Source organism: Acomys minous (genome assembly GCF_964271855.1).
Source record: "Acomys minous genome assembly, chromosome: 6".
Lineage (NCBI taxonomy): Eukaryota > Metazoa > Chordata > Mammalia > Rodentia > Muridae > Acomys > Acomys minous.
The window spans coordinates 66,541,716-66,613,804 of record NC_140487.1 but is presented as its reverse complement, the minus strand read 5'-3'; the positions used below and the strand labels follow the sequence as shown (position 1 = coordinate 66,613,804).

Below are 72,089 nucleotides of genomic sequence, written 5' to 3'. Positions count from 1 at the left end.
ACCCTCAGTGGTATATTTCCTCCAGTTAGGCCCTAGTCCTTAGAAACTCTATCACTGTCTAATACCCAAGCATTCAACAAAGAGTCCATGACAAGTAGTAATACATCTTTGGAAAGGAAGACCTTGGAGAATTGGGACATAATGGTGGGTAAAGCTGAGGGAAATGAAGAAAAGCTGCGATTTTAGATAAAATAAAGGAAAATGTAGCATTCTCACACAGAAGCAGTGATGCTTTGGCAATGAGGACATCCTGGGCTTTGTTCGATCTGCAGTGACTTTCGGCAATTAATTTTTAACTCTGAAATGTGGTGTCATTGTCTGAGTTTTATAACTCATGCTACATGGCTGGCATGACTAAATGTTTATTGTAGCAAAATTTTTCTTATGAAATTAACAAACACCTAATTATCTTTTAATGTAATGGGAATCGTGAACTTCCTCATCCTCATAATGGCAATGTTTCATAGAGTCTCCCATATGTCAAGTGAGTTTTATTGATTAGGTTAAATGTATGACAACAGGATCCTTCAAATTCTTTCCATAAAATAGTTCAATATTCTGTCCATCTTCTCATTTTTCATATTTGTTTATTCTTTGACAATTTTATATACATATATACTGACTAATATTTTGTTTTATAATTTTTGAGATTATACTATTCCTCTTCTCCCTTTCCTTCATGCAAACCCTCCCACATACACTTCCTCACTCACCGTTAAGTTCATTGCTTCTCTTTTGACTACTTGTCATTTTATGCATATATGTGCATGTTTATAGATACATATTCCTGTATACAACCTGATACTCTTATTCTGAGTTTTCATCCCCATTGCTCTCTTATTCTCCTATCCTTATGAAATCTTTCTAAAAGAGCTTGCCCATGTTGGTTTTTTAAAAATTCACCGAGTTGGGTGGACTTGATAGTGACAGTGAGTATTGTGGCTGTCATGTCATGTCCAAATGTCCATTATAGAAAAGTGTCTTGAGAACCCCAGGTCTGACCCCCAGTGAGGGAATTTTTTCATTTGTCACTGCCTTTTAAATGTAAAGAATAGACATTTCAAATTAGAGAAATACCATCAACGAATACTGGAATCTGTATATTTGGCTCTTGGATTTTGAAAAAAAGAGAAAGGAGAGGGAGTGAGTGAGTGAACAAATTTGAGTCAACAGTCTGACTGCAGGAAAAATACTAACAGAGGAGGCTAAAAGGTGGGGTAATGTTGGCAAATAAATGCTCTGATGTGGTCAGACTCCTAACGGGGAGGGGAATACTCTTGAAGTATACTTATGCCATTGATTGTGACATGTTTTATGTTTGTCTATAGCTGCATATGGAAAAGTGTGGGATACACACCCATCCACACAAACACTGTAACCACACATACCTATTTGTGAGGTTGTTTGTAGCTTTAATAAGCTCTTTCTTGGCTTACTTTATCCCATCAGACTCTTGAGCATTGTTTTATGAGACAAGAGAGTGACTCAGAAATGAATCAACCCAAAAAACTGGAGAGGATGTCTATAAGATAAAAACCCAACAGGAACAGAGCTGGAATACGGGTATGTTCAAGATCAGGACTTGCCCATCTTCCTCCTCCATCCCAGAAGTATAGCCGAAACTCATTTTAGTGCTGGTAGTGAAGCTAAGATGAAAACAATTATTGATAAGGGAGGAGAAGCTAAAAGATATTTCCATGTAGCTAACCTTTTTGTTTTGAGTGCTGGGGAGCAAACTCAAGGCCTTATGCAAGCTAGGCCAGGGCTCTTCTGACCTGTAGGCTAAGGTAGAAGGGTCATTTAGGTTCAGGAGGTCCAGACAAAACCTGGGCTACATAGTGACTAAAAACAAAAATAGAAGCCGGGTGGTGGTGGCACATGCCTTTAATTAATCCCAGGACTCGGGAGGCAGAGGCAGGTGGATCCCCATGAGTTCAAGGCCAGCTCGGTCTGCAAAGCGAGTCCAGGACAGCCAAGGCCACACATAGAGAAACCCTGTCTCAAAAAACCTAAAACAAAACAAAACGGTTCATAGATAGAATGGCATGCTGCTTTGTAATCTAGTGAAACAACGTTGTAGTCAGGAGAGTTGTAGGTTTCTATTGCTAGATATCACACCTGGTGCTGGTCCAGATTCCTAACAACAAGAGTGGTCAGCAATGCGTCTACCGAAAAAAAGGCCTTCTCCAACCTCACCTCAGGTCTAAAGCAATAATAACAGCTGGAGTTCTTTCTACTTAAAAATAGAGACATGTGTGAGCACATCGAGACTTAATAAATGACAGTCATCCTCTCTAGACTTGGCTGGCAGAAATGTGTGTAGGTGACAACTAATTTTATGGGGGAGAGGGGGAGGGTCCTTCAATCTTGGGCTCCTCTTCCCCAGGGCCGCCATAGAAAACGGAGCCCCCAAAATGGCAGGAGGCTCTCAGGGGGGACAAAAGGTGCTAGAGGGTGAAGACTTACCGAGGCCGGCTGCTGAGGGGCCAGGGGAGACTTGGGGCTGACGTCCATCCTCTCGCCTTGGTCATCTCGTCATCTGCCATCTTAAGGGAAATGAATGTCCGCAGTTCCCTCCCTACATCCCCACCCTACCCCATCCCACCCCAGTTAGCGGAAACCTGTGGCCAGGGACGACACTTTTACGACAGCCCCTGAGGTCAGGTTTGTTGCCGCACCCATAGTGGCTTCCGGTCAGCTTCCCGGAAGCAGGCTCCCTACATTCCAGGCCAGACGTTGCTGCCCCCTGGCGTTTAGCCCCGAAAGAGCTGTCTTGAGCCCTGCACACCATGTAGCTGAGGTGAGATGACAAAACCCGGAAACCTGGTCCATTTATCACTAAGGGAAGACAAACTGAGTACAACTCCATGGTGGAATACCACGTAGAAAGAGCAGGGTAGATGCATGGAAACATCTAGAAACATCAAGGGAAAAAACGTTGCCACAGAATATATATTTATGAACTTGTGCGTCTATTGTTAGGATGCATGGTATGAATGAATAAATAGTTCTGAACCAGGAGGAAACACCCAAGGCCAAGACCAGAGTTGGAGGACAAAGGTGATGAAGAAACTAATTTAACATCATCTCTAATTCCATGCATTCTTCCCACCGCGGCATTCCAAGTGACAGATGTCAATCACCTGGCCCCTTTTTAAACTGAAAAAAAAAAAAAAACCTTTTATTTAAAAAATTTTACTGACTTGTGCGTGTACATTCACGTGTGTTTGCCGTGATTCTTGTTTGGAGGGCACAGGACAGTTTGAGGGGACTGGTTCTCTGTCATCTCGGCGGCCATGCAATTTTTTAAAACAGGGAACTGTAAGGCCAAATTTTCTTCACATACTTCAACCAAAACAACACGTTACTATAGATAGAGGCAGGACTAAAACACAGCTGTCTTCTATTAAGTTGGAACTTGAGAAATTTGCAGAAATTAATCACTCCCACATTTTTGGACTTTTGTTTGTCTGTTGTTTTGTTTACAGAGTTAATTTTCACTTTAAATGCTATTTACACTTGGTGTAATGGCACATACTTTTAAGCATTCCAGAAACAGAGGCAGGCAAATCTCTGAGTTCAAGGCCAGCCTGATCTACTCAGAGAGTTCTAGGACAGCTGGAGCTACACAGTGAGATTTTATCTCAAAGAAAGAAAGAAAATGTTTTTATGTTATGCTTACATGGTTACAAACCAGTCATGGGTAGTTTACAATTATAATGCTGGCTGCAGAGTGAAAGCTTGTCCCAAAACAACAAAAAGCAGGACAACTTGTGTTACATGAAACCCCGTATAGAACATGTTAAGCTAATTAAAAATTTTCTCCATCTTAAATTGTAATTAGTAAATGTTGATAAAAACCACATATGCAGAAGATCTTGGGGAGGGGTCCAAAAATTTTAAGGAGTTTAACATGACTCTGAGAAAATAAACTTTGAGATACATGGTTGTAGAATCATTCTTTCTATCTTCAGAAGGTATATTGTTGGGTGAAAAAAAATCAAGTAACTTAAAACAATGTTTTTTGGGGGGTTTTGTTTTTTATTTTATTTTATTAATTTATTCATATTACATCTCAATTGTTATCCCATCCCTTGTATCCTCCTATTCCTCCCTCCCTCCCATTTTCCCCTTACTCCCCTCCCCTATGACTGTGACTGAGGGGGTCCTCCTCCCCCTGTATATGCTCATAGGGTATCAAGTCTCTTCTTGGTAGCCTGCTATCCTTCCTCTGAGTGCCACCAAGCCTCTCCATCCAGGGGACATGGTCAAATATGGGGCACCAGAGTTCATGTGAAAGTCAGACCCCACTCTCCACTCAACTGTGGAGAATGTCTGTAAGGCTAAAAAAATACAGGGAGTGGGGGCACAAAAAATAAATTCACCGAGTTTAGTTTTGATGGCTGCCATGCGTAGGAACTTATTTACTGAAATATGGTCATCTTATCGGTGGCTTTATCCCTAAAGACAATGAAAAGTTTGAAGAGAAAGCTCATCATTATCAATGATAATTCGTAGACAAGTGTATGACAGAATACAATGCTTTTATTTCCATACCCATCTCAGGCACAGTACGAAAGTGAGGTTGACCATGAAAGGGCGGCTCAGGAGAGATGCTTAGTTGGCATTAATGGTCTGCCGAACCCAGCCCAGGTAGTTGCACACTCTGGTGTAGACACTAGGTTTCCCTTTGTCACTGCAGCTACTGCCCCAGGAGACGACACCTTGGAGTTGTTCATTGCAGACCATGGGGCCACCGGAGTCATACTGAACAAGAAAAATAAAAAGTAAAAAAGACAATCAGTGTGCTTGCTGATACTCAGATGAGAGAATGAGCTTAGAGGTAGCCTTTCATTACCCTGAGGCTATTTCTTAAATTCTTCATTCTACTTCTGGAAACCTAGCACACAATCATCTTCCTGTATCACTAATACATTTTTTTAATGGCCCCACTTAGGGGCAATAAGAAGTGAAGGCTGGAGAGATTTAAGATTGCCTTGCCATCTCTTCCTTTCCACAAGGGTTTCCTGCAAAAATCTCAAGACATTGCCTGCGTGTATTGCCTGGACATCACCATTCCTGTGGTATCTTTCCACCAAGTCTAACCATCCCACCATAAAAAGAAAACTTAACCGTTTCTGCCAAAGCTATTCCCTATCTTTCAGATTCAACCTCAGGAAAAAAATTGTTTTGATTCTGTTTTTGTATGTGTATGTGTTTGTGGAGTGTGAGTGCACATGTGTGTTTATATGTGTGTAAGGGAGTATGTGCATGTGTGTGAGAAGGTGATGGAGACCCATAGTTGATGTTAGATGTCTCCCTTTAAGACAACATCTCTTGTTGCACTTAAGCTGGCTGATTCTTGCTCAGGAGGTTCCCTGCTTTTGCCTTTCCACTGTTAGCATTAGAGGTGCCTGCTAATCCTGTTTGCTAAGCCTGCCTGCTAAGCCTGCCAGCTTTTGCGTAGATTCTGACCATCTGAATTTCAGCCCTTGTCCTTCTGGAACATGCGATTTATCCCCTGAGTTATTTTTCCTAGCAAGACGGATGAACTGGGCAGAGAAGGAAAGCAAACTCACCTGGCAAGTATCGTATTCCACATCTAGGAAGCCGATACAGAGCATGTTGCTTGTGATTTGATGTGGGTAGGCACTGTGGCAAACAGAGTCTGACAGGATGGGAGCGTTCAGACAATGAAGATCTGAAGGGAAGCTGTCTGAGGAGTGAAGGGCAGAAACGGGAAGCTATCCACGGTGACTCGTGAGAGTCTTTCCCATTCTCTCTTCTCTCACACAACACTTCCTGTGTCTTTCAATTTGGCTGGGTCCTACATTTTTGGAGGATTTTTTTTTTTCCTGAAAGATTTTCCAAAACGTTCTAACCAACCTAGTTCTTTCTTCGTTGACACAAATGTTAGTGGTGACAGATTTTCTTGAGTTGTGCTCTCCAGGCTCAACTGAATCCCTTACTGATCTATATACCACCCAAGTATCTAATTCTATAATCGCCAATCATCTGTAAATTGAATATATTGATATCTTGCTAATAATTTTTCTTTTATCTTCTATATGAACTCGGGAAAACAAACTTTTTAACCTTGAATAGCATATTCTAAGACTATGTGGGTCAAAATTTATTTTCAGAGAAATGTGTTTTGAGTGACAATTTAGACCAGGCTATTCCCTTCATGCCTTCTGTGTCTGTGTGTTCTTACATTTGAGGCCTATGTCTTAGGTAACACTTACGTCCAGTGCTTACTGTATCACCCCAGCCTGATGCAAGGCACTCAGTACCAACTGATGGACAGGAGCTTGGCAGAGAGACAGTGGACACGTGAGAGTTGATGGTGGCTGGGGACTTCAGTTTAATTAGCATAATGTCGTTATCAATGGTGTCATTGTCGTAGTTGGGATGAGGGATGATCTTGGCTGCACTGATGAATTGCTCATCACTCTTAATTTCATGAATGTTGAATTCTCCCAGACGAACCTGCAGTTGGCTATATTTATAAGGATTAACAGTTTTCTAAGTATCCATCTTGGAATTCTTCCCCCTCCTCGACTTTTAATCATATAATACAAAGACCATCCTATTCAAGAATCCAGCTAATTGCACTTTAGGTAGCACTGGTTCCTCCTATCCTAGGCACAGTTAGAGTGTTCCCTATGTATCACTGCTAGTGCAGACTCAGAGTCCACCATCTCATTAGAATTTAAGACAGAAGATGGAGAAGTGGTCCCTCATACAAAGCAGTACAAGCTAAAAATGCATTGGAGACGATTGATTGGCACTTAATATTTCTCTTATGGTTTTGATAAAAAAAAAGTTTTATAGGGAAGTGAGAAAGAATCATAGATGGAAAATATTTAGAGCATAGAACAAGTTTCCATTTTCACGTTATAAGAATGTATATTTTATTACTTCATATGATGTTTTTATAATCATGATTGAGATACGATTATTGAGACCATGTATATGGCTTCAGGTTTTTAAACTACTTCATTATTTAGAAAAGTATCTGTAAAACCTAAGGGAACATATGAAAGTCCTATGACTATTAGAGACACACAGGCTCTGACTTATCTTTCTTTGTTCCATCAAGTGAGCTGGCACAAATGGCTCAGTAGGTAAAAGTGCTTGCTGTTAAGCCTGAGTTTGATTCCTGGGACCATATGGTAGAAGGAAAGAATCAACTCTAGCAAACTTGTACCCCGACTTCCACATGAACCCCACCCCCAGTAAATAGTACATACACAAATGATTTTATTCATCAGACATAATACTGTATTTTTTTTTACCCTTCTCTGGAGTTAAGGGAAATACAACCCTAGACTTTAGGACTGAATGTTGGATACTTACGGCTTGTAGCAGTGAGCAGCAGTGAGTACCCACTCGTCACTGATGAGAGAGCCTGCGCACAAGTGGTAGCCAACATTCAGGGACACCAGGTAGGGGACAGAGTTGTTCTTACATGTGAGGCTTCCAATAATCTTGTCACTATTATCATCAGTGGGGATAGCAGCTGTTAGGGAAGAGGTAGAAACTGTTACACAGATCAGTCATGGAATTCTGTACCACGTAGTTCATGCAGACTAACCCCACAGGACGTGACAGTGTTCTCAGCCACCAGCGAGATGTTAGGGAGCTAGGTGCTTGTTTCCTTTGTAGGATTTTATTTATTTCTATGTAGAGTTTTGTTTTTGGAGATAGGGTTTCTCTGTGTAGCCCTAGCTGTCCTACAGCTCATTCTGTAGACAAGGCTGGCCTTGAACTCAGATATCCGCCTGCCTCTGACTCTGGAGTGCTGGGATTAAAGATGTGTGCCATTACCACTCAGCTTCAGTGTAGCTATTTTGACAACTTATTATGATATGTATCTTATATGAACTTTTTTTTAAATAAGGAAACACTCCCCTTTAGATAATGCTTTAGGTTCAACACACATTGTATTCTTACATATATCCACATACATGTAAGGGCATTCACACACAGAGACTATTAAGAAAATAAATGTCTTACAACATTGATTTAGGATATAAATATTATTTTAGCATAGAATTTGATTCAAAGTCCATGCAAGTAAGTAAAACTTCTTGTAGAGTCACTCCCCGGTTATGTATGTTTATAGTGATGGTTGATGTGTTGGTGTGGACTAGCTGTTCTATTAGGTAATAGGGATGGAATTTGCAGAAACCACTTGAGAATATTTTATCTCTGAAGAAAATAATTGTTTTGAATTTTTATTTTGTCAACTTTTTCTTTGGGTTTAACCTAAAGTGTTTATTTGAGCATTTTATAGCACATTGCATTGCCTTCCCTGACCTTTCCCTTTACCCTGACAATCTCTTTCCTATTCATTGCCACATTTAACATTGGGAGCTATGACCTACATTCTTGCTAAGATTTCCTGAAGCTATGAATGCCTTTAATTATGATGTGTGGACTTTGCTTTCTAATACTTAAAAATATAATTTTGGGAGAGAACTTTCTAAGCTTTACTAAATCATACCTGTTCAATGTGGGAAACGTTAATATAAAGTTTTAGTAATAAATATTTGGTAGTACTAACACTGAAATATACAATTCCTTCTCTTTTTTTCTCACACTCAAATGACATATGATTTTATACCAACAAGAATTCATCAACAGGTTTCTCAAAATACGGTTTAAGGTTTTATCTCTGGCATATAAGATATCTTTGGCACATCAAGATCCCTTGTTCCTAGTAAATTATCAGCTCTTCAGTCTTCAGAAGTCTCAGGCTTGCATGCTCACAGCATATTCAGTGAGAACAGACTAATTTTAGTCATCAACCCCACGTTCTCAGAGATCAGGACAACACTTCCTTTATGTGGACAACTGTCCACCCCTCCCCCCTCCCCCCCAAATTAGAGAACCTGTCTGAAAAGTCAGACATGTTCTGCATACACCAGATAGTATCCATGAGCTTTCTCTAATAAAAATGTAATCATTTACAATAACAAATGCTATATAATAATTTTCCTACATTTCCACTGTCCTTCATACAGATGCCATATTCAACAACCGTTATTGATTTCTAAGCGCAAAGCACGCATTTACACACAATGTGTACTTCTGTTGAAGGGTTCTTTTGAAACACTCACCAGCTGCTCCAAGGAGAACCAGGAAGAGAAAGGTCTTCATGGTTGCTCACTAGTTCTGCATTGGAAAATAGGATAAAGGCTTTTTCTCCAGATTTGTCATTGACACTCAGGGCCATAGGTGCCAGAAAAGAGATTTCACTGTAGAGAGAGAAAAAAAATAGCATTCAAGTCTGTGACAGACGAAAGATGATAATGCAGGGCCACATGCCAGCATTCCCCACTTTCTGAGAAACTTATGGCAATGGAAGTTGCAAACACACAGGGTGAGGACTGTTCATTGCGAAAGGAAATAAGTTGTGTTTAGCTCATGGTACACAGCTGTACGTTTCTGGATTCTCAGATAAAAATAATAGTTTCTAGTTGTGACCTTTTGTCCAAAGGACCACGTTAAACCCTGTACCCTTGGTATGCAACTAACAGCTGTTTCACAATTATGCACTTTGTTGATTTTCTAGAAAGAAATCATGCAATTAAATGTAAAGCGCATACCTACTGATTCATTCCTTAGTAAAACTTAGGGTAGCTTTGACCTTTAAGTTCATGTTGGCTCCTTTTTTTTTTTTTTTTGTAGAGAAACTCATTTAATTTGTATTATTATAATTAGAGTAAGACCAATTTACTCCTCACAAAATTTAAAATAATTCTCCTGTTACCTTCGCCAGATGCTTTAAAAATTATTTTTGTATTGTATTGATTATTCCCGTCACACCCTGGTCATAGCTCCTTCATCCTCTCCTCCTGGTCCTCCTGTCTCCTCGCTGTTTCCCCTATGCCCCCTCCCCTACTCCTCAGAGAAGGAGAGCTCCCCTGTCCACCCACCCCAGTAAACCAAGTCACATTAGGACTGAGGGCATCCTCTTCCCCTGTGGCCTGGGGAGGCAGCCCCATCAGCAGGCAGCAGAGTCCATGCAGTCCTCTCTCCTTTCTAGGGGACCCATATGAGGACCGAGCTGCCTCTCGGTTACATCTGTGTGGGAGTCCAGTCCATGCTTATGTTTTCTTGTTGGAGGGAGTGAGTTTGAGATCACCCTGGCTAGACAGCAAGTTCAAGGCCAGTCTGTACAATTCTCCTGATTTGGATCCCTGAGTGCTCAGGTTACAGTTGTGTGTCACTGTGGGTGGTATGATACCACTTTTTGATAAAATTCTCCCTTTGTCTGAACAATTTTCTCGGAAGACATCTCTCATAAAATATCCTGTGGTTTGGTTTCAATTGCCCCTTGTCACTGATGCCAAAAAGCTTAGAGCCGCCATGGTTCAAACTTTGAAAAAAGTTTTTTGCACTTGACAAAACAGTATTGTTGTTTCACATGCAGCACTTAGGATAATAATTATGTTTGAAAGTATTATGTCAAGACCATCAAGTTCCTCTTATTGTCCCTTCATAAATGCATTTAAATTCTTGCCTCATCTTAGAAAGTGACATAATTTGCCAACTGTAGGATTTGAAAACATAAAACCTGATTTAATTCTATATTTTAAGAGATAAAATGTATAAAGTAGAATGCCCTCTGTTTGTTAACAGCTGTACTCTCGCAGTGACGGACACTTTTGATTATTAAGCGGTAGTGCTCAGAGCACACAGTGCTGGATCATTTCTAGTTATCTTGATGCTGTGCAGAGTACAAGAACGCAAGCCTGAAAAAGGCGAGCACAGCTCCTGAAATTTAGTTTGGAGCACAGAAAAATTCGATAAAGTATTCCCTGGAACATGATTTCATTTAATAATGAAGAAATCAGCAACTGTTAGGATTCCAGCTCCATGGTAATACTTCATATATTAACCTCTTCCTGCATCTGTAGTGAAATTTAGAATCACAGGCTGCATAAAATGGAACATTGACAAACACTAACAAAAACCATGGCCTGAAGCCTAGTTGCTGTTTGTGAAACATTCTCCACAGGTCTGTGTGTTTGAATGCTTGGTCCGCAGGAAGTGGTAGGGTTTGTAAAGGTATGGGACCTTTGGGAGGTGGAGCCTAGTTAATTAGAAGTCACACACCACTGCTGTCGGGCTTGGCGGTTTTGTTTCCTGGCTATACTCCGTGGTCTTGCTCTCTGCGCCAGACTGCTGGCGCAAAATGATGGGCCTCACTCTACTTTAGTGACTTCCCTACCAGGATGGATTGTATCCACTCTAGAGCTGTCTCTCAAAGTAAAAATAAATTTATTTTCCCTTAAGCTGTTTTTTTTTTTCTTTTTTGGTCAGACTGCTTACACGCTTAGGGGACAGTGTTAGTGATGGCAGAGAGGCTAGTCCCTGATGTACAACTGTGGCTCCCATTCCTATGGACAGTAGCAAATGTGTTGCTTACTCAAGGCACATAGGTGTAGATCAGGTTTAAATATTCTAAAAGTAGGACTTATGAAAATCAGAATGTCAGTACAATTCAATGATCGTTCTGTACATTTTAGGTCCATATGCACTGTATAGTGTACAAAAGAGAATATACATTGTTCACGCTGACTGTATTAAACCCATGTACACCAAACCCTCTACATCTTTGCACATTATTTTAATGAATAGAATAAAAAGATAATAAAATTGAGGCACCAGATCTGCACTTATCAGGTCATAGACCGCTCCAAAAATTATAGTTGCTTATGCATTTATCATTCAAAAGATTTCACATGAAAAGATGATCACTGAGTCTGTTAATGCCTTATTTCTTGGGCCTGAAAAGGTGGCTCCTCTCTTAAGAGCATTTGCTCATTTTGCAGAGGAGTCAGGTTTGGTTATCAGAAAATACAAAGGCCTTATCAGACCTCTGGGGCATACGTGCAAGCAAACATGTATGTGCTTATAATAAAAATAAATAAGTCTTCTAAAATAAGAATTTATTTTCTAAGAAGCTACATGTCTGAAAGATATCAGAAATCTTGATAATACACAAAATCAATAGTGTTACTCATATAGGATTTAAATAGTCCTTAAGTGACTTAAAGATTTACAGCTCATAAACTCAAAATGTAAAAATTGATTTTCAAAGTTTGTATAACTTGGACAAACAGATTACATTCTGTAATACTGCTGGCTTAATAAAATGTAGCTAAGCTTCATCAATGTGTTTAACTTTGCAGGGTGCTTATTTAAGGAGATGGCCTTAAAAATATCTGCATAGCATGATGGCCTCAGCGAAAGAGACATAAAAAAAAAAAAAAAAAAAAAAAAAAAGAGCATCTCCTTAGCAGACTTTCTGGCTGAGGATGGTGGACTGCCGGAGGAGTGCCTCAGTCCCCAAACCAGTCAGCTGGGCTGATGATGCAGAGGACCTGGAAGATTCGTCAACAATTTGTGCCTGAAATGATGGCAGGGTACATTAGGCACCTCCAAATGACTATCTCATTCTTCCCAGTGCTAGACGAAACTGCTCCAGAACCCTGTGTCAACTGGCGCCATCTTCGCAAATCGCCACCCTACACACTGTTGCCTGGGGAACGTGCCTTCTGATGTGGCCAAAGACTCCACTAAGGGATCCTTTAGATGAGTAGGTATCAGTGCAGCACGCTTACCACGTGAAACCAGCAATCCAGACAGGTTGAAAGATTTAGTTATGCTGAGTTTGAGGACTTGGATTTTCTGCGTAGAGCCCCGTGTCTCAGTGAAGTGTCTCCAGGTAACAGGAAAATTCCAGCGGGCGTTGCAGGGTATCGGCCATGGTGATTGTTCTTTTGGCTGAGCTAAAGATCGAGATTCGACAAGAGACAAGGGTTGGAGTGCCTTCCTCATCGTGCCACAAACAGCTTTGATGACTCTCTGGCCATGAGAGCTGACGAATTTGGAGACTATGGAGATCTGTAACATTCAGACCAGTATCGCGATGGGTATGGGTATGAGGATCTCCCATGCCTAGATATGGATTTCCATAATGACCAAAGGCAGAAGAGGCAACGGCAGAAAAAAAAATCTTTTTTTCCTTTTAAAAAATATTCTTTATTAATTTATTCATATTACATCTCAGTTGTTATCCCATTCCTTGTATCCTCCCATTCCTCCCTCCCTCCCATTTTCTCCTTACTCCCTTCCCCTATGACTGTGACTGAGGGGGACTTCCTCCCCCTGTATATGCTCATAGGGTATTAAGACAATTTTATTTTAAGGATTTCTCCCACCCACCCCCACCCATGTAAGACCGCTATTAAATCTATTTGCAGACTATGACTCTAGCATCGGCAACAGCAGGCATTTGATAATAGTAGTGGGTACCATTGGAATGATTACTTTGCATATAGATTTTCAGTTATGATTTGTTTAATAAACAGTAGAAACAGAAAAACAAACATAATACCTAGATAATAGCCACCTGGATTTATTTTAATTTTTTTATTAATTTTATTTTTTCTCCTTTATTAATTTATTCTTGTTACATCTCAATGGTTATCCCATCCCTTGTATCCTCCCATTCTTCCCTCCCTCCCATTTTCCCCTTATTCCCCTCCCCTATGACTGTTCCTGAGGGGGATTACCTCCCCCTGTATATGTTCATAGGGTATCAAGTCTCTTCTTGGTAACTTGCTGTCCTTCCTCTGAGTGCCACCAGGTCTCCCCCTCCAGGGGACATGGTCAAAGGTGAGGCACCAGAGTATGTGAGAAAGTAATATCCCATTCTCCACTCTACTGTGGAGAGTGTTCTGTTCATTGTCTAGATCTGGGTAGGGGTTTAAGTTTTACGGCCTGTATTGTCCTTGGCTGGTGCCTTAGTTTGAGCAGGACCCCTGGGCCCAAATCTGCCTATCATAATGTTCTACTTGTAGTCTTCTAGGACCCTCTGGATCCTTCTACTTTGCCATTCTCCCATGCTTCTCTCATCTAGAGTCTCACTCGAACGTCCTCCCCTCTGTCTCAGTTTCCTGGTAAGTGAAGGCTTTCGTGGGACATGCCCCTTGGGCTAATATGCAGATATAAGTGAGTATATACCATTTGAGTCTTTCTGCTTCTGGGTTAACTCACTCATTGAAATTTATGGATAAATGGATTGAGCTAGAAATGATCATAATGAGTGAGTTAACACCTGGATTTATTTAATGCCTCAGATTTTCCACAAACAGTTCAGAATTCCCAAGAAGAGAGCCATTTGGTGAATATATACAGAATACACATGCATAAATAAAAATCATTAGTGTTTTAATTTTTTAGTAACTTGAAAATAAAGAATTATGTTAACTCAAACAATATTCATTAGATGATTTGATTCTTCTTGGAAAGTGACACTTTCTGTGATCCCACAACAAGAAAAAGATCAAAATAGAAGTTTAGGCATGCCAATAATGATTAAAACACTATCAAAGAATGTGTTTATTATTATCATTGTTATCATCATCATCATCATCAATTTTAGGTGTATGTATTGTTTTGTGTATGACATATAGGTATGGGTGCCCATGGAGGCCAGAAGAGTGGATTACAGGCTCTGTAGCTGGAGTTGTGAGTGCTGCGAGCCTAACCTGGGGTCCCTGCAAAAGCAGCAAGTGCTTTTATTACTGAGCAGTGTCTCTAGTTCTAAAAATGTTTTTGAGGCTATTGAAGTTTGAAGATTCTGTGTGCGATTGGTTGGTGAAAATTATAAGCTTTAGTAGGAACTGAACAGATAAGAAAAGTACTTTTAAATTTTTTTTTTTTTTTTTTAGCGTGGCCCAGAGTGGCCATTTCTAGTTGTATCCTCCCCTGTTCCAGGATTACTTGGATGTACAAGAATTCTGTTTCCAAAATTAAACTTTGATCTTCTGTACTAAAATGAGAAGGTTTGCCAGGAAAGCATATCTACTCAAGTTAGAAATAGTACTTTTTTTGTGTGTGCCTAGTAACTTGCTTAACAGAATTCTACCCCCCCCCCCCCGTGTCTGTCTTCAGATAAGAAATAAGTCCAGATTTCACAGGGACCTAGTTACTTAAAAATACGCAGACTATATTTATAGATGATTTTTGAATATATTTTCATAGATTGTTTGATATCCATAGGAATATGACATATCTATGTGTGTGTATTCAGCATGCTTACCCAATGTCTATTGGGATATATACCCATTTTTCTCTTTTGCAGGTTTCTGATAGAACTAAATAATTTTACAGACATATAAGGAATTTTGTTATTGGTATCTGGATTTCTTGTGTGTGAAAAAGTCTTACGAAAACGTATCTTGATCCAAAGTTATGAGAATTGAGTGCTTTTTGTACTTTTTATGTTTTGGTTTTATTTTTCATGTTAAAGGCTGTGTGTTTAAATAGTAAAGATGTGCCAGTCATTTGGCTGTAAGATGTTAGCCTTGGCCCACAGAGCTGATGTGATTAACCACAACAATGAATTCCAAATAGTCCGAATACAACTCTTTTATAATCTGTTGGTTGCTCAAATATGCCAGGAGGAGTTATGATGTGGACTTCCAGTCTTTCATAGTGTCCCCTGTGATGTGGGATCAACAGTAAGGACAAGCTGAGCTATGTGGGCAAGGACAAAAAAAAAACCCTAAACTATAGGATGCTTGGACGGTAATGTCTTCAGATAAATCACCCACAGACAAAGTTGGAAAACTGTCACCATCATGTTGGATTCACTCCTCTCATATGTACCAAAAGATTATGGATATAGTAGACAACCAAGAAATTAGCCTTTCTTAGAATGGATACCTTGATAAGGTATTAAGAACATCCATAAATATTATATAAAAGTCTGTGTTGTTGAAGACCTCCAGCCCATGGGAATTTTGTCATAGTCTGAGCTACTTAAATTAGTATGCTTGCCTCACCTTACTATAACGGTTTATTTTTCTACTTTAAACCTCAACCACTCATTCAAGGCATTTTTGTTCAGGTACCATTATGTTTTTTTGTTTGTTTGTTTGTCTTGTGCCAGACAAGCATTTACCATGCTGTTCCATGGGGAAAATGTCAAATTGGAGGAGACCTGACAGGGAACCAAGGCAAAGAGTGGTACATCTCAGCAAGGCCTGAAACGCCCAGGCAATGTTTTTTACAACCAAAGGACTTTTTGCCTTCAAAGCACTACAGCTGCATTCTGCAGACTTCTCTGCTGGGGTGTACTCTCCTTCCAGGGCTTGTATGTTTGTTCAGGGCTGGGTTTGCATAGATGGCTGTGTAAATGGGTTAAAGAATCTCTCCAGAGGCCACTGGAGTACAGGGCGACCCTGGAGAGCTGAAACATGAGAGTAGATGAAGCTAGAAAATGCAAGAAACTTGTGTATCCAAACATTTCCAAAGGTTGGGTTTTCCTTTCTACTATCTCTAGGAAATATTAGGAGGTCTGAAGATGAAAGACAAGGTAAGAATTATGTTACACAAGCAACAGTGCATTGGGGATAAGCATAGCTTGTGTGTTATATTTTTTTCTAACAACAATTTGAGTTTCAGAAATAGATTTTAATTTTCTGTACATTGTAGAAGGTCACAAACACATGATATGCAATTTTTATTATGACCCAATGCATATTGTAATGAAATTTTGCAACATGGCTACTAGGATGTACTAAGAGTAATTTTATTAAAGGAAACTTATTTCAGCCTCAACATCTCACACATAGCCTGGGATACAGCAGATGATCAGGTTTCATGAATGACTGAATAACATCTGAACTTTCTTCAGTTGATCAACCAGGTTTCCCTTCCCAAGCACAGCCTTCACCCTAGGAAACAATGCCCTGGACTTGTCCATCGCAGACCACAGGGCCACCAGAGTCATACTGAGCAACAGAGGTTAGATAGTTAGACCTAGTCATGCCCAGAGGAATCATGGGAATCAAGATGTTCTTCTGTGTTACTGGGGCTATTTTTGCAGGTGTATTTTCACAGATCTGTGCTATAAAATGCAGTTTTCAATCTATTCAGTATCTCTGTGTTACTTTATTCTTTTTATGGCCCCACCTCTCTCTTCTGCAGTCATTTTGTGGGGATAGGTGTGTGCAAAAAAGACCGAGGACTGCAGAGGTCTACTATGACTCCTGAGCTCTGTGTCTTTCATAACATCTCCACCCCACAATGCAAGGTGTCTGGGTTTACAGTTCACACAGCATTAGCTCTTTGGCCCTGTTATCCTTAATGGTCATCATCACATCACAAAGAGAAAGCAAACCCATTTTCTCAAAGCCCCCTTTCACCTCCTGGACTGTGATACAGGTACAGACTCACCGTTTTCTGTTTCCTATGAGAAACACTGTGGGTCAGAGATGCAGACTATCTCATGATAGGTCTAGAAAGATATTGATGACGTCAGAACCTCACCTGGCAAGAGTCCTTTCCACCGTCCAGAAAGCTAAGGCAGACCATGTTGTTAGTGATCTTCCGTGGGTAGGAGGCACTGTGACAAACTGGAGCATCCAGACACTGAAGAAGTGGAGGACTCTCGGCTGGAGAGTGTAAGGGTGAAAACTGAGTTATTTATACTGACTCTGAATATTTACTTCCTGTTTTACCTATTAATTTTTGTGAGAGCGTCTCTTTCATTTTCCGGAGCTCCATCTGGTTCTGAGAGCAGCATGCATGAATGGGGTATACGCGCACACATGCAGAGAAAGCATGCACGCGTAAAACATAATAGAATTAAAAATCAATTGATAACTCAGAAGATTAAGGTAGGTTTTCTAAATAGCTTTACTCATCAGTTCTTCTCCTTTTCACATTATTATTATTATTATTATTATTATTATTATTATTATTATTATTATTATTATTGAACACTGCTCTCAAGTCCAGAGGCTTCTGCCAGCACTGAGGCCAGCACTGGCCTCTCTTCTAGAAACTTCCTCCAGTTGTAGTTTTTAGCTCATCAGTAATCAAGGTATAATTAAATTCCTTGCAGTCTTTCCCAGTTCGTTTTCTTTTCTTTTTCCAAGGGCTCACTGGAGAAAGTTTCTTACCTTCAGCTAGCATTTTTTAAATTTTATTTTATTAATTTATTCATATTACATCTCAATGGTTATCCCCTCCCTTGTATCCTCCCATTCCTCCCTCCCTCCCATTTTCCCCTTACTCCCCTCCCCTATGACTGTGACTGAGGGGGACTTCCTCTCCCTGTATATGCTCATAGGGTATCAAGTCTCTTCTTGGTAGCCTGCTATCCTTCCTCTGAGTGCCTCCAGCATTTCTTAAGTGATAGGTCCATGCCCCGGCCCCTGGGGTCTTCAAACGGAACCTGGGAGGGGGTGCCGAAGTGAAAGTAAAGGACAGGAGGAGACACGAAGAAATGAGGGCAAGTCTGAACACTGATCAAGCCCCGTTTATTGAAAATTCTTACAGGGTTTATATAGGCAATATGTAGGGCAAGGGCAGGGTTGCTATGGGAACCTAACGGCAGATATCCAGCAATCTGTCCTTGGCAGGAAGAAATCCAAGATTAGGGAGTGAGCTCTGAGGGAACGCAGCTACAGCTACGGAAGCAAGATAAGCAAGCAGCCTCCCAGGATCTGGAGGAGCCCGCTAAGTGTCAGGTAGCAGTTCCCAGGGTCCGGGTGGAGTGGCCTGGGCTGACCTCAGCCTGCTACGTGCCAGGCAGAGGTATAGAAAATGGAATCTACTGACAAGGTGGAATTGCCCAATGTTTTAAGCCAAGAGCTGCTAAGGGCAGCTCCCTACTGGCATATGAGACCTGTACCTTGAATTAGAATTCGGACTGGCTGTCGCTAAGGTGTCATTCACCCTCAGTACGCACTCTTACTACTTACGTATCACAGAGACACAGCCACATTTCAGAGTTCCCCATCCAGACACAGGGCACTCAGTGCCGGCTGATGGGCAGGACTGCTGCAAAGGGACAGTAGATACTTGAGAGTTGAGGGTGGCTGGTGACCTCAGCTTGATCAGCATGATGTTATTGTCAAAGTCCACTCATTATAATCAGGATGGATGATCATCTTGGCTGCATCAGTGAGCTGCTCAGCACCCTCAATTTCGTGAATGTTATGTTCTCCAAGACGCACCTGTAATTGGCTGTGTTTAAGAATTAAAAGTTTAAGTGTCCTTGTTCAGCTCACGTTTAGGCGGTCGTGCTGGTGAGACTTTGTGTGTAGAGTTCTGAACAAGAGTGATGCAAATAGAAACAATAAGATTTACTGGGGAAAGACCCTGAGGCCTCAGCCCTACACAAAGGGTTACAGGCAACTAAGGGACAAGCCTATAAACTGGTTAACCAATATCAAATGATCAGGCCAGAAAACGTTGTAGCAACATACTGTATGTATGTATGTATGTATGTATGTATGTATGTATGTATTTATCTATCTATCTATGTATCCATCTATATCTATATATACATATGCATATACACATGCATGTACACACATATACATGTAGAAAACATGCAAGTAACATACAGACTGAACAGGTTGTACACAAACACACATACACACACAAACATGTAATAGTAAAAATATGTTATGCATTTAAAAAAGTAGATATATATGAGTGGAGGATTTTTAAGGAAGGAAAGAGGAGAAATTATGTAGTTATAATATCAAAATAAAAGAAACAATTTAAAAAGTTTATGTATCCAACATGAATATTTTTTTCCATTCTCCAACCTCCTCAATCATGAGCATAAACTTTACATTCTATTTAAGCACTGGATCACTGAAGTAAGTAAACATTACTAATCCTGGCATAGGTTCCAGAATGCCTTCATAAGTGACTCTGCTAGTGGAGACTCATAACCCATTATCATCTTACAATCGGGAGGCATAGTAATAGAAACCAAATATACACTACAAAACATTTCCAAGTGAAAAGCAGTTTAACTGACACTTTCCTTTTCTCCTGTTGTTGGGATGCTCAGGCAAGTGTCAGAGGGATAGAAATAAATTTGGGGAAGAGATCACATTATTTGTATCTGTACTGTGGCACTGGAAGTATTGTTCTTTGCTAACTCATGCCGTTTTGTTATGGTTGAGCTATAACCATTAGGGATTGGATTGATTCACATTCTAAAGCTCTTCTAAGGATCTGTCATCAATCATCCTGTTATCTCTTTAGTACCATAGTTAAGATAGCAATGAATTTTAAGGGCATCAAGCTATGTTAACATCTTTCATAAAATCTTTCACAAAAATTAATATCATATATAATAAAACTGTTTGATGACTAACAAGTCTCACAGGATGAGAATGCTTTATTAAGCCTAACTCTGCCTTTTAGCAAATTATATTTAGTATGTCTTGAGGATAAAATCATTTTAGAGCATGAAAATTTGAATATTGGCTACTTATGGATTATAGCAGTGAGCAGCAGATAGTACCCATTGGTCAATGATGAGAAATCCCCCACATATGTGAGATCCAACATTCAGTGACACCTGGTAGGGGATGGAATGCTCCGGACAAGTATAGCCCTCCAAAATTCTATCACCACTGTCATTAGTGAGGAAAGCAGCTGTGAGCGAAAAGTTAGGAACTCCCTGTTCACATGGGTCTATCATGTCATTTCATGCACCATAGAAGTTTTGTTTCAAACTAGGACAAGAGAGATTACAGTGTTCATCTACATCACACACTCAAGACATATGCATGGGATGGTGAACTTTTATTGAGTACTTGAGTGGTGTTGGAATCACCTGGAAGACACACATCGGTCTTTGTGCAGTTATCTTCGTAGAGGTCTGACTGCAGAAGGAAAACTCATGCTAGCATGGGTGGCACCATTGCACGGGGTAGGTATCTAGACGGAAGAAAATGGGAAGCAGGAAAGCTTCATGAACGCCAGCTCTGTCTCTGCTTCCTGACTGCCAGTGTAACAGGGTCAAACTGCCCTCCTCTTCCTCCACCACCATTATGAGTCACACCCAGCACAGCTTTCTTAACAAGGTTGACTATACCTTCTTCAACATGAAACAAAATAATATTTATTTAAGTGGATCCTGTCTGATTTTGTCACAGTAGTGAGAAGGTTGGCTAATATAACTGACTGTATGTAATCTTTTTGATTATTTATTATTCTGTACCTTGAGCAAAGACCTTATCTAATGATGAATAATCATGTACTTTTGAAATATATGCTTTCTTTGATTAATATATTCTTTTCTTATATATAGGTATATACTCATGAATATATGTATATATATGTATACACACACACACACACACACACACACACACACACATATATTTATCCACAAACACATACATTTAACTCATATATATACGCACAGATTTATACAGATCAGAGGTTCTTTGGAAAATAAATGTCTTACTACCACCACATAAAGAAATGACATCTTTGAATTTTTTCAATCATCTTTTCTTGGATTCTAACAAAAATTTCTGTCATTTCCATAAATATGAGGTCTAGACTAACAGGTATATAATGAGTTTCAAAAGAGTATAAACTATACAGTGAGGTTTTTATCTCAACGAAACAACACACTCTTGAGCACAAACATAAATGACAGATAAAAATCTATTTGAAACTTTTTCATTATCTGACTATCCTTCTAATACCAAATGATTTGTTCAGCAGTTCCATATTTCTCAACTATCTATTAAGATTTCTCATAGCTCCACATGAATATTATTAAAAATTATTAGTCCTATTATTCCAATAGCTTAAATAATTTTAGGAAAAATTCTAAAGTATACAAATGAGTTAATTTATACTCACGTTACATAGAAAAATTAAATATTAAATAATAATAACATTTTAGTGGTACTAAAAGTTAATTTAGTAGTATTAAAATGCTCATTTTTCTTATCATCACAACTGTATGACTTGTGAGTTTATATTAGAGAGATCTCACTTAAAAAGCTGTATTAAAACACATTCCAGTTTTTATCAATGAGAAATGAAATATTTACATTTGTTGGGAGTTCTTGGGTAAATATCCGTCCATGCAGTGTTCAGGTGACTCAAGCTTTGCTGATCACTGCCCCTTCAAGGAATACAGATTACTTTCAGTTACTTACTAGCTCTGTATTCTTAGAAGGCGGTGGAAGTGTGTGTATGTGTGTGTGTATGTGGTGTGTACTATCTTTTCCTTCTGTTCCAAATTCCTAGAATCTACCCAGAAGTTTAAGACACCTACACTTCTTTATAAGACCTCCTCTCTGAATCAATTCTTGGCACGATGAATTTCCTCCATGTGAGATTTTATTGTTAATGATCATGGGCACTCTATACACTCAGGTCTCTAACTTTTAAGCTTCTTGCTTTCAGCCCCCATAAGCAAGGAGCCTTGTTGATGCTCCCAGAACAAAATACAAACTGAGAAATCTAACACTTGCAGCTTGATTAATCTGAAAAACTCACCAACAGTTCCCAGGAGAGTAAAGACAATGAAGATCTTCATGGTTGCTTGCTGGATCTGGACCAGGCAATAAGAAAAAGGCTTTTCCACATGGGTAGGTATATCTACACATCTGTCCACGACTCCCACGGTCTCAGGTGCCAAAAAAGTGATCTCACTAGGAAGTCACAAGTCTAAATTTAGAATTATATTCTGTGATAGGTGGAGTATAATCAAAGACATAGTATTTCCCTAGAAAGTTATGAGAATGAAAGTTTCAAGCTCACCTGGTAGGAAAGGACGTTGTTATGAGGTCACAGGTTACAGCTACAAGTTTCCAGATTCTCAGCCAAATATCTTGATAGTTTTTCTGAGAATGTGAACAATTTTCCAAGGGACTATAATAAAGACCAAACTCTTGGTATATTGATTGGATTGCCTTAGACATAGAACGACAATTGTCATTATTAACAGGACAAATAGTTCTCCTGTGAGCAATAAATTTATTATTTAAAATATAGTAGTTAGGAAGAAAAGCGAAGTAATGACACTAGATTCTAATTATCTAACCTTTACCATATGGAAGGCATGTAGAAATACCACTTACTTGGAGCTTCAGTATTTCTGAAAGGAGTGATCCACTGCTTTTAAGGCAAGCATACAAGAAAGAAAATTAGTGAATGGAAAATTCTAGTAGTAAACAATTCTTAAGTTGCAAATAACTGTGGCCTTGCATAAGGGCACATACCTTTAGTCCTTAAACATGAGAGAGGCAGTGGGATTAAGGATTTGAGTAATCACAAGTTCGAGGCCAACTTGAGCTTTGTACCATACCATGTTGCAAAACATGATTACAGTAAATTTCATTATCTTATCTTATTATTAATTTACTTTACATCCCAATCATAGCCCCTCTCTCCTCTCCTTCTGGTCCCACCCTCTCTTGCTCTCCCTCTAACTCCCCTTACCCTTTAAAAAATTGGAGCCCTCCAACTACCCCTGCCACCACATCAAGTCATATCAGGAGTAAGCTAGTCTTCTTCCAATGTGGCCTGGCAAAGCAGCCCTGCCAGGGGGAAGTGAGCAAAAAGCACGCAACAGAATCCTTGTCAGAGACAGCCCCAGATCCCCTTACTAGGGTACTCACAGGAAGACCAAGCTGCACATCGGGTACATATGTGTAGGGGACATAGGTCCAGTCCATGCATGGTTCGTGGTTGATACTTCAGCCTCACAAGTCCTCCTTGGCTGAGGTGAGTTGGCTCTGTTGATCTTGTCTTCTTTTGTGAGTTCTTGTCCCCTTCTGGTCCTTCTATCCTTATCCCGACTCTTCCACAAGGCTCCTTGCACTCCACCTTATGTTTGGGTGTGAGTCTCAGCATCCGTTCTAATCCAATGCTGGGTGGAGCTTGTCTCAGAGGACAGCGATGTTAGACTCCCATCTGCAAGCATAGCAGAGTATTGTTATTAGTGTCAACGGTTGGCTCTCTCTCGTAGTGTGGCCAGGGATTGGTTAGACCTTCCCTCAATCTCTGCTCTATTTTTATCCCTGAACATCTTGTGGGCACAGTAAATTTTGGGTTGAAGTTTTGTGGGTGGGTGGGTTGGTGCTCACTGCTCTCAATTAGGAGTCATGTCTGGTTAGAGAGTGGCCTCTTCATTCTCCATGCTCTCTGCTAATAGAGGTCTCAGCTACAGTCATCCCCATGTCTTCCCAGGAGACTACTCTGTCTTTGGTCTCCAGCATGTCTCAGAGATGCTCCCGCTCATGGGTTCTTTTCTCTCTGCAAGCCTTCTGTCCTCCTGCACCACCCCCATGCTCCTCACACTCCTCCACTCTCCCCACATCCTGTCCTGACCCTCATTTCCCTCAGCACCCCCTCTCCTATCCTGTTCCTTCTCTTCAAGTACTTCTTCTGTCTATTCTGCTTCTCCTTCTCAGTGAGATCAAGCATCCTCCCTTGAGCTCTACTTGTTACTTAGCGTCTTTGGGTTGAACTTCTAGAAGTATCTCCACCCCTGATTTCAAGCTCTACTACAGAGCAAAAGTAATAAGAACAGCACAGTACTGGCATAGAAACAGACTGGTGAATCAATGGAACTGGACTGAGGACCTAGAAATAAATCTACACACCGATGGACACTTGATTTTTGATAAAGAAACCAAGAAAGTACAACTGAAAAATGGAAAAACTAACAAATGGTGTGGGTCTAGCTGGATGTGTACATGTAGAAATATGCAAATAGATCCATATTAAGCTCTCTGCACAAAACTCAAGTCCAAGAGGATCAACAATCTCAACATAAAGCCAAATATACTAAATCTATTAGGAGAGAAAGTGGGTATCAGCCTTGAACTCATTGGCACAACAGACAGCTTCCTGAATAGAACACCAACAGCTCAGGCTCTAAAATCAACAATTAATAAATAGGACTTCATGAAACTAAAAAGCTTCTGTAAGGCAAAAGGCACTGTCAACCAAACAAAGTGGCAGCTTACAGACTGGGAAAAGATTGTCACCAACCCTATATCTAACAAAGGGCTAATATCCATAATATATAAAGAACTCAAGAAATTAAACACCAACAAACCAAATAATCCAATTACAAATGGGGTATAGAGCTAAAAAGAGAATTCTCAACAGAAGAATCTCCAACTGCTGAGTAGCGCTTAAAGAACTGTTCAATATCTATCATATCTCTTTTTTTTATTTTAATTTTTATTAATTTATTCTTGTTATATCTCAATGGTTATCCCATCCCTTGTATCCTCCCATTCCTCCCTCCCTCCCATTTCCCCCTTATTCCCCTCCCCTATGACTGTTCCTGAGGGGGATTTCCTCCCCCTGTATATACTCATAGGGTATCAAGTCTCTTCCTGGTAACCTGCTATCCTTCCTCTGAGTGCCACCAGGTCTCCCCCGCCAGGGGACAAGGTCAAATATGAGGCACCAGAATTCATGTGAAAGTCATACCCCACTCTCCACTCAACTGTGGAGAATGTTCTGACCATTGGCTAGATCTGGGTAGGGGTTTAAAGTTTACCACCTGTATTGTCCTTGGCTGGTGCCTTAGTTTGAGCAGAACAGGCATTGAAGAAAGAAAAGATATCATATCTCATCTTTATCAACCTAAAAATATCTATCTAGACCTAAAAACAACTTATCCCCTAAACAACTAAGCTTAATTGTAAAACTAAACTATCTCGTCTTCAACCTCATCAGAGACTTGAAAAAGAATAAAATTAATTATCTGAGTAAACAGGCTTCCAAAATGAGAAAATGACAGAGACAATTCGCTGCCTGAACAGTCACTCAAAACTCTCTATAAAATTGGAGCATTGCCTTCAGCCTTCTGGCCCAATATATCTGGCAGACATATTTGTAAAGCAGGAGCTATTGAGAACTTGCTTACCCTGTCTTGGGAGAATTTGGCTGTCAACTCTGACTGCATCCAAGTTTGCCCACTTTTAGGAAGAATTCTGTCTGTGGCAGAAGCAAGAACATTTTGCCCAGTGGCTGGTTTCCCACATTTGGCGCTATCTCCATAAGAAGGTTCTTTGATGCTCATCATCTTTTCTGAGGTAGGCTGAGTTTTTGTCAGGAGTCACAAAGATAGGAAAGATGTTTTCTCCAAGGTTGTCAAATGCAAATAGAGAAAACAGTATTACTGTAACATTTATATAATTCCTAATTGTTTTGTGGTCTTTTTTGCTGTATGTAGTTTATTGTATATGTGTGTAATAGTATAAATGTATATGTAAGAGTGAAAAAAGAATAAGTCTTCCAATGTGGATAGGAAACCTGTTTTCTTCAGGAATCCTCTGCGCCTTCAGCACCAAGGTGGAAGGAAGTAGGGAGTCATCTGGCCTCAGGGCTGAGCAGCTATAGTTTTCAGCCTCTTGGAGGGAAGACAGCCATTGTTGGTATACATGGTATATTAGGCCACATCATGTAATCCAATCTAATAAATCCATTAAAAATAAAAAAATAAAAATTTAAAGAAAGAATAAGAAAGGCTGTTGTTTTAGATGTTGAAAAAAATATTCAATGTCCTTAGTCATCAGGGAAATGCAAATCAAAATGACTCTGAGATTTCATCTTTCACCTGTCACGATGGCTATGACCAAAATCTCAAGTGACAACACGTGCTGGTGAGGTTGTAGAGGAAGGGGAACATTCCTTGCTCTTATTTTATTAACAGTTACGAATAATTGCTTTTTTTTTACTTTAAATAATCTATAAATTATTATTATATCTAATTAAATTTAAATCTATGTGAGTTTTTTTTCTGTTTGCTTTGTCATACATTTAGTGGAGGTCCTGAAACATATTCTCCACGGCTAAGGTTATGCGTGTGTTCTAAGTTCCCTGTATAAGCTGGTTTTCCTGACAACTATATAAGATGCCTATTAAACTCATTGTAGACAGGAATATAAAAGACCAAAGTAGTTGGGTGACATGCTAACATCACACAACAGCACAAAGGAAACCAGTATGTGCTCTTACAAGATTGATACAGAATTCTCTATCAACGATAATGGTTATCAAGTCTCTACCATGGAAAAAGTTCAGTGCACTGAGTTACTTTGTCCCAACAGACAACTCTACAAATATTGTGTTGTTTTAATGGAACTTTTATTTATTCTTGAGAATTTTATACATCCAAAATGGAACATGATCACATACACTCCTGATTTCTCCCCTTTGGCTCCTCCTAAATATCCCACAACTTGTCCCCTTCCCAACTTTTTCCCCTCATTTTTAGATTTACTTATTTTATTATTATATATATATATATATATATGTGTGTGTGTGTGTGTGTGTGTGTGTGTGTGTGTGTGTGTGTGTGTGTGCACTTGGTTATATACATAAGCACCACATACAAGCATATAATTGAAGAAGGCAGAAGAAGGCATTTGATACCCTGGAGATGGAGTTAGCAGGCGATTACGATCCACCCAATGATGGAGCTAGAAAGTGAACCCAGGTTCTCAGAAAGAATATTTTAATATGTATTCTTATCCACTGAGCCTTCTCTCTAGGTTCCCCATTTTTTGTCCACCCACTAAGTCCAATGAGTGATGCGCATGTGCATATGTTTATGAGACCTTCCATTGGAGAATGAGAAGTCTAGAGGCTGCACAATAGAAAACAAAACATTTCTCCTTTTCTCTAGCTGCTAACAAGAAATTTTATACCTTTTGTAAGGGATAGGGCCTAGAGAACATCTCCTCTATTTTTGCCTAATATTTGGCTCACTTGATCTTATGAAGATCTTGTGCAGGTAACCACAAATGTTGTGAGTTTGGGAGTGTTATAGCCAACTTGTGCCCCGAAGACAACACTTCATAGCACTTATCCTTGTCATCTAGCGCTTACATTTATGTTTCTTCCTCCTGAGATGTCATGGTGGTGATGATGGTAGTTGTAGCTGTAGCAGTGTGGTGGCAGTGGTGGCAGTGGTGGCAGTGGTGGCAGTGGTGGTGGCATTGACAGTGACAGTGGTGTGAAAGATATCTATTAGTCTCAGCACTCTGAATAGTTATGGATCTTTCCACTGTCTGCTTCTTGTTACACAAAGAAACTTCTCTGAACAATACTGAGAATGACTCATATCTATGTGTATAAACAAATATTCAGAAATCAATTTGATAACATGACAATTTAGCAAAAAATATTAGAAAGTTCTACCCCAGGGTCTATACTTGGTTATTCATGGGCATTTGACTAGAAATTACTGTATCAGGCATGAAAATCTTTCCACTTTGAAGCAGGCTTCAAATCCAATGAGAATGCAGTTGTTACCCATAACAGTTGTGTCACAATTACAACAGCTGGCATATTTTGCCATGTAGATTGGTATTGTAGCATGCAAGGTATAGCACTAGGTAAATCCATTGATATCTTCTATCTCTCTCCTCCAGCCTATAGAGTGGCTTTGACAACACTTAGAAGTGGATTTCTTACCTCAATCTAATATTAAAAAATCCATTCCAGACATGACACATAATTCACCAGAGTTCCTGGACCACCTGTTATTTGGCCCACCAGGATGTGAGAACCCACCATTTCACATGCCTGCCATCATGAATCCCACTATGCTATTCTTGCCTTGATGGAAGAAAAACCTCTCTGAATCTGTGAGTCAGAAAGAAACTTTCCCAACTAAGATGTTTTTGTTGAGTGGTTGGTCATAATGTTGAAAATATTGTTCAAATATGGTTTTGCCATGAAATACAGTGTTTTCTCTCTCTATGGTGATTGAAAGTTTTGCTGGCCATATTATTTGAGCTGACATCTGTGGTCTCTTAGAGTGTGCATGACATCTGCTCAGGACCTTCTGGCTCTCATAGTCTCTGTTGAGAAGTCACGTGTGATTCTCAGAGGTATGCCGTTATAAGTTACTTGGCCTTTTCTTCTTTCAGCTTTTACTTTTCTTTGGTATGTAGGTTTAATGTTTTTATTATTCTGTCCCTTGGAGCCAGGAATCTTCTCTTTCTTCTATTCATATTATTCTTAGGTTGCCCTTTTTTTTCATGGCATCCTTGACTTCTTGTATGTTTTGTGTCAGGAATTTTTTGATTTAATATTTTCTTTAACAGATGTATTGATTTCTCCAATTATATCATCTGTGCCTGAAATTCTCCCTCCATCTCTTGTATTCTCTGAGTGATGCTTACCTCTGCGGGTCCCTGTTCTCTTTCCTAAGCTTTCCACCTCCAGGATTTTTCTTGGTTTATGTTTTCTTTATTTATTTAATTCCCATTTTCAGGTCTTTAACCATTTTATTCACTTCCTTCACCCTTTTTATTGCATTTTTCTATATGTCTGTGAATGTCTCTATTTTTTAAATTGTATTTTCCTGTATTGGAGGGATTCATTAATTTTCTCTGTAAAGGCCTCCAGTTGTTTGATTTTATTTTTCTGTATTTCTATGTGAGATTTATTAATTTCCTCTTTAAATGCCTCTAACATCTTCATAAGCAGATATTTAAAGTCATCTCCTGTGTTTCAACTGCATTAGGCTAGCCAGTTTTTGCTGTGCATTCTGGTGGAACCATGTTGCCCTGGATTTTGTTGATTGTGTTCTTATGCTGGTCTTTAGTCATCTGGTTGTCCCTGGCTAGTTGACTTTTTGTTCCTGGAACTTGCTTGGTTTCTTTGGAGTGTCATGGGCTGGGGGATGATTATTCTTCCACAGCCAACAGCTGTACTTTGTTGGTTGTGTTTCAGTTGAACCTATAGGCAGGGGAATAAGTGTGTGGGTTTATAACCTGTGTGATCTAGGGAGGTCCAGCAGGTCTAATCAAGAGAGTCAGTAGAGCCTTGAACAACATGATAGATCTGCACGTCTCTGGAGCCTGGAGTTGTTTTCAGGATGGAGTGGTAAGTCTTCGGGAAGCCTGAAGTGGTACCCTGGGTGCCTGGAAGCCAGAATCCCCTCCCCTCTCCTCTCAGGAGGAACACAAATGGACACCGGTGCTTTGCAGTCAGCAGAATGGTGGCTTGCTTGCCCGGCAGACACTGGCACTCAGACTCATATGGAAGCCACCATCTTGGAAGTGGGACCCTATATGCTTATTGTCCAGTCAGTCTCCACAAGGGAACTGTGGGCCTGAGACTGGGACCTTGTCCCGGGTATACAGGAGTTGTCCTCGAAGGTGGGAGGAGTCTGGGGTTCTGATGCTGGAGCCATGCATTTCTGGAACCTGAGTAGGCAGAAAGCACTGGGTGACACAAGCCCAAATATGTATGAGACTCTTGGACCTGGGAAATGACCGTGGTATTGGGGGGGGGAGTGAGAGAGGGGAGTGAGTCTCCAACTCTGGCATTCTAGAGTCAGCAGCCAGGTCTTTAACTCAATCCACAGTCTCTGATCTCCTGCCACTCAGATACTAGTGCAAGCACTGGGTACCAGCATCTTGTGTATCCTCATTAAACATTCTTAATCTTCATAAGAAGGTTCTTAATTCTGCCTGCCTAAAAGTAGGCAGGCTTAGATGTAGGTAGAGGCAGTGGCCAAACTCTGCCAAGACAGGGTAAACAAGTCCTCAATAATTGCTGCCTCACAAATATGTCTGTCAGATATATTGGGCCAGAAGGCTGAAGATGATGCTCCAACAATATTGAAAGTTATTGGTGACTGTTCAGGCATCAAACTGTCTCTGTCTTTTTTTTTTAATTTGGAAGCTGATAACCTGCACTTCCTGTATACTAAGGTAATCAATTTTATTCCTTGTCATGTCTCTGATAGGGTTGAAGACCAAATTGTTTAGTTTTATAATTAAGCTTAGTTGTTTAGGGGTTAAGATGTTTTTAGGTCTAGAGATATTTTTAGTGATAGAGATGAGATATTACAGATATTGAATCACAATTAGAATTTTAGACTCACCAAGATAGGAAAGATGTTTTCTTCAAGATTGCCAAGTGCAAATAGCTGAAACACTATGAATGTTTCATGATTCTTCTTGCTCTATGTAGTTTATTTTGTATATGCATAATAATATAAATGCATGTGTAAAAAGTAAAATATATTAATAAAAAACTTTAAAAAGAATAGAAAAATGAAAACAAGAAACATTCTTAATCATTAAAATAATCATTTGTCATAAGGAAAGATAATTTCTTGAATTTGAAACAATGTATTAATAAGGTTTCTAGGAATAAACGTGTCTTCTGTTCTATTTTGGTAACTTTATGACTTAATTTGATCTTAAGCACATGTAGATGTATATTTTTTAATGGGAGAACTAACTCTTGTAAATGGGGGAAACACATCCTTAATGAGAAATCACTACTACCCATCTCTTGTAAATTTTTTTGTGTGAAAACACATGTGTTTTTATAATTAGCCAAACTTTTAAGTGTAGGTATTAATTCACTAGTTTTTTTTAAAATAAAATAATGTATACATAAAGTTCACAGTTCAAGTTCCTAGCTAAAGAGGTATGGCTTTTTTCTTTCCATATTCAATGTTGCTTGAAAAAGATCAAACAGAATACAATTATGCTAAATCAGACACTTTTTTTCCCTACAAAAGTAGCTCTTTTGAAGGTGTCCTTAGAGTTTTTAGACTTGAGTGTCACAGCTGATCTCCAAGCCAGGGCTAGATATCCAGGTCTAGGTGAGGCATATATGTCAAACTCTTCTTTCTCTTTCAGATCAAAGTCCTACGTCTCCCTGTCTCCCTAAGTATATGAGGTTAAATAGCTGGCCACTGTAGCTCCGTATGTGCCACATTTATAATGCTCAAATTCCCCCCACCCACACTTCTTCCCAAAATTTCATGACTTTGTTGTGGACACACTGTTCACTTGAACCCTTTTAAAATTTCTGTGCCAAAACAGATATTTTAGTTGCTATCGGTCAATTTATGGGGGTAGGGAGTTACTGCTATGGTTTGTATTAATCTTGAACACTTTTTCTCACATGCATTTGTTATGATTGCCCTCAGATGTTTCAGTGGTAGAAGAAAATAGCCAGACAAATTACAGTATGCAAAAGTCACACTAAGGCTCAGTATGGAAAATCTTTCCATTTTGGGTACTTATCATTTTTGGGTCATTTCTGATGTACATGTAAGATAAGTAACATTATCGATTTAGAGTTTCATAGAATTTCTGATATTGCTCTCATCACATTCATGTGGTCTGGATATTGTATGCAAGTCACATGATCTAAAATTGCATCAGCATTTTCCCTTAAGAGAGTATTCATTTATTTGTTCAGTCTTTTTCTTATCCTTACTTATATTTCTAGAGTTCTTGATTTCAATAGCATTTGCTTCATTTTAATATAGAGTATTATGTGGAGGATCATGTGAAAAATGACTTGCCCCCAGGTGGTAGGATTACTGTGTGGAGAGGTGGATATTTGGGAAAGGTCATAATTGGAGAAAACGGCTGATGAGAGGCATGCCGGTCAAGTCCTGGGTCCTTTGTCTTTCCTCCATTTCTATCTACTATTAACTGGAAAATGTCCATCTCACCAAAATGCTCTCAGGATCCTTAGGACAAGAAATGATGGGCTGAATTTACTGACATGGGAGCCCAAATTATCTTCATAAAGAAAACCTTACTCTTCCAGGAATTTTTTTCCTCATATAAGAAAATTTTAATACTGAAAATTGTTTCCAGAGAGGTGTTTTTATTGTTGGGATAAACCTTCCTCTGTGGTTATTAAACATTTTCAGAAAGAATTTGGAAGTTTTAGAGATGATAGTACTACAAACCATAGAGTGTTATAAGCTCAGTTAATAATCCATTGGGAGCTTAGAAGACCATATTATCAATGGAAATAAGGATAGTGAAGGTTGGGCATACACAGTGTAATGACCATGCTACCTACAGATGCAATAGTGCATGCTCTAGTGTCCAAAGAACATGTCTGCATGGTATATATTCTAACATTTTATGGCTGGCTGATTTGAAAGTCTATGAAATAATGTTTCTAATGTAGAAAATTAGAAGAGAGTCTAGAATTGAGTTCATGATATAGAAATTATGCCTATTTTTTCTTTTTCTTTTTCTTTCTTTCTTTCTTTTTTTTTTTTTTTTTTTTTTTTTTTTTTTTTTTTTTTTTTTTTTTTTTTTTTTGCCAAGTTCACAATTGAAGTTAGAGGAGAAAACCAGAAGAGAAAGTATTGGATGTTTGTAGTTTGGTCAGAAATATTTGTAAATTTTGGGCTTAGGAAGTCCTGGTTTCAGAAAACGTTATATGAAACAAAAACACTCCATGTGACTTACACTAGGAGTACAGGAACAATGTCTATAGTACAACTTGGGACTTGACCATGTGACACCAATCAAAAGTTCAAGGCTTGGAGGTGGGAAACTTACCCAAATATCCCTTTATAAAGAGTACATCAAGACTTACGACACAGGCACAACCATCTGGGAAATTGTCCCCTTAAATGTGCTTTTACAATATTCCACTACCCACGTTCTCAGAATTTGTAGACACAATACATGTGAGCCTAGCCATAGTTGAAGTTTTTGGCAAAATTTGATGCCATTAATTTGATGATAGTTTCGGCAGACATGTTGAACACAGGTGGTGAAATGTGATGGACTCTTCCATTCAGATTTCAAAGGAAAACCTGGGAGGCTAGACAGGCATATAAATTCATAACGCACGTAGCAACCCCTTAACAGTGTGGCTTGTCTAACTGGGATGATGAAGCCTACAACACAATAAAGATAAAAAGCCATGGACAATGGCAGCAGCATGGCAATGTATAGAGGGTAAATTTGAAGCCTGGAGTGGAACTGGATCAAGAGAAACACCCTGTTCATGTGGGCTATACTATGAAATATAGTAGCTCATGTATTGAGCTTGATCCTCAGTTGGTGTTCCTAACTTGAAAAGCAAGGTTGTATGAGAAAGTGGATAATGGGGCCATGTCTATATGTAAGGGCGTGTTAGATCAAGCCCTAATATCTGCTCATTATTTATATTCTCACTGTTACAGAGTGCTGATTCTTCTTCGCCACCAGTGCCTGCCTCCATGACGTACTGCACAAGTATATGAAGTCAAGTGATGTTACACTCAATCCTCTAAAACCAAGAGCTCAGGTTAGTCTTTGCTCCCTTTTTATGCCAATGTATAGAGGGTAAATTTGAAGCCTGGAGTGGAACCAGATCAAGAGAAACACTCTGTTCATGTGTCAGTCTTCATAGAGCTACAAATTTGATTGCCAGATATTTTATGATTTCCTCGATGTGTACGCAGACTCAATACTGGCTTTCTTCTGTACCATGTGGCTAATACTAGTGTTAGGTAATACATTCAATAACAGATGACTACTTTGTAGATATTTAGAGTTAGAAGTTTACAGTGAAAAAAGAGAAGCTTATAATGTAAGATTACATATGTATGAATATAATTTTACGTAGCAGTTTTCCATTTCTCACATACATTCCTTTCTAGTTTATGAATGGCTTGGCTAATAACTCAGGGAAGATAGATTGCTAATATCTTCCCCAGAATTTGAGTGATGATGGAAAGGCACATGAGAGGAAATTTAGGAAGGAAATGCTGTATGGCATGGTTATTACTCATAGCTTATCCTAAGTTTGTAGTGAAAATTGGGACCAAAACAGGAGAGTAGAATGGTGTAAGTGATATATTTTTATGATTTTAGTTGCCCAGAAACTTTGGCAGTCATAGACCAAAGGATAATATTTCTTCTTGAGGTGGAAGAAGACCTGTTTGTCTAAGAGGTAGTGGCACTGCAGGCACGAAGGATCTAAGTGCTACAGAGTAATGGAAGCTTGCATCTAGATCATTAGGAAAACTCTGGCATTTCAGTCATTGTGTGGAAGGATCAAACTCCATTTAAAGGAACTTGTGTGTGGGATCAGCATGAAGCTGTGTTTGAAGCCCAAGGTGCAATGGAAATCTATAGCCACGGAGGTGCCAGGATTATGGTTCATCTGATGAGAAAAGCTGATAGCTTTGAGTTACCCCTGCCTGGGAGAGGAGGATTTTGGACTGCGGGTGGTAAGGCCACAGGGTGGGACTGTCGAAGTCTGTTGGAGCTGGTGATACCAGCATGTGTTCCAGACACTTCACATTAAAAAAGAAAACCATCCTAATTTAATAATGTTTATTATTCTTCAGAGTCATGGTTTTGCTTTGATTCATTCTTTCCTTTCTATTCCTATCACCCCATTTGTTATGGAAATGTCCTTTTGGACTGCTGTATTTTGCAAGTGTGTTACTCCTTGTGAATTTTCAGAAGTTTCATAGGCAGCTGTACTACTTTGTGTCTAAGGGAGGTTTTGGACTTGTGCTTTTGGTCACTTGTAACGATAGTGAACACTAATGAGAAATATACTTGTGTCTTGAAGCTGGAGTCTGTGAGTTTTCTTTTTATATCTGCCTGAGCTTCCTCAGACAATTTTCTTCTTTTCCTTATTGCTGAGAATGTAATTTCTGTTCTAAGCTTTTCTGTTTATTCCACCGTGCTTTGACAGAAGCCCACTGTCTCCTTACTGTTCTTTGCTCATCCTGGTTAATCACTATGTAGGATCTTCTATAACAAATATTTAGTTTGGCAACCATTGCCTGGGTGGTTATTGGAGGAAAGTAGGTGAAAAAGCATGGCTGTGTCTCACTCTACAGCTTGAAGAGTAGAGCTACATTCTGAAAACTTACATGATTTATAGGTTTTTAGAGGGGTTGTGGGTTTTTTTTGTTTTGTTTTGCACATGGCTTTAATTTATATACAGTCTGATTTTGATTTAAGGCTTGAGTGAGAGGAGGTGACTCAGTGGACAAAGCTTAGGAAACAAACAGGTATTTAAAAACTATTCTTCAAATACTTTAGAGGTGTCTCAGCGGTAAAGAACATTCTGTCTTCCAAAGCACCAGTGTTTGTTTTCCAGTGGCTCTGTCAGCCATCTCTCAAATCTCTGGACCTGCAGATCAAAAGTGTTCAGCAATTTTTTCTTCTATAGGCACCTTGTTCCCTTATATCGAGCAAGAACTAGACTGGTACAAATATAAAAGTAGAGAAAATATTTTTTATTTAAACTTATTCAGGCATAGAAAGAAAAAGAAATGGATCAAGACTCAGTTGGTGGCCATGGTCTCCTCAATCCAGCTCAGGTAGTTACAGACCTTGGTGTAGACACCAGGCTTGCCTCTCTTTGCACAGACTGAACCCCAGGAGACAATGCCCTGGATCTGCCCGTTGCAGACGACAGGGCCACCAGAGTCACCCTGCTTAGAGAGAAAAGACAGTTACTATAGGCTAATGTTGAGGTGAGTGAATGGAACCCAAGATGCTTCCCCACTATCATGGAGGCAGGGCAGTGGGTCCTGACCCTCTGAGGAGAACTGCAGACCCCCACACATATCTAATCGTAACTAGTTACACCCTTGTTCATCCTTTCTCCAAACCCTTGTGCTTCCTTTGCTGGTATATAAGGCCAGGAAATGGCGAGGGCTGGCTGGGGTACTTTCTGTTCTTCTTATTGTCCTTCCAGAGTGGTCATAACCCATAAACCAGTTTCACAGAATTTTAATTTTATCTACTATTTTCATGCTGTCTTCTGTACTTGTTTTACCATTGAGACTATGAATAAGTGTTACAATGAGAAAAACCTGTTTTTACTCATGGGTCTCATCTCATCTCACAGGAAGTCCTCCAGACAGATATACGTGCTTCTCAGCCACGTAGGATACTGAAGGTGACAGAGAGAGAGACTAATTTTTGGAGAAGGAGTCAAGGAACCCTTACATCACAGGAGTCTTTTCCACCCTCCAGGAAGCCCGGGCAGAACATGTTGCTGGTGATTTTGCCTGGGTAGGAGTTTCTGAAGGAACTGGCAGAGAGGATAGGGGCTTCCAGACACTGAAGGCGTGCTGGGTATTTTTCTGCTGAGAGTGAAAGTGGACAATCTCTCTCAATAACTTCTTGGAAATTTTTAACTCTCTCTTCTCTGTACTTTACCCCATTCCAGTCTTTAATGTTGCCAAACACTGATACTTTAGATGTATTTTTTTTCTTTTTTTAGAAGACTCCATGAGTAGTTTTGACTTAATGAGCTTTTATTTCTATGACAATGCTGCCGGTGGTCTAGGATCTCAAATGCGGGAGCAGTGCTGCTCTACCAGATAAATACTTCAGGCATCTGCTAATCAATGATGATCAATTCTATTTGTCACTTGAATTTTGGTTCTTTCTGCATCACTCTTCACAGCAGTTTATAACTGCATCATGCCAATATCTTATTTTTTTCTTGTATTTCCACATGGTCTCAAGAAAACTCCTTTCTGGATTCCAGATAGTTTATTACAAGCCCTCATAAGAGTGAAATTGTTTTCGAGCAGACTGTCCCAGAGTAAGAATTTGGACTACTAAAACAGTTGTACAACTTTGGTGCTTGTATACCAGGAATTTATATTCATTGACACTTACCTCCAAAACTCACAGTATTTCCCCAGCCAGACACAAGGCACCACACACCTGCAGATGCACAGGATCTGGGCAGAGAGACTGTGAACACTTGGGAGCCCAGGATGGCAGGAGACTTCAGTTTAATCAGCATGATATCATTGTCTATGCTGCACTTGATGTACTTGGGGTGTCGGATGATCTTTTGTGCATCAATGAACTATTCACTACCTTCCAGGACATGAATATTGATGAATATTGTGTTCTCCAAGGCGAACCTGGAGTCTCCTGCATTAACAGACAGAAAATCTCTAAGTATCTCACTTAAGATTTTTACTCTCCAAACTCAAAGTTCAGAACATAAAAACACAAGCATCATCTACTTAAAGATTCCAATCCTATTAGGAGCATTCAGTTAAGGTAATAGCACACCCTACCAGCAACGTGCAGGTAGAGGATTCCTTAGGCTATCGGCCCCAGTACTGACTCACAAAGGACCATCTCCTTGGCGGTGGCACTTCGAACACTGATGGGCCTTAAAGCATAGGAATCTGAGTATTGTTCCCTTACCTTTTATAGCAGTGAACTGCAGACAGGACCCATCGGTCACTGATGAGGGAGCCACCGCACTGATGGCCAGTGCCATCATTCAAAGACACCTGGTAAGGAACAGAATGCTTTGGACAGGTGTAGCTGCCAACAATTTTGTCATCACCATCATTAGCAGGGAGAGCAACTGGGGGAGAATTTTGTATCTGTAGCATAAGAAGACTTGTCTCAAATTAGTCTTCCATATGAAGTTTGTACAGATCAATGAGAAAAAAACATGTGTCTTTTTGTTCAGTAAAATATGCTTGCAGTAAATTATAACATTATATTCTATTTTTTATCATATGCTCTTTTGGTATTAGAAGACAAAATCTAAATTTAAAAATGAATTTTAATTATTATTTGTTTGCTCTGTGTGTGTGTGTGTGTGTGTGTGTGTGTGTGAGAGAGAGAGAGAGAGAGAGAGAGAGAGAGAGAGAGAGAGAGAGAGAGAGAGAGAGAGAGATATTGTTCTTGTAAAGGTCAAGAAAACAGTTGTGTTGCCTCCATCGGGTTACCACAAGGCTCTCAGATAGCATACTCCAATTCAGATCTTGGTGGTAGGCACCTTTATCCGTAGAGCCATTTGACAACCCTGTTGTTCTACTTTCAAATTTACTGTTTAAATTGACTATTTATCTTACTACCTAACACATACAAAATTTTGGATTATTTAGGTTATCTGGCACAAATTGTATACATCATTCAATCACAACACTATTTCTTTCCCTAATCTTTCGTTTTGTTCTTGTTACTTTGGTATATTAATTATTGTGATATGTCCATTGAGTCACTGAATACTTGCAAAGAGATTTTCATTTCTCTTAGAAAATTTTATCCAGGTTTGTAAATTATTGCAACTACAATCAACCCCCAAGATTTCTTATACCTATAAAGATAGTAATGAATCTTTATGATCCATTCATTTCAATAGTTAAACATACTGGTTGAAGTTTTCAAGAAGGAAGAGAGATGTACATGTTCAACACCCATATGTATTAAGAGAACTTAGTTTTAGTTTAGTTATAGTAACCTAGAAAACGCATGTCATTTCTTGTTTATTATGGAATGTTGTATTTATATAAGACTGATTTCATTTGTTACAAACTTTGTGTAACAATTTAAGCATTTGTTCCATTAAGTAATAACATAACTTTTCCAATTTTAAAAACTTTGTGACAATAACAAGACTTTTGATCTTCCACGGAATCAATATTTAATGTTTCACACCCCTTCTTAGAGCTAATAATAATCCCAGTTATTTATACTTCTTCATATAGAGGTGAAGATACTTCTCTGTGTATTCAATCCTGACTTTTCTTTTTCTTGACTAACCCACAGAATACATAAATGTAGTAAATAGTGTTGACTGGCCACTTTAAGCTCCTTGCACATGGAGTATATGTTCAATGGCTTTTACTGTTTTTCCACTGACAAAGTACAAACTTGAGTGCATGATAGACACATGATAAAAATCTCATTTGAAAGACTCACCAGTAGCTCCCAGGACAGCAAAGAAGATGAAGATATTCATGGCTTCTCAGTGTGTCTGGAGAGGGCACTAGGATGAAGGCTTTTCCTTCACAGCTGTTTATACCTCCAGTTATGCTTTCAACATTCACAACCACCAGGGCCACAGTGCCAAAAAGGTGACTTTATTGGACACACAAAAAGAAATTTAGAATCCTCTTCTTTCATTGATAAAAGGTGATTCAGCACAAGTGCCACATAACCATTTCCCCAGTGTTTTCTAAAGGTCATGGGAATGGAAGGAACAACTCCAGCTGGCTGCAGTGAGTTCCTACAGCAGGAAATCACACTGGAGAAAGGTCAAAGGACAGTGCTCAAGGTTTCCAGAATTCGCCACAAAATTTACAAGAGCCCAGTTCTTTCAAGAATGAGTCTTGATTAAAAGCACAGACTTGGCCCCTTCATCTCCTTTGTTTAATTAATAGTTTGTCTTTCAGAATTGTATACTTTGGCTGGTCTGAGATTTCACATTCTTATGAAATTTCTACCGTTAAAAACAACCTGTTTTCTGTGGATAGGGACTTTTAACTTAATTAATAAGTTAATAAGTTTAACTTATTTTCATTAGAAGATAGAAAGTGAAAGAATGAAAATAAATTCATCCACAAGCATTGTACTACCTATTTTTGTCATCACTGTTACTACTGATTAAACAGGACTTGAGGGGGAAATGTTAATTTTAGATCTTGGAATAAGGGTTAAGTTCATCATAATATTTAGGTCCTGGAAGCAGTTTGAGTCTTGGTTTAGGAATATGAGGTTCTTGTTCATATCTGAGCAGATCAGAAAGCAGTAATACCTTAAGAAGTTGACCTGTATCGTAGATTTCCTAACCTTTTCCCCAGACATTCTCCTTACATAGCTATACTCAATATCTCAATATCTCATTTTTATTTATACATCCCAAGCTGGAATACCATTGAGAATCCAGTTGTCCTCTGATCTTGACACATAAATCATGTCACACAAATATACACACATAAACACACAAACTTTCTTCCTTCTCTCTCTCTCTCTCTCTTTCTCTCTCTCTCTCTCTCTCTCTCTCTCTCTCTCTCTCTCTCTCTCTCTCTCTCTCTCACACACACACACACACACACACTGGATGTAAACACACATGAACACATGTACACACAGAAATAATGTGAACAACTAAAGCAAACGGAGGTTGGAAAGATCCTGAGAGACAACATTTGAGGCTGACTTCTGTCGTCTTCGTGGAATGTAAATGTGCACACACATATGACAATACATGAAAACAAATATGACACTAGATTAACACACATGCTGAAACATAGCTTCTTCAAGGCTCTGTTGTTTTTGCTTAAACACGCTTAAGTTTGACTGTGAATAGACTCACATTTTATATAAGTTAGCATGTATAGGATTAAATACTATAGCATATGTGACTTTCCAAATTATTGGTTGTCTTCATTTAAGGTTGAAATAACTGTAAGGATTTGTGTTTTCATTGCTTTGATGTAATACCTGAGCAAAGCAATGGGAGCAAAGAGGAGTTATTTTAGCTCATAGTTTGATAACATAATTCACTGTGATAGAGAATGCATGATGGCAAACTTGAGGCTGCTTGTGACATTGCATCTGCAGATGGCATCAAAGAAGCAGAAATACTTATGTAGCTAATTTTGTTTTTTGTATGTAGTATAACCCTAACCCACAGAGTGACACTGCTTACATTTAAGACAGATCTTCCCACTTTGATAAACCAAAGTTAGAACAATATATTTTGACATTCCAGAGATTTGTTCTTAAGTTGATGCTAGATGCTGACAAATTGACAATCAATATAAACTGTCACAAGTGAGCTTAAAGTGCCACTGTCACTAAACATTTTAAATCTTTAACATTTCTCAGAAGAAATAATTGCTTTGATATAAAGTAATTTACAGATCTTGAAAGGACTATCCTCAACTTCATATAGAAAAAGAAAAAAAATCCAGGATAGCTAAAATAATCCTGTACAGTAAAGGAACTTTTGGAGATATCACCACCCCTGGTTTCAAGCTGTAATATATAAAGCTGTAGTAATAAAATCCACATAGTGCTGGCATAAAAACAGAAGGTTGGTCAGCGGAATTAAATTGAAGTCCTAGGTAAAAATCCACATGCCTTCAACCACTTGAATTTTGATAAAAAAAAAAAAACCAGAAATACACAATGGGAAAAAAGAGAGCATCTTCAACAAATGGTGCTGGCCTAACTGGATTTCAGCATGTAGACTAATAGAAATAAATCCATATTTATCACTGTGCATAAAACTCAAATTCAAGTGAAATAAAAGCTCAGCATATACACTGAACGTAATGTAAGAGAAAGTGGGGATAGTCGTGAATACATTGTCAGAGGAGACAACTTTCTGAAGAGAACACTGATAGCACAGGCGCTATGGACAACAACAAGAACATGAGGCCTCACAAAACTGAAAATCTTCTGTAAGGCAAAAACAAACAAACAAACAAACAAACAAACAAACAAAAAACACCTTTAATATTGCAAAAATGGAAGCCTACAGAATGGAAAAAGATTTTACCAACTCCACATCTGACATAGGGCTAATATTTCAAAATATATTTTTAAAAATCTCATGAAACTAGACATCAAGAAACTAAATAATTAAAAAGGATGTGCATTGTGATTATATTTATTTTTTAAATTTTTTAATTTTATTAATTTATTCATATTACATCTCAATGGTTATCCCATCCCTCGTATCCTCCCATTCCTCCCTCCCTCCCATTTTCCCCTTACACAAAAATGCATATTTAGAAAGTTTTACTGTCCTTACTTTTCTTCCAGCATATCTAATCATATTTCATAAAACTCTCAATTGTCTTTAATTGGCCTTCAACCATTGTATTTAACTAGCTAATGTACTTTGTAAAGAAAGTGATAACAAAATCAACTTGTCTGATAGACAATAGCCATGTAATAAAAACATTGTAACATTGGTCTGCTTTTATTGCAAAATATATAAATATATTATATATATATATATATATATATATATATATATATATATATATATATAATCTTCTTAGTCAAATAAAAAAGAGGTGCGTATCTTTTTTTCTCCTTTATTAATTTATTCTTGTTACATCTCAATGGTTATCCCATCCCTTGTATCCTCCCATTCTTCCCTCCCTCCCATTTCCCCCTTATTCCCCTCCCCTATGACTGTTCCTGAGGGGGATTACCTCCCCCTGTATATGCTCATAGGGTATCAGGTCTCTTCTTGGTAACCTGCTGTCCTTCCTCTGAGTGCCACCAGGTCTCCCCCTCCAGGGGACATGGTCAAAGGTGAGGCACCAGAGTATGTGAGAAAGTCATATCCCACTCTCCACTCTACTGTGGAGAGTGTTCTGTCCATTGTCTAGATCTGGGTAGGGGTTTAAGGTTTACCGCCTGTATTGTCCTTGGCTGGTGCCTTAGTTTGAGCAGGACCCCTGTGCCCAAATCTGCCTATCATAATGTTCTACTTGTAGGCTTCTAGGACCCTCTGGAGGAGAATTCTCAACATAGGAATTTCAAAAGGCTGAGAAACACTTAAATGTTCAGTGTCCTTAGTCATCAGGGGAATGAAAATCAAAATTGTTTTTAGATTCCATCTTACACATTGCAAAAGGTCTAAGAACATAAAAGCACAAGTGACAGCTCATACTAGCAAGGATGTGGAGCAAGAGAAACACTTCTCGATTACTGGTGGGAGTGCAAACTTGTATAGCAACTATGGAAATCAATAGGATAGTTCCTTAGAAAATTGGGAATAGATCTACCTCAAGACCCAGCTATAACACACTTGGTCATATATCCAAAGGACGCTCCATCCTACCACAAGGACACTTGCTCAACTATGTTCATAGCAGCTTTATGTAGACTAGCCAGGAACTGGAAGCAACCTAGATGTCCCTAAACTAAATAATTAAGAAAATGTGGTGTATTTATACAATGGAATACTTTTCAGGTGTCAAAAACAGTGACATCATGAAACTTTCAGGCAAATGGATGCAATTAGGCAGTCTGAGGCAACCCAAATAGACAGATATGGTATGTATTCACTTATAAGTGGTCACTATTTGTTAAGTAGAGAATACCCATGCTACAATCCACAGACATAGAAAGGCTAACTAACAAAAAGGGCTCAAGAGGGGTACACATGGATCTCCTTGGAAGGGGGAAAAGAATAGATGTTTAAAGAGGCACTACGGAGGGGAGGGGATGGAAACAGGAGCGATTATGGAGGCAGTGAGAGGGATGGAGAGAGAGAGAGAGAGAGAGAGAGAGAGAGAGAGAGAGAGAGAGAGAGAGAGAGAGAGATTACTGGAATTGGAAGGGGGCACATTTGGGGGATAATGAAGAAACCTAATGCAGTGGATACTACTTGGGATTTACAAGAGTGATGCCAGGGAGGACTCCTAGTAAAGGAGACTGAACTAGCAATTGTCTAAAACCAGGCAAAGTTCCCAGCAGTGGGACTGGTACATTAACCCAGCCACAAAACCTTTGACCTACATCTGGCCAGCATACAATATGAGCTGGTGTAATGGTGGTAGAGAATTTAAAGGAATGGCTGTCCCATGACTGGCCCAATTTGAGGCCCACATGATGAGAGTGAGTTCACAGCTTGCATTACCTAAATGGTCAAGAACCAGAGGCGGGAATGCCACAGACCCAGGAAAAGAATGAAACATGAGCAGAAAAAAAGTCATCCGAATGATTCCAAATTATATTCTGCTATACTCATACATTGGCACCTAGCTCAGGTGTCATCAGAGAGGCCACATCCAGTATAAGATGGATAAGATACAGCAAACCATGGCCAAACACCAGGTAGACCAGGACAACTCCACAGTGCACAGAATGAAGGGCACATAGGAGCTCACAGAGACTTGAAGGGACAATCATGGATCTTGTATGGGTGTGAGCTAGGTTCTCGGATACTTAGCTTGGTGTACTTTGAGGACTCCCAATAGTGGGGGTCAGAGTATTTCTCACCCTTTTGCCAGCTCTTGGGACCTCCTTTACTCCTGATGCGTTGCTTTGTTTAACCTTCATGTGAAGGACTGTGCCTAGTCTTATTTTAACATGTTATGCATTGTTCAGTTGATGTCCTTGAGAGCCCTGCTCTTTTTTTTTTTTCTCTAAAGGGAAACCAAGGGGAAGCAGATCAGTGAGAGAAGAGAAATAGGGAGATGGACTGGGAGGAATAGAAGGTGGGAAGTCTGCAGTTGAGATAAAATAAATAAGAGGATTTAAAAAAAATACTATACACAGTAATTAAAAGCAAAAATAAAAACAAAAAAATCTTCATTTAAAGTTTCCAACAAGTAAGCCCTATCAAGATTCTCTGATTCTGAGGATTTAAGAAAACCAGTAGCCAGCCTGCTGGTGCTCAATTACTGCTTTACATGGAAATACTTAAATAAACTGGAGAATGATAACAACTGCAGCTTCATGTCTCCAGTATACAAAAGAGAAATCATATATAAAAAGGTATGAGTATACAATCTAGAACATGGGTGTACGGCAGTCAAGTCTAAAACAAAATCTGTCCTATCCACTAATAACTTGTACTTGTGTTCAGCATTATACCCTCTATAACTCACACAGCACAGAAGAAGGTGCCTGATGAGAGATGAAGGATTAATCATCATGTAATGTATACAGTGATCTCAGGACAAAGTTCAACTCCCTGATCATGATCTCATTTAGCACAAAGTTTCAAAGAATGCTCCCTAAAAGTCAATCAAGAATCAGACGTGCACAGATATGGAACTGCAGAAAATATTTTATTTAAATCTTATTTCAGGCATAAGATGAAAGAGAAATGGATCAAGACCACATGGTTTATGGAGGGTAAAAGACTCAGTTGGTGGCCATGGTCTCCTCAATCCAGCTCAGGTAGTTGCAGACCTTGGTGTAGACCCCAGGCATGCCCTTCATTGCACAGCCTGTACCCCAGGAGACAATGCCCTGGATCTCCCCGTTGCAGACGACAGGGCCACCAGAGTCACCCTGCTCAGAGAGAAAGGATGGTTACTATAGGCTTATGTTGAGGTGAATGAATAGAACTCATGATGGTTCTCCATTATCAGGAGGCTAATGTAGCAGGTCCTGACCCTCTGAGAAGCAATGTAGATTCCCTGTATATAATTGTAATTAGTTACCTCCTTGTCGATTCTTTCTCTATAACCTTGTATTTCCTTACTTTCCACATCAGGCCAGGAAAAAGTGAGGGCAGGGGTATTTCTTGGTCTTTTTTACTGCCCTTGTAAAGTGATCATATCCCATAAAACAGTTTTTGTATTATTTTGCACAGCATCATCTGCTCTGATTTCACCCTCGTTCTTATCCACCAATATCACAAAGATAAAACCTGTTTCTTTTCATAGGCCTTTCTCATCTCATGTGAAACCTTCCAGAAAGATGTGCTGGCTTCTCTGCCAAAGGGGAATATGGTATGGTAGAGTGGAGAGAGAGAGAGAGAGAGAGAGAGAGAGAGAGAGAGAGAGAGAGGGGGGGGGGAGATATTTTAAGAAAGAGTCAAGGAAACTCACATCACAGGAGTCCTTTCCACCCTCCAGGAAGCCCAGGCAGAACATGTTCCCGGTGATCATGTTTGGGTAAGAACTTCTGCAAGAACTGGCAGAGAGAACAGGGGCTTCCAGACACTGAAGGCGTGCTGGGTATGTGCCTGTTGAGAGTGAAAATGGAAGATCCTTCAGTACCTTTCTGGAAAATTTTAACTCTCTCAGCTCTCTGCTTCACAGCATGCCTAATCTTCCAAGTAGCAAAACAATTACAATTTAGCTGTACCTTTGTTTTTAGAAGATTTTCTGATTAATGTTAATGACCTTTTCTTTCTACAGCAGTCCTACCATTGGTCTAGGGTCTCATATATGAAACAGTCCAGATCTCTGGTCATCAACTCTATTTGCCATTTGAGTTTTAGTTTTCTTTGCATTACTGGTTACATGAATTAAATGATTTTGCACCATGATAATAGTTCATTCTTGTGTTTTCCAACATGGTCTTAGGAAAGCCCTCTTCTGGATTCCAATTAAGTTTATTCCAGGACTGCCTAAGTCTAAAGCTGCCTTTAGGGGGCTTGGCCTCAGTAAGAATGTGGGTTGTTGACATCCTGTATGCCTTTCATCTCTGGTATTTGTATACTTGAAATTTATATCCATTGACACTTACCTATAAGGTTCATAGTATTTCCCCAGCCAGACACAAGGCACCAAGCACCTGTAGATGCACAGGATCTGGGCAGAGAGACTGTGGACACTTGGGAGCCCAGGAGGGCAGGGGACTTCAGTTTAATCAGCATGATGTCGTTGTTCAGAGTATCCTTGTCATAGTCGGGGTGGAGGATGATCTTTTGCGCATCAATGAACTGCTCACCACCCTCCAGGACATGAATATTGTGTTCTCCAAGGCGAACCTGGAGTCTCCTGCATTAACAGAAAAGAATCTCTAAGTATCTCACTTGAGCTTTCTCTTCTTCAAGTTCAAAGTTCAGAAGATAGAAACAGATATCATCCTCATGAAGCATCCAATCTCCTATGGACTCTGCAGTTAAAGTAAAATTGTGTCCCGCCCCCCACTAACAATTTGCAGGATAGATGATTCCTTGGATTGTTTTCTGCCCATACTGACTCACAAAAGGTCATCTTCTTGGCGGTGGCACTAGAACACTGATGGGCCTTAAGCATAGGAATCTGAGTATTGCTCCCTTACCTTTTATAGCAGTGAGCTGCAGACAGGACCCATTGGTCACTGATGAGGGATCCACCACACTGATGGCCAGTGCCATCATTCAAAGACACCTGGTAGGGAACAGAATGCTTCGGACAGGTGTAGCCTCCAACAATCTTGTCATCATCATTTGTAGGGAGAGCAACTGGGGGAAAATTTTGGATCTTTAGTATAAGAAGACTTGTCTTAAAATTGGAAATTGGTCTTCAATATGAAGTTTGTACAGATCAACCCAAAAAGACAATGTGTCCTCCTATTCAGTAAAATGTACTTACAATGTTGTAAAAGCGTTATGTTCTATTCTAGGATACATTATTATTACTATTGATAATAGAACTTAAATTTACAAAATAATATTAATGTATCTGCCATTCGTGTGTGTGTGTGTGTGTGTGTGTGTGTGTGTGTGTGTGTGAGAGAGAGAGAGAGAGAGAGAGAGAGAGAGAGAGAGAGAGAGAGAGAGAGAGAGAGGAGACAGAGACAGAGACAGAGACAGAGACAGAGACAGAGACAGAGACAGAGACAGAGACAGAGACAGAGACAGAGACAGAAACAGAGAGAGCCACTGTGGAGGTAAAAAACAAACAAACAAACCATAAAGTGTTGACTTCATATACCACAAATGGGTCCCATGTATCATACTTCAGTTCTAATTCTTGATGGTAAGTACCTTTATTTATAGAACCATTTGCAACCCTGATATTTATCTTTAAATTCTATCTTTTAAGTTGTATTTATGTATTTCTACATAACACAACCAAATAATTATTTATAATGTTTGATATAATTCGTGTACATCATTAAATCACAATACTATGTTTTACTTCTCTAAAATTTCTCACTTTTTTTTTGATATTTTGGCACATGTGTTGTTTTGATATGTCCATTGATTCACCAAGTATTTCCAAAGACATTTGTATTTTCCTTTAAAAATTCCACCCATGTTTATAAATTATATTGATCATGTCAACTTCCAAGGTTTCTTATAACTATAAAGATAAATAATCCATATGATCCAATCATTACAATATTTGAAGTTTCCAAGCAGGAAGAAATATATACTGAGTCAACACTCATATGAATTGTAAGAATTTTAGTTTGAACTTTAGTTTTATTAACCTAGAAAAATCATTTTTTATTATTGAATGACATGTGCCTTTATACAAGACTGATTTCATATATAAAGATTTTGTTTAATATACCCTAAAATTTTTTCTGTGCATAATAACACATCTTTTCCAAGTCTTATAACTTTGTGCAAATTACCAGACCTTTGGTCTTCCATGGAATCAGGATTTAATGTTTGCACCCTTTTCTTGAAGAAGATAGTAATTCCAGTTATTTATTACTTCTTCATAGAGAGGTGAAGACACACACTTCTGTAATGCATCCTATCCTATATTTTCTTCACTAACCAATAGAATACATTAATGTAGTAAGTAATGTTGCTTGGCCACTTGGAGTGGCCAAACTTCTTGCACTTGGAGTGGCCAATCTTCTTGCACTTGGAGTATATACTCAATGGCTTTTACTGTTTTCCACTTCAAAGTACAAACTTGAATGCATGATAAACACATGATAAACTGTTCTTTGAAAGACTCACCAGCAGCTCCCAGGACAGCAAAGAAGATGAAGATATTCATGGCTTCTCAGTGTGTCTGGAGAGGGCACTAGGATGAAGGCTTTTCCTTCACAGCTATTTATACCTCCAGTTATGCTTTCAACATTCACAACCACCAGGACCACAGTGCCAAAAAGGTGACTTAATTGAACACACACCCACAAAACAAATTTAGAATCCTGTTCTGTGATGAAAGGTGATTCAGCACCAAGTCCCCACATCACCATTTTCCCAGTATTCTGTAAAGGTCATGGGAATGGAAGGATCAACTCCAGCTGACTGCATGAAATCACACTAGGGAAAGGTCAAAGGACAGTGCTCAAAGTTTCCAGAATTCTCCACAAAATTCACAAGAACACAGTTATTTCAAGAGTGAACTTTGTTTACAAGCACAGACTTGAGTGTTTAATCAACATTTTGTCTTTCACAATTATATACTTTATTTTAATGTTGCTCTGAGCTTGTACATTCATATTAACTTCTTATCATTAGAAACAGTCTATTTCCTATGGATCAGGAATATGTTATTAGTTTAAATTATGTTAGTTAGAAAATAGAAACATTAAAAAACGAAAATAAACGTATCTACAAATTCTATATTAACTATTTTTGTTATCACTGTGACTACTTATCACACAGGAACTGAGGGGGCATATTTTGGATCCTGTAATGAGGGATTATTTGTCATACTGCATAGGTGCTGGAAGCAGTTTATGAATCTTGGTTTAAGACTGTGGGGTTCTTTTGCATAGATGGAGAGGCCTGGTGGCACTCAGAGGAAGGACAGCAGGCTACCAAGAAGAGACTTGATACCCTATGAGCATAGATAGGGGGAGGAGGTCCCCCTCAGTCACAGTGATAGGGGAGGGGAGTGGGGGGAAAATGGGAGGGAGGGAGGAATGGGAGGATACAAGGGATGGGATAACAATTGAGATGTAATATGAATAAATTAATAAAATATATTTTTAAAATAAGACTGTGGGGTTCTTGCTCAAGTTTGGATGACCAGGCTGTAGTAATAGCATAAGAATTTGGTCAGATCTAGCCAATGGACAGAACACTCTCCACAGTAGAGTGGAGAGTGGGATATTACTTTCTCACATACTCTGGTGCCTCACCTTTGACCATGTCCCCTGGAGGGGGAGACCTGGTGGCACTCAGAGGAAGGACAGCAGGTTACCAAGAAGAGACTTGATACCCTATGAACATATACAGGGGGAGGTAATCCCCCTCAGGCACAGTCATAGGGGAGGGGAATAAGGGGAAAATGGGAGGGAGGGAAGAATGGGAGGATACAAGGGATGGGATAACCATTGAGATGTAACAAGAATAAATTAATAAAGGAGAAAAAAAAAAGAAGTTGGCCTGTGCCCCACCCTTACTAGCCTTTCTTCCAGCCGTGCTCATTTTCCATCTCTACTCTACATCCCCTTTCTTGATGTCTCCTGAGCAGCAACCCCACTGGGCACCAAGTCGTCCTCGGACCTCAACACAAGCAACATGCCAAACTAATCCCTCCTGACTTTGTTCTTTTGCTCAAGTATTGTGCAAAAGCAGTGGTAACATGAACGGCTACATGCTTTTCAAACTTAAAGTGAGAGTGCCAACATAGTGTTTAATCTAATGCATACCGATTTATTTGAAATGTCTGAGTTCATTCACATTCCAATTTGAGCACATTTAAGCAGAAAGGCTAAGACGTCTTTGAGGAAAGAGTGTGATTGTGATCATGTGTGTTTATGTGGTGGCATCTGTGTGTACACATTTGCATGGATGTGAAGATAACAGAAGTCAACCTCAGGAGTCATTTTCAGTATCTTTCTAGCCTTTTAAAAAATTTAATTATTTATATATTTCCCTTACGTACATGTATTCTTGGGTGTTTTTATGTATACGTGTGTGTGGGCACACATACATGTCTGTGAAGGAGGTCTTTGTATGTGTGTGTGTGTGAGATAGGCTTTTGGGATGTAAGAGCATTGTTGACATTACTTTCACCAAGTTTAGGTACCCTTATTATTGAACGAAATTCACAATTCCAAAAATTCCATGAGTTTCATTTCCTTGGAGAGTGTTCATTTATTTTTTCAGAATTTTCCTTATTCTTAATAATATTTCCAGGGTTCTCAATTTCAATATTATTTGTTTGCTGTCTTGATATTTTAGTGTCATGAGCCAGGTCATGTGTAAAACAACTTGGTCCCCTAGATGGTATAATTAGTGTAGGGAAAGGTGGATATTTGGAGAAAGCATAATTGGAAAACATGGATTATTAGATGCATGCCTCTAAATCCCAGAGTCCTTTGCTCGTTATTCATTTCTATATTCACAGAGTCACACTGTATTGCCACTACGATGATGCTCAGGGAATCAGGATAAGTAGTGATGGGCTGAGTTCCATGACATGGACGCCACACTAATTCTTCTAGTTAACTTGTTCTTTAGGTGATTGGACTTTAACATTAGAAGCATTTAACCCTGCGCCCCTTCAAACTGGTATTATTGTTGTGATGAACAATTCTCTGTGCTTATTTAACCTTAGAAGGAAGAATTCAGAAGATTTAGAGAAGACAGCAAAGGAAACCCCAGAATGGGGCTCAGTTCATGCACAAATCTTTTGGGAAACCAGGAGTGCATTTTGTCAGTAGGCTGGGCTTACAAAGTGGAAGGGACACCCCTCTGCAAAGGCAGTGAAGGCCATGAGTTCTCGATTCTGTAAAGCACATTCTGAATGGTGTGTGGTCTTATACTTTGTAGCTAGCTGAATACTCAAGAAGTAATCTATATAATATACAATATTCAAGGCGAGTCAGGCATTTTGTCCATGGCACAAATATATGTCTATTTTTGCCACTTTTGAACTTGAGAGAGGATATGAAAGTAGAAAGTATTGGATATTTGCAGTTCAGCTGAAAAAGCCGGTATAAAATTTGGTCTTAGAAAGATGAGGTTTTAGCAAATGTTAGATTTAGCAAAAATAATCCATGTGATATATATGAGATGGCACAAAATATGTCTATAGTATGTCTTGGGATTTGCTGAAGACAGCTTCTATAGGTCAGGTACACAGAGGAGGGGAGTGGGACAGACTTTTCTCTAAGGGAGAAAATGTAATTCTCTGGGGCTGGTGAAAAATGGGGAAACACACACACACACACACACACACACACACACACACACACACACACACACGCACACATTCACACACACAATCTTGGTGGGTGAAACAAGGATCTACAAGCTCCAACCATTTTATTTTTTCTCCCATAGTTTATATCCACCGGGAAAATCTCTCAGGCTGTACAAAAATTACTTTGTATTTTTTCTTTAAGAAAATGATTACAATGAATATTTTAAAAAACATATTGACAATACACTTAAACGATTAAACATTTTGTGTATTACAAGTAAAAAAAATTATTACCAAGAACCCACATACATTCATGTTTAAATAACTGTTATAGATTAACAAAGTATAAACAAGCAAGGTATTTTTTTTTCCTCAGTTATTTCACCTACAGAGAGGCTGCAATTTGCAGTTACATAGGAAATATCAATCATCTTGTTACATATTTTAAAAAATAATCTTACACCACACCACAAGAAAACATACAGAATCAATTAAGGGCCCACAGAGACTGAACCACTGAACCGAAAGCACACATGGGAAAGACCTAGGCCCTTGGCGCGTATGTAACAGTTGTGTAGCTTGATTTTCATGTGGGACTCTTAACAGCAGGAGCTGTATCTAACTCTGTCTCTTGTCCTTGAATCCCTTTCTCTAACTAGGCTACCTTGCCTACCCACAAGAGATGTGCCTACTCCTACTGCAACTCTTTGTCTGCCCACACTGGTTCATATCGGTGGGAGGCTTCCTTTATCAGAGCCTTTTCTGAGAAGAAAGGTGGGACAGGAGGATGGCAGGGAGATGAAGTGAGAGGGAGGGGCTGGAAGGAGAGGGGTGAGGGGAAGCTACAATAGGGATACATAAATTATTTTAAAGAAGCAAAAAAAAGTAACCTTATAAAAATCTTTAAAGAATCACAAATCTAAACTTTTATATAAAAAACACTCATTTTTATTTTAAATCCTCAGTGTGCATACCTACTCATTAACATCTTTTTTTTTATTAAATCATATCAGGAAGCCAAGGGCAAAAATGGGTACAAGAAATTAATTATCATCTTGATCACCAGCTGGAAAGGCACATCAGCCAGTACTAGTTGGGATGACATTGGTCTTGTTTCCTGATCTCAGGGAAAAAAGTCTCTTGCTCACTTATTAAGAGGGTGTATTTTTAAAATTTTATTTATTATGTATACAATATGCATCCGGTCACATTATAGATGGTTGTGAGCCACCATGTGGTTGGCTGGGAATTGAACTCAGGACCTCTGCAAGAGCAGTCAAGTGCTCTTAACCACTGAGCCATCTTTCCAGCCCCCAAGAGGGTGTATTTCTATCCTTCCATTGACTCTTCCACAAGCCCAACATTTGCTGTTAGCCTGTGAGTCTCAGCATCTGTTTGGATCCGCTGCTGGGTGGAGCCTCTCAGAGGGCAGCTATGCGAGGGTCTCATCTGCGAGCATAATGGGGTATCATTAATAGTGTCAGAGCTTGGCTCTCCTCCATGGGCTGGGACTCAGGCTGTGTAGCTGATGTGCAGCTCAGTCTTCATGTGGGTACCCTAGTAAGGACAGTGGGGGCTGTCTCTGATATGGACTCTGTTATCTGCTTTTCAGTCACTTCCCCCTGACAGGGCTGCCTCCCCCAGGCCACAGAGGAAGAAGATGCACTCAGTCTTGATCCAACTTGATGTTCTGGGGTGGCTTGGTGGAGGCTCCCCTTTTCTGAGGGCAGGGAAGTGGGAAAGGTGGAAGAGAGAGGGAGGGTGGTACTTGGAGGAGAGGAGGAAGGAGGCTAAGATAGGATGTAAAGGGAATTTTTTAAAAATGTGGCTTTTTAAACCTTAAATTGCTCCTTAAGATTTTCTACATCAAAGCCATTATTAAAAACATCTTATCCTAACTTTATTAACAGTCTACATCCCCAAATTCTTTCATAGGGTGGTAGACATTGCTAACGCTCTGTATCTCTAAGTTCTTTCTGAGGGTGGTGGTTAAATAATTAATCGGCCCCAGCTGCAATGCTTGAAAAAGATCAATCACTATTATTGTAAGTTCCAGTGATACTGCCCAGGGAGGGGCTGAACGCCCCTTAGACTTTTCACACAACTCATAGATTATGAGAGATGCGATGACCATGAGGGCAAGAAGCAGAACAAAACTCTACAACAACATGAAGTCCTCAGGACACGTGGTCCTCAGGGCCTTGCATTTATGAAGCACATCCATTGTGTTTACACTAAGTGGTAGGCCACATTCCATGAGTTCTAAAACTGTTTTTGCTGTTCCTTTTGCACGACCCCCATCAGGAAGTCACCATATGTGAGGCACCAATAGTTCAAGGACAGGAAGTAGTAAAGTTACCTGAATGTCTCTTGGGTAAAGAGTGCTTCCAGGCATATGGCTCGGGCACTGCTATGTAGGGTCAGTGAGTGGGTTATTTACTATGCTTAACTATGAAGATTCTCAGAAGTGGCAGGTGATTCACTTCAGCCTAAGCATATCTGAAGTTGCTGGCAAAATTTGATGTCACTCACTTGATGGTTTTGCAGACACGCAGAATGCAAGTTATACAATTCTATGGGCACTTATGCCCCGATTTCAAAGGAAAATCTGAGATGCTTGACAAGCAGGCATGTTTCTAATACCTGCAGGAATCCCTTGAGAGAATGGCTTGTCCGTCTGTGATGGGGAAAACTACAACACAGTGGAGATGAACACTTTGGGGATGTCATGTAGAGACTGTACGTAGAGAAAAGTTGAAGGCTGTGCATGTACCGAGACCAAGAGAGACACGCTGTTCATGTGGGCTAAAGATGACAGGAATGCATTTCCACTAATTTGTACTTACGTAGCATGTGCCATAGAAGCTGGACTTGCTGCCGCAGGATTTACTATTTTCCACATTTCATGTTGGTCTTCCTTTGATCTGCTTCCTCCTTGCTTTGGCATTATTCATTTTGTTTAAAAAAATCAGTTTTTGCACTTATTGTTTGAAGTATGTAACATTATTTAAGACTTTGAGAATTCTCGGAAATAGACAGACACATTTTCAATTATGAGATGATCACAAGCTTTTGCATGTCAGGTCTGAAATATGTGGCTCAACACTGAAATGTATCCCATGGCCTCATGTGTTGAACAGTCGACACAGGGGGTTGAATTTGAGGCTGAATTAGAGGTAGTGGCTAACTGGACTATGATTTTGTATTTAATATTTAGTACTAATATCTTGTCATTTTTATTTTCTGTGTATTCTTATAATTCCTGGCATAGTTGCTTTTTAACAGACCAATGACTAGTCTAATGTCTCAGACAGACATTTAGGATTAAAAGTTTTAAATGCTAGATCAGGTAAATATGGATATAATTTTCTGTAAAAAGCTTTTACTTCCACTATTACTTTCTAAGAGACCAATGAGTAGTCTAACATCTTTGGGAGGAAAAATACTATTATTTTCTTTTATACTTCATTGGTTTGGGAAGACACTTGAAAGAAAATTTTGGTGGAAAAGGCTGCATGGCATGGTTGTTTCTTACTGTTTGTACAAGGTTTATAGTGAGACTTGTGAGATACAGTATAAAACAGATACAACAAGGAACCTCTGTAAGATTGCTGACAGAGTAAGCCTTACAATCAGCTGCAGTTATTAAAGAGATTAGCATCATTACAATGAAGCTGGTCACTGTGCAGCGAGACAATCAGGAAGATGTTTCAAGTGAAACACAGCACCTATCAAATTCTCTAGAAATATACTCATTTGGATGGGCTTCCTTGCGATAGAAAGTGTGTAAAGCGGAAAGCCTCCTGTTGCTTTTCTGGAAAAGGAACTCTTCGGAAGTATTTGTGATTTGAACTGTCAAACGCCATGCAGTATTAGAGCAAAGCAAAAAATTCATATATAAGCTTGATAGAGAATTTGTTGTCTATGAGGTGGTGGCAGTAGTGGCAGGAAGGATCCAAATGTTTCAGAGTTAAGAGGTTTTGCATCCCTTCATTAGTTAAAGTCGGCCACTTCAGACAACGTGTAGAAAGAACAGTTTCTATTCAGTAAATCTGTAAGCTGGCTCTGCTTGACAATGTAGTATGAATCCCTAATTGTAATGGAGAATACTGGCTCAGAGATACCAGGAATACGAATCGTCTACTTAGAAAGGTTTTAAGTTATGTCTTCCTGGGAGAGAGAAGAGAAAGAATATGGACTATGTCTGGCAAAGCCATGGGGTGACGCTGACTAAGTCTCTTGGAGCTTGGATGATGCCAGCAGGTGCTGTAGACACTTCACAAAGAGCTTCATGATTCAAAGCTAATTCTTCGGAGCTGCGCTGTGGCTCTGGTTCATTGTTCCCTTCCTGTTTCATTCTCTCATTGGTAAGGTAGTTTCTATTTTGTGCCACTGTGCTTTGGAAGTATGTAACTTTTTGTGAATTTCTCAGAGATTCATAGCAGCTGTGCTTGTTTTGTGTCTCATAGGGGATGTCGGGCTTGGGATTTTGATCACTTTGAACTATTAAGACAGTGAAGACTGGAAAGCAATGAGAAATTAATTTGTATTTTGAACCTAGGTTTATTGAATTATTGTCGTGGCATCCTGAGCTTCCTGCAATACGCTTTTGTTGCTCATTGCTGAGGATACATTTTTCATTTTCAAAACTACTCTATTTATTCCACTATGTTTGAATCAAGTGCATTATAACCTTAATTTACATTGCTCATTCTAGAAAACACCATAAAGGATTTGTAGGATCTTCTATAACAAATGTTTTGTTTGATTATTGATTAAAACATGGTGGGTCATAGAAAGCAGCTGGGGAATCCTGGTTGTGTCCGTCCCCTTCTTCAGGCTCAGATGAAAAAGCAAATGACAGCTGTGTGCCCAGTTGAATATAACAACAGTGGAGTACAACTACATAATGAAAACTTACATGATATAGTTGTTTAAACATAGCTTGGGTTTTTATACAATCTTTTTATGATTATGGTCTGGATTAAGGAAGGGTCACAGACAGCAAATACTGAAAAAAAAAGTGTTGGCTCTAGTTTCTTAACAATTAGACTTTATTATGAATTTATTAAACAAAGTTATCTTCCTTACAACCCAACTATCCTAAACAAGAAGAAAAGGAGGTTAAGGAGAACAAGAATAAACCTCCTGGGTATCAGTTCCATGGGGAGGGCGACAGGGACGAATCCCTTGGCATCTCTGGGCATGCTTGCAGATTCTCTACCTAAACAATCCACCCTGACCCTGCAGCCTCCTCTCTCACTTGATGCTCACCACCCCCCTCCCCCAAGTAGGGGTGGGAATCACTGATCTCTCCTCTGTTTCCTTCCTCCCATTGATGGTCCATTTTCAATACAATGGCCTTGTTTGAGTCCCTGTCCTGTCTTTAATTCTCTGCCCCGCCCAATGGCTTCTCTCAGTAGGGTATCAGTGGTGTCTCAATAGGGTAAAGCCCACCGTACGCTCAATTTCCTTAACAATTATACTTTATTATGAACTTTTTAAACAGGCTTAGCTCCCTTATAACCTGAGGAGCCTAAATAAGAGGGAAAGGAGATTAAAGAAAACAAGAATGAAACCTGGGTATCAGTTCCTAGGCATAGTCAGCAGGATTTCAGGAGACCAGCAATTCCACTAAAGTTGCTGCTGGAATCTGGAGCAACCAGAACCTGGAGCCTCAGTCAAAGTCCAAAGCCTTGAAGCCTTCCCCGGAGCAATTCTCTCTAGAAGCATCTCAATGTGGAGTGAGGAACAGCCAAACAATACCAAGTCCCAACAAAAAGCCCAGCCTCCTGTTTTGGGCTCATGGGTATATATACCTCTCAGTCTTTTCAAGGATACTTTTCAGCTGGCAATAACCAAGCTCCCCCTCGAAGTGGTTAGACTTCTAAGTGGACAAACATCCTGCTCTCTCACATCTAAGTGGATAAACATCCTGCTCTCTTCCCCATTCCACACTTGAGATCAAAACAAAAACATGTTTATCTCCCCTACAAAAAAATGTGAATTTTGTGTTTACAAGAAATTTATTTAAGGTTCAGAGTCATGCCTCAGATGTTTAAAGCACATGCTGTTCCTGCAGAGGACCAGAACATGGTTCCCAGCACACAGATCAGGAAGCACACAGAAACCTGTGACTGCAATACAAATGTACCTGACACCGCTAGTCTCTGCCTGCACCTTCCTCATGTGCACAAGCCTCCACACAGACATGCACATATACGTCATTAAAAATAATTCCTAAAATATTCTTCATCGAGAGTTTTCAGCAATTAAACCACGTGAATAAGAATCACTGTCCTGAGGACAAAAGGGGAAAAAAACAGGAAGCAAGACTACTCTTGCTGAATTACTGCTTTATTAAGGAAATATTTGTATAAGTTTGTGAGTGATAATACTGCAGATTCATGTGTTCTACCATAAGTTATGGATATACCACCTGCCATGAAGCCAGTCTTAACTTGGGTGATAGGCATGCATTAAGCAAAGGGTGTTCTGCCTGCTAACAAAGCATTAATAATTATTTTACAAAAATACAATGATAATTGTACTCACATTCACTATGGCATCCTCTGTGGCTCACACACCACAGAAGGAGATCAGTAGGGTTTATAAAGACGGATGAATGATGAACTGTTTTCAGTGCTCCTGCTACAACAGTTCAACTCTTGGACCATGCTCTCATTTTGCACCAAGTTTTCAGAGACTGTTCACTCATGGGTCAGAGCTTAGTCAATCTTATGTCATCACAAATATCTTTCTTTTGTCACCAACCACAAGGGGACTAAGCATATTATCTTGTTTCTGTCACAGAAATTGAAGACAGGAATGCTCTTGGTGACAAATTTCTTGGTGAGTGTAATAAATATCTCTCTTGGCTCCTCTTTCCTTCCCAATAAAATGCATGCTCCCTGTCTCCTGGAGTGTATGGGGCTCCTGTGCCCTATTTGAAATAGACTGAATTCTTCCTACCCTTCATGATATTTGGTTTCTTTGTTGTGCACACACTGCTCATTAGAGCCCTTCAACAAGTAATGATCCAATAATGATTGCTCTTCGGGTGACAATAGTCCTTTTAGTTTCTAACTTGATGAGGGAGAATCAATTGATGTGGGCTATGGGTTGCTGCTATAATAGCTGGAGTATGAAAATCTTGTAAATTTCACTTCTGGCATGCACTTCTGAATGAATTGCCTGTAAATGTTGGAGCGGTTGAAGAAAACGGTGTTTCATTTCAGATCGCCTGGCATGGCCTTTCATGGGAAAGTCACATTAAGGTTCAGTATGGAAAAAAATCTTTATATTTACCATTTTAGGTTTTAAAAGTCATTTGGACCTTGTTTGGATCATTTTTTGGTACCCATATGCGATAGGTAACCTTAACCTTTTGAAGTTTCAGAGAATTCTTGACACTTTTCTCATGAATTTCAGGCAATGTTGTTATTGAATGCAAGCCATAGGACCTGAAATGTTTGTTTTCTTGGAAAGTGTTTCATTTATTTGTTCAGCCTTTTTCCTATCCTCAATATTTCTAGAAGTCTTTGTTTTGTTTAAGTATGAAATGTCATGGGTAAAGTCATGTGTAAAACAACTTGGTCCCCAGGTGTTATAATTATTGTGGGAAACGTGGATATTTGGAGAAGCATATTGAAGAAAATGGTTGATTAGATACATGCCTTTAAAGCCCAAAGTCTTTTGATCTTTCTCTCTCTTTTTTTTTAGTTTTTTAAAAAATGTATTTACTTATTCAGTTGACATCCCAGTTAGGAGCTCCACAAAGCGACCATCAAAGCCGGGAAATCTGGACCTGGAGGGACCTGCACAAACTGATTCACCATAATTTATTCACATTACCTCCCAATTGTTATCCCCTTGCTCTTCCTGTTCCTGATCCCACCCTCTTTTCCTCTTCTGCCCTATTAGCCTCCCCTAGACACATAAGAAAAATTTAGCCTCAAAATAGGTTCTAGAGAGGTACATTCATTATTTGTGATAAACCAGCTGCTGTGGTTATTCAACTTTAGTGGGAAGAATTTGGAAAATTTAGGGAGGATAGCAATAGAAAACCCAGAATCGTATAAGCTCAGTTAATGGACAAATCACTTGGCAGCACAGAGGTTCAATTTGTCAGTAGAGATAATGACAGTGAGGGCCAGGGATGCTGAAAACTGCCTTTAGCTTCAGCCCTCTGGAGGCAGAGGTGAGCAGTTTCAGTGTGAGGACAGGCTGGTATATGTTGCATTGGGGGAGACCTGGTGGCACTCAGAGGAAGGGCAGCAGGTTACCAAGAAGAGACTTGATACCCTATGAGCATATACAGGGGGAGGTAATCCCCCTCAGTCACAGTCATAGGGGAGGGGAATAAGGGGAAAATGGGAGGGAGGGAAGAATGGGAGGATACAAGGGATGGGATAACCATTGAGATGTAACAAGAATAAATTAATAAAGGAAAAAAAGAGAAAAAATGTATTATAATTTATTCAGATTACATCTCGAATGTTACCCTCTTGTTTTTATCTTCCAGTTTCCACCCTCTCTCCCTCCCTCCCTCTTCCATCCTGTTTCCCTCCCCTAGACCTCTGACAGAAGGCGACCTCCTCCCTCACCATCTGACCACAGCCTAGTAGGTCTCATCAGGATAGCCTGCATCCCCTTCCTCTGAGTGCCTGCAAGGGGAAGTGATCAAATCACTGGCACCAGAGTTCATGTCAGAGGCAGACCCAGCCCCCTCCCAGCCCTCATGTGGAGAGTGACCTGTTCTTAGGCTATATCTGAACAGGGGGTCTAGATTCTCTGCATGTATTCTCCTTGGTTGGTGCATCAGTTTGTGCAGGTCCTCCTAAGTCTAGACCTGCCGGCCCTGGTGGTCTCCTTGTGGAGCTCCTGACCATCCAAGGACCATTCATGGAGAGGACATGGGCTCCCTCCTCAGATGTAGCTAATAGGAAGCTCAGCTTCTTGTGGGTCTCCTGGTGAGGGGGGCAGGGGTTGTCTCTGCCATGAACTGTGTTGTCTGCTCTTGGATCACTTCCTCCTAGTGGGGAGGCCTTCCTTCCCAGGCCACAGAGGAAGAAAACACAGGCAGTCCTGATGAGTCTTGATAGGCTGAGGTCAGTTGGTAAGGGAGGAGGGTCTCCCTCTTCAGAGGAGTAGGGGAAGGGGATAGGAGGGAAGAGGGAAGGAAGATGGGGACCCAGAGAAGACAAGGGAGTGTGCTACTCTTGGGATGTACATGGAATAAATTTCAACAAGTAATTTAAATTAGAAAATAAAAAATGTAATAAAAATAAATGATGAGAAAAAAGTGATCCACGTTAAATGTGGGAAACAGAAGCAGGAGATTTCTCACTCTGTCCACATTTTGGGTCAGGAAAATCATAGTAAACCGATTTTTACTTGGGGTTCCTGAAATGAGATTCAAGTTTAAATAGAGGGCCAAAATTGTGTACATCAAAGCAGTTCCTGCCAACATATAGTACTGGGGGCCTTGCAGGAGGAACAGCAAAACAGCTTTAGAACTGATGTAAGGTGGCACACCAGTACGTACAACCACCAGAAGCAAGCCTCAGAGAGGCAGAGCCCCCAGGACTGTGTCCTGAGGACTCCATGCTGTGGTGGAGTTATGCTCTCCTGGCTCCCATCACAGTCATCTCTTCCTTCATAATCTGTGAGTTGTGTGAAAACTCTATGTGGCTTTTCAGCCCTTCATTAGCATTCACAAAAATCGTCATTGATCTTTTTCAAGCATTGGTGCTGGAGCAGATTGATGTTTCATCCACCATCCTTGTGAAGAACTCAGAGATGTAGATTCTTAGTAATGGCAGGTTAAGATGCTGTTAGTGACTTTGACATAGGAAATGTTAGGGAACAATGTGAAGTTCAGAAAGACACCCTCTTGATAGTTGAGTGAGAGGTTTTTTGAGGCCAGGGAACAAGAACAATGGCAGCCCTACTAATACTAGCTGACGTGCCTTTCTTGCTAAAGCTGGGCTAGTGATCAAGGTAACAATTAACTTCTTGTACTCATGTTTGTGCTTGGCTTCCTGATATAATTTAATAAAATTTTGTTAATAAGTAGGTATGTGTCCACCTCAAGGATTTAAAGTAGAAATTATTGATTGCTTCTATATGAAACTTTAGATTTGTGATTCTTTAAACGTTTTTATAAGATTACTTTGTTGTTACTGTTGTTGTTGTTGTTGTTGTTTGAAACAGGGTTTCTCTGGTGTAACAGCCTTGGCTGTCCTGAACTCACTTTGTAGACCAGGATGGCCTCAAACTCATAGAGATCCAACTGCCTCTGTCTCCTGAGTGCTGGGATTAAAGGCATGTACCACCATGACTGGCCTATAAGACTACTTTTTAAGAGAAATATAAAATAATTGATCTTTTCTTTGTAACCGCAATTTGCTACCTGACAGTAGGAGAAACCGGTTGAGAAAAATATCTAGCTTACTTACACTTTGTTAATCTTTAAAAAGTTGCTTAGATATGGATATGTGTGGGTGCTTGGAAATAATTTGTTTTTCATCTTTAATATGTAAGACGTTTAATCATGTAAGGGTATTAGGGAATGTGCTGGGTTTTTATGCTTATATTGTAATTATTCACTTAAAAATAGAATGCAACCACATTGTAATTTTTATATTGCTTAAAATATTTTGCTGAGATATATATGCTGGGGGAGAAGAAATAAAGTTGTTGGAGCTTGTTGTTGGAGCCTTGCTTCATCCACCACGTGTGTGTGTGTGTGTGTGTGTGTATATGTGTGTGTGTGTGTGTGTGTGTGTTTGCATGAATGTGATTTACATAAAATTACTGACCCCACATCCCCTCCTTGGATCACTGAACATACTTCTGAAGCTGGCTTTCAGTAGGATAGCCCTGCCCATCACTGACCCATCATTGTCTGGGCGTGAATTGCATCCTTTAGTCTGGCAAGTTGTGAGAACTGTGTGGTATTTCTTCTGAATCTATGAGAGTAGCCTTAGGGAAGAATTCTAGTAAAGGAGGATATAGAGCCCGAGCTGGCCATCTTCTGTAAGCAGGTAAGGCTTCCAGTGGTAGGAATTAGATACCAACCTAGTAACATAACCTTTGGCCTATAATCTCTCCTGCCTGGGAGATGTGCTGGGGCAATTGTGGGAGTGACCAACAAATGACTAGTCCAACTTGAAGCTCATGCCTTGAGATGGGGCCCATACTGGACACTGCTTGGATGATCAGGAACTGGAAGCAGGATATTCCAGAGACCTGGGATAGAACCAAACATGCCCATCTAAAAGGAAAAAAAATCACCAATGAAATGATTTCTAATGCTATTCTGCTATACTTACAGATCATTGGGTAGCCCAATCATCATCTCAGAGCTTTCAACCAGTAACTGATGGGAACAGATGCAGAGACCCCCAACCAAGCATCATGCAGAGCTTGTGGTAGCTAGCAGAAGAGTGGGAGGAAATACTGTAGAAGCCACAGGGGTCCAGGACACTAGGAGAACCTAGCCAACAGAATCAACTCTGCAGAGCTCATAAAGGTTTATAGAGTCATAAGAGAAAAATCATGGAGCTTGCATGGGTCTTCTCTAAATCCTCTGCATATATGTTATGTTTATGTAACTTGGTGTTCTTGTAAGCCTTCTAACAATATAATGGCGGTTGTCTCTGATCCTTGCCTGCTATTAGGAAGCCTTTTCTCCTACTGGGTTGCCTCATTCAGCCTAAATAGTAGGAAGTGTGCCTAGTCTTATTGTACCTTGATAGGCTGTATTCAGTTGGTATCCCTCGGAGGCCTGCTCTTTTATGAAGGGAAGTGACAGAGGAGTAGATCTGGAGGAGAGGGGAGGTGTGGAGGCATTGGGAGCCAGGAGCAGAGGAGGGAGTGGGAACTGCAATGGGGATATATAATATGAGAGAGAGAGAGAGAGAAAAGTTTCTCCCGGGGCTGCCAGCTTTTCCTTCTCTTAGTATGTAATTCCTGGAAAAGACTCTTTGTCCTGGGGCCCATTGTTTCAGTAATGTAATCTGTTAATTTCTTTAGAATGTCTTCCTATCTGCCAAGACACTTACGATAATATCTTGTAAGTCCTCTGTTTTTCTGCCCTTACCTGAGCTATTAGAAGACCTCCATCTCGATTGCTGAACTATTAAGTGCCCAAACATTTTTGGCTCGGAATCCAGAAAAATCTGATGTCCTCAGCACCATCTTTGCTTAGTCAGCACCCACAAGGTGGCTAAGTCTATTTTTGTCTTGTGCCCATCACAGATATTGAAGGCAGGCATACCCCTCAGTGACAGACTTCTTGGTGAGCGCACTAACTATCCCTCTCTGCTCATCTCTCCCTTATGATCAAAGTCTTATGCTCCCCTAGGCCCCTGAGTATCTGAGACTGAATAGCTGTCCCCTCATCTGCTCTGTACTCTGTTTAAAATAGACTGATTTCTTCCTACCCACACCCTGTCATGAATCTTGGTTGTTTCTTTGTTGTGAACCTACTCTTCATTTGAACCCTCTTAAGAAGTAATGAGGCAATAATTATTGCCCTTCAGGTGGCACAGTCTTTTTAGTTTCTATCTAGATGAGGGACAGTCAATTGATGAGGACTGTGGGTTGCTGCTACAATTTCTGTTCATCTTGGAAATTTCTTTTCTGATGTGCACATTGGTTTGTAGTGGTTGAAAAAAATGGTGTAACATTGGAAAGTCATATTGTGGTTCAATATGGAAAAATCACTTTATTAACTATTTGGGGTTTCAAAAGCCTTTGAATCATGTTTGGGTCCTTTTTGGATCCCTGTGTTGGATAAACAACCTTAACCTTTTGAGGTTTCAAAGAATTCTTGACGACATTTCTCACCATTTTCAGGTACTGTGGTTAGTGAGTGCAACTCATAGGACCTGATATGTTTGCTTCCTTTATTTGTTCAACCCTTTTCTTATCCTTAATAATATTTCTAGAGTTCTCAACTTCAATATCATTTGTTTTGTTTGAGTATGAAATGTCATGGGCAGGGTCATGTGTAAAATCACCTAGTCCCCCAGGTGGTATAATTAGTGTGGGTATTTGAGAAAGGTGGACATTTGGAGAAAGCAAAATTGGATAAATAGCATTGGCGCATAACTTTCAAGCCCAAAATCCTTTGCTCTTCATTCTCTTCCATTTTCTATGAAGTAGACAATGACTACAACACTATATTTTGGTGCTCATGCCCAGGGCATCAGTACAGCAGAACAAGCTGAATTCTCTGACATGAAAGCGAAAATAATTCTGCCTTCTTACTTTTTGTTCTTTCAGAATTTTTCTTTTATTTTTTTTCATACATAAGAAAAATTTAACCTCAATAACTGGTTCCATATAAGTGTGGTTATCATGTTGATAAACCTGCTTTTGTGATTATTAAAGCCTTAGCGGAAGACTCTGGAACATTTAGAGAAGATTGCCATTGACACCCCAGAATGGTATGAGCACAGTTGATGGACAAAACTTTTGGGAGCTCAGAAGTCCATGTTGTCAATAGGAATAAGGACAGTGCGTGCTGGGCTTGTGAAGTGTAGCATTCCATCTACAGAAGGAGTAAAGGCCATGCTACCTCTGTTCTGCAAAGAACATTTTGACAATGGGTGCATGTCCTGAAACATTATGTCTAGCTGAATGTTCAAGAAATAATCTACATAATATACACAATATAAAGGTAGTCCAGAATTTAGTCCTTGAAATAATTATTAGGCCTATTTTTCTTTGCCACGTTTGCAATTAAAGTCAAGAGGGACTATCAGTGTGGAAAGTGTTGGAGATTGGCAGTTTGGTTGGAAAGCCGGTGTAAAGTTTGAAAGCCCAGGTTCCAGAACATGTTAGCACAAAAAGAAGCCGTCTGATTTATATAAGACAGCAAAAAATATGTCTGTAGTATGCCTTGGGAACTGACTATGTTACCCATCAACATTTCAAGGACAGGAAGCGGTAAATTTATCTGAATGTCCTTTGGGTAAAGATGCTTCTAGGCTCAGTCATGTCCCCCTAGAAAATGTGTATGTTAGTGGGCTTTTTAAAATCATATTAAACTCCCCAGATTCTCAGAAGTTGCAGGTGATCCACTTGAGCTTAGACATATATGAAGTTCACAAAATTTGATGTCATTCACTGGATGATGATTTTGCAGATATGCAGAATGCAAGCAAGGCAATGCCATGGGTGCTTACATCTTAATTTCAAAAGCAAACTTGGGCATCTCCACAAGAATACAGGTTCCAAATACCTGTAGGAATCCCTTGTCCACCTGTGATGGTGAAAATTACAATGCAATGGAGATAAAGACTTTGAAGATGCCAGCATCACAGACTAAACGTATTGAAATGTTGACGGTTATGCATTTACCCAGACCAAGAGAAATACACTGTTTATGAGCACTAAAGTTGACAAAAATGCATTTCCACTAATCCCTATTTATGTAGCATGTGCCATAGAAGTTGGACTTGCTCCTGCAGGATTTATTATTTTCCATGTTCAGTGTTGGTCTTGCTTTGCTCTGCTTCTCCTTGCTTTGTTCTTATACCTTTTTTTTTTTGTAATACAATTCATACGTTAGTTCTTGAAAATGTGTAACATGATGTTAATTTTGTAGAAACTCACAACGATAAAGCTTCATTGAGTTTCAGCAAGTATGTCTGTTGTTTGAGATTGAGTCAGGTTGCCTATGTAGACCTCCTGTCTACTTCTGAAGCTAGCCTTGAACTGTCAATAATCTTGCTTCCATCTACTTTCCTGTGTATTAAGATCACAAGTGTGGAAGTTTGAAAGAGAAGGACCCCATATGCTCACAGAGAGTCGTGTCCTTGCTGGAGTATGGCCTTGTTGAAGGACATGTGTTACAGTCTTTTTCCTGTTGCCTTTGGATAATAATGTAGAACTCTCAGCTCCTTCTCCAGCACCATGTCTGCCTGCATGCTGCAATGCTTCCCACCATGACATCAATGGATTAAACCTCTGTAAACCAGCTCCAGTTAAGTGTTTTCCTTTATAAGGGTCGCCATAGTCATGCTGCCTCTTCACAGCAATACAACCCTAACCAATACAACAAGTGTGTGCCATATTCCCCTCTACAGGGTCTTCACATTTACACTTCAGAATGATGTCGGCATGATTAAGATTTGGGGCATTCTTGAAGAATACAATTTGCACTATAAGGTGGTCATGAGCTTTCAGGTATCAGTTTTAGAAAGATGTGTCACAATTATGAAATGCATTTTCTATGGTTTGATTTGCTGAGTTGATCCTCGGTTGGTGTGTGACATTGGGAGATGGGGATAAGTTGGAGGCCATGACTTCAATTGTTAAATCTAGTCCTTGTATTTCCTTATTCCTTATTGTTTTTGACTCCTACAGTATGGTAAAGCATCTCTGCCACCAGTTCCTGCCACCAGGGTTTTCTACAAGTTTATGAAGCCAAGTCATATCAGACCCAATCATCTTGAAAGACACCCAAGTAACCTTTCGCTCCCTAAAGTTGTAATGTCAGGAAATGTGTATAATGTTACCAAGTCTGACCACTTTATCATTTATGATTTCCCTGATCCACACACTGCTTTAAGCTACCGTTGCATAGCCAAAAGAGCAACCAATTATCCTCATGGTTGCAGTGGTAAAAAGAAAAAGACAGAAGACAAAACAGAAAAAAATTATATAATGAAGGAGTCTCTTTATAGCTGAAAGGATGGTTATCTTTATTCCTGTCACACCATGTGTCTAATAATTGTGCTACATTCCATAACAGATGGCTGCTTAGCAAATATTTAGAATTGGAGTATGAATATAAAGTTCATGTACAAGCTTTCAGTCTCTTACTTAATTAAATTCTAACAGACAAAAACCAGGCTAATAATTGAGGGAGGAAAGAATAATATTACTTCCTCCTAAAATCTGTGTGTTTCTGGGTAGACAGTGAGGAGGAAGAAATATAAGAGAAAAAGGAAAAAATAGTAATTGCTGGATCAGATACACTCTGGATGGTTAAACACAATGGTACCTCGAGGGCCCATGGACTCATGGTAAAACTTTTCTCTGAACTTCTGGTTATTTTTCATTTGGCTCCTTTTCTTTAGCAACTTCTCAATTATGTAAAAACATTCTGTTTGTTTTTAGCAACTTCTCAATTATGTAAAAACATTCTGTTTGTCTTTTGGACATGTTCTGCAGATCATTGCAAGCATGGGGATAGTTTGTTACTATTTTCAGGAGAACGAGAACAAGCTTCTGCTAACTTGTAAATGAGGAATTCAAGAAAGAAAGGTGAGTTTTAGGCTAAACTGAAGTTTGGTACTTCTCTTGTATCCATATTAGATAATTGTGTTGTCTCAATTTCTAAGTCCTTAGGATAATGGAGAAGATTAAGTAATGATGACTTAGCTTCATGTTTTACTCATGAGTATTTGTTGTTTACATTAAATTTAGGCCCGTACATTAAACTGTAGGATTTTGATCAGAGAAAAAGATTATATATTATTTGTATATGTTAAATTATTATAATTAGGCTATTATACTAAATATGTACTCTTTTTATAATACACATAAAGATATATGGTAAACATATACATCTATGAATATATATTCAAGTTTTATGATTAGCTACATTTAAATTTTGCTATAATTAAGAGTTCTTAAATCTTTTAGAAAAATGTTTTCTGTGATTAAACAAGTTCTTCCTATAATTGTTTAAACACACATGTTATGACATTAGATAGACTTTGTGTGTTTGTGTGTGTGTATATACATTCTAAAGAAATATACCATTAAAAATTAATTAACCAAAGGCATTATTATAGATAAGTCATTGAAATCTAGGTTTTTTTATGTTCTCACTGAGTATTTCTGAATGAAATTTCCATTTGTTAAATCAACTCACTCTTAGCTTCTTTTATTGAAAAAAATGTCAGGCAATATATTCTGGTCACAGTTTTCACTCCCTCAACTTCTCCCAGATCCTCTACAACTCTCCGTCCACCCAACTATTTGCCCTTTATTTCTCTTTGGAAAAAACAACAAAACAAAACAAAAATAGACAAACAAACCAGAATTTTAAAAGAAAGGACATAAGAAACACCCCTCCACACACACCACCCCCTACCCCCACAAACACTAAAAACATAAAATTGGAAATTCTAATATATAAACAAAAGACCAGGAAGGGAAAAACAAACAAACCAAAACAAAAAAAGGTCTATAATAATAACTTAGGTTCTGTTTTGTGTTGTCTTTCTACTGCTTGGCATGGGACATACTCTTGTAGACTTTATATGCCCAGTGAAATTCCACCGGAAAAACTATTTTTTTCTTTACAAACAAATGTCATTTGAAGATAGCTTCTTGATCAGGAGTGGGAGTTTATGTCTACTTCCCTTCTCAGTGTGAGGACCCTGTCTGGCTTAAATCTGTGCAGAGCATCTCAAACTTTTTTTTTTTTTTTTTTTTTTTTAGACAAAAAAATGGATTTATTGAGAAAGGTCACTATGACTTTACACCACAACAAGAGACAATCTTTTTTTTTTAATACATTTTTATTAATTTATACATATTACATCTCAGTTGTTAGCCCATCCCATGTATCCTCCCATTCCTCCCTTCCTCCACTTCCCCCCTACTACTCCCCTCCCCTCCCCTAAGTCTGTGTCTGAGGGGGACCTCCTCCCCCTGAATAGAGCATCTCAAACTTAACAAATTTTTAAAAATATTGCCAAAGACATTAACTATATTTATGTAACATGCCTTACCTCTTGGGCCTTGATGAACTAGGTTTCCTCTGTATTTTCAGGATCAGCACTGAATAGATCTGATAAAAAGCTTTCTCCACACTTTCAATATCTTTGAGCATCTGGCAGGTCAAACGCTGGCACATCTGCTCACGTTTATTTGTAGACAGAAACACTGGCCCACTGCTCAGTTCTTTACAGAACCACCAGGAGGGGATAATTGCCGGGAGGAAATGGGCTGAGGTCTATTCTTGTCCAGTACTAGGCAGAGGAGAGTTTCCAGGTCCCCTTTGCATTACCTCCAGCTGTGCTACCACCACAGAGAAGATATAAGTATCAAAAGCCAGTGAGTAAGCATGCCCAGATTTAGCTCTACGGTAATTGAGAGCTAAACTTAATCTTTCCTTGGGAAAACTTAATCTTAAACTTAATCTTTCCTGGCGGTTCCTCTTATGCCACCGGGCTTGGGCTATTCTCACTCCCAGAGCAGGATTCCCTAAGAAACTTTGCGTGCACTGCTGTGCTATTCCATCTTTGTATTTTCTCAAAATGTCTACATAGCTATCATGGTTTTCTAGATCTTACTGACTCATGAGCAAGAGGTTTATTTATAGCAAATGCACTTCAAGGAATCTTCTCTGACTCTTCCCCCTGCATGTTTGTGTTAAGCTGCAGTGTCGTTGGGTGAATATTTTCTCTGATTACATCGAAAACAAATATAGTTTTCACAGTCATCCATGTCTTCATTGATTTAGTTTTCTTCTCACACTATTTGAGTTTATCAGCATCTAGCTCTATTTATTTATTTTGTTATTTTCCTGTCAGAATGTGTATACCAGAGAACAGGTCTTTTTCTGCTTCTTTTTCACTGCTATCTTTTGAGTGTTTACCAGAAACAGGAATATTATCAGCTCTTGATATGGATTTGATGAATAAGCAAAAAGTACACGATTTAAGGATGAATAATAAGAGAGATATGTCTGTATACACAATAGTCCATAGTTTTTCAGCAGCATCAGTTCCTTTGATGAGTATGCAAACCCAGGATGTAAAAGTCCACCCATCCATGATTAGTTAAAGGAATTAAGATAGGATAGAGAAAAAAAGAGAAAGATTTATTTTGAAATGCAAGAATAATGGAAGAGTGGTGGGGGCGGGGAAGGAAGGTCCCAGAGGATTCAGGAGATCATCAACGGGGCCTGCACAAATTGTCTCACCAACCAATGACAGTGCATGCAGTGGACCTAGACCCCTCCTCAGATCTAGCCAATGGACAGCTCATTTCCCACGTTTGTGAGGGGAGTGGTGACTGCCTCAGACATGAACTCTGGTGCACCTGATTTGACCACTTCCCCTTGGTGGAGAGGCCGAGAGGGCGGGCACACAGAAGAAGGGGATGCAGGCTATCCTGATGAGATCTGATATGTGTCGGTCATATGGTGGGAGAGGAAATCCCCTTCAGTCAGAGGTCTAGTGGAGGGGAATAGGGCGGAAGAGGGAGGGTGGGTGGGAATGGGAAGATACAAACGATGGGATAACAATCAGGATGTAATATGAATAAATGATAATATTTTTTTTAAAAAATTAAAAAAGAATAATACCTAATAGAGTAATGATTTTTGGTTATTAAGGACTCATTTACCTAAGCCTGAAGTATGAGAAACAACACCCATAAGCATATTTAGGGTGCTGAGTAAAATAAATAACAATAAAACCCTCAATGAGGAAAAACATAAAAATTCTATAGTTATTCATTCATTATTAAAATATCTAGAGGTGGCATGCAGTTTAGTGGGAAGTTGTACCTAAGTTATTGTAAGTACTACCCCATTTTACATAAAGGATTTGACTCAGTCAGGAAGCTTGCCAATCACATTTTGGTATAACAATTTTACTGATAGAAATAAGGTAAGCAAAGGACAAGGCATCTCCAAATAAGAAGAAGCATTAACTGACAATATAATACCTTTTCTTAATTTATCATCCATTTGTTTTTGTTCTATTTAATACTAATTTTTCCTTTTGTTATACATATAATGTATTTGTCAACTTTAATTTACTTATTTATTTATGTATATTTGTATTTTAAATGTTTAATCATTTGATGTTATAACTTACATCTTATTGGAAAAGGCTTTTAAGGTCATACATTTTTGAAAAATCTAAAATACACTATTTTATCTGTTAATTTTCAACACATAATTTTCTTCTCACTATCTCTTCTTGTCCTACTTCCCTTTCAACTCCATGTTCAAATATTGATACCTTTTGGACCTGACAGTAACCCTGGCAAATATCAAAATAAAACAAAAAATATAGGCAGCATTTTCCTCCAAACTTTAATTTAGTGTCCTATTCTCCAACTCCTTTTAGGGGACACAATGGCCTGTTCAAGTATCTTCTCTTGTGACTAGCATTCGGACTGCTGTTTAACTATCACACTTGTTCCTATAATG

General features: G+C 39.3%; 4 protein-coding genes across 4 annotated transcripts in view; all 4 read right to left on the bottom strand.

Annotated features, from left to right (window-relative positions):
• The window catches only part of LOC311599472 (putative inactive serine protease 58), a 12,909-nt gene extending 10,320 nt beyond the window's left edge, over positions 1-2,589 (bottom strand). Inside the window, exon 1 of the mRNA XM_084785370.1 lies at positions 2,467-2,589. The gene's annotated coding sequence lies outside the window, so the exon portion shown is untranslated. The remainder of the gene's footprint in view (positions 1-2,466) is intronic.
• A 1,946-nt stretch (positions 2,590-4,535) lies between these two features.
• On the bottom strand, positions 4,536-9,263 carry LOC311599013 (trypsin V-B-like). Its single transcript, XM_084784712.1, has 5 exons — positions 9,126-9,263; positions 7,360-7,522; positions 6,246-6,499; positions 5,580-5,716; positions 4,536-4,767 (listed from the first exon to the last, which is right to left on the bottom strand). Exons 1-5 carry the CDS (start codon positions 9,163-9,165, stop codon positions 4,618-4,620), a joined length of 744 nt encoding a protein of 247 aa, XP_084640838.1. The 5' UTR covers positions 9,166-9,263; the 3' UTR covers positions 4,536-4,617.
• A 26,657-nt stretch (positions 9,264-35,920) lies between these two features.
• Positions 35,921-39,369, bottom strand: LOC311599660 (trypsin-4-like; the record flags this gene model as incomplete). The annotated part of the gene is given in 7 exon segments (XM_084785676.1): positions 35,921-36,070; positions 36,591-36,727; positions 37,272-37,467; positions 37,471-37,488; positions 37,490-37,535; positions 37,818-37,983; positions 39,330-39,369. Coding segments are annotated over 7 exon segments (753 nt in total).
• Positions 39,370-45,164: 5,795 nt separating this feature from the next.
• LOC311599014 (trypsin-4) lies at positions 45,165-48,784 on the bottom strand (the record flags this gene model as incomplete). The annotated part of the gene is made up of 5 exons (XM_084784713.1): positions 45,165-45,398; positions 45,941-46,077; positions 46,584-46,837; positions 47,124-47,286; positions 48,745-48,784. The coding sequence occupies 5 exons, from the start codon at positions 48,782-48,784 to the stop codon at positions 45,249-45,251; spliced, it is 744 nt and encodes a 247-aa protein (XP_084640839.1). The 3' UTR covers positions 45,165-45,248.
• Positions 48,785-72,089: the final 23,305 nt, after the last annotated feature.

What these genes read in the sequence shown, in the direction of transcription:
- LOC311599013 (XM_084784712.1), bottom strand. Translation starts at nt 9,165, where the DNA reads ATGAAGACCTTTCTCTTCCTGGTTCTCCTTGGAGCAGCTG. An exon ending in GGTTCTCCTTGGAGCAGCTG is followed by an intron (nt 7,523 to 9,125) that starts GTGAGTGTTTCA and finishes CTTCCCTAACAG; the next exon opens with CTGCTATCCCCACTGATGAT. An exon ending in TGGAATACGATACTTGCCAG is followed by an intron (nt 4,768 to 5,579) that starts GTGAGTTTGCTT and finishes TTTCTTGTTCAG; the next exon opens with TATGACTCCGGTGGCCCCAT.